The sequence below is a fragment of the Pecten maximus genome, chromosome 4 (genome assembly GCF_902652985.1).
Source record: "Pecten maximus chromosome 4, xPecMax1.1, whole genome shotgun sequence".
NCBI classification, from domain to species: domain Eukaryota; kingdom Metazoa; phylum Mollusca; class Bivalvia; order Pectinida; family Pectinidae; genus Pecten; species Pecten maximus.
The window spans coordinates 18,706,302-18,778,390 of record NC_047018.1 but is presented as its reverse complement, the minus strand read 5'-3'; the positions used below and the strand labels follow the sequence as shown (position 1 = coordinate 18,778,390).

At 36.4% G+C, this 72,089-nt stretch overlaps 1 protein-coding gene and 1 long non-coding RNA gene across 2 annotated transcripts; both read left to right on the top strand.

Annotated features, from left to right (window-relative positions):
• The first annotated feature begins 8,024 nt into the window (after nt 1-8,024).
• On the top strand, nt 8,025-8,656 carry LOC117325423. Its single transcript, XR_004532254.1, has 2 exons — nt 8,025-8,164; nt 8,526-8,656. It is a non-coding gene; the product is annotated as an uncharacterized LOC117325423 (long non-coding RNA).
• Nucleotides 8,657-45,181: 36,525 nt separating this feature from the next.
• LOC117325422 (prostaglandin E2 receptor EP4 subtype-like) lies at nt 45,182-66,346 on the top strand. Its single transcript, XM_033881611.1, has 3 exons — nt 45,182-45,504; nt 54,028-54,861; nt 65,647-66,346. The coding sequence occupies exons 2-3, from the start codon at nt 54,034-54,036 to the stop codon at nt 66,160-66,162; spliced, it is 1,344 nt and encodes a 447-aa protein (XP_033737502.1). The 5' UTR covers nt 45,182-45,504; nt 54,028-54,033; the 3' UTR covers nt 66,163-66,346.
• The last annotated feature ends 5,743 nt before the right edge of the window (nt 66,347-72,089 follow it).

Here is a 72,089-nt window from a genome sequence, read left to right as displayed (position 1 = left end):
ACCGCCGTGCCTTTTGGCTATTATACACCGCCGTGTGGTTTTGTTGGAGAAAATTGCCTTTTTCTTCATTATGATAAAATAAGAATTTCCGTTGGTTGGGTAGAGTATTGTCATAAGTTAAGACGTATCATACCGTCAGGGTATATATTGATTGCTACTATATGTAAAGTACTGACAGTGTGATTGCGTCTCCTGTCGAAACGAGTGTCGGAGGAGTCACAAGAGGTGTCTGTCAATGTTACTGCATTTCTCACTCCAAGGCAGTGGTGTCTACATCGCCAAGTTTGTGCATTTCAATACATTAGCCGCCATTTTTGTACCTCCTTGTTAGGCGTGTTTCTAGAAGGAATGAATTCACATTTCGTAACAGAAGTATTCAGGTAACAAAGAGGCGTTCTAGTTATTCCATGGCTTTTTAGAAGTTTGCCAGAAACTCCATTTGTACATCGGAAAACATGGAACAAAGTACGGGAAATGAAATGGAACAATAAATCTGATATTATATAGAGGGTGGCATACGTTATCGATACACATCAACACGTGAATATTTAATTGGACAGATTTATAGTTTTATAGTGAAATACCAGTGTTTATAATGTAATAAACAGCATGGACACGTGTCAATGACTGGTCAGTATGTCTGAGAATTCGTACCAGTTGTATCGGTCAATGTGAAACTGATTCATCATCTCCTGTCGGACTACCGTTGAATTCTACATATACATTGTATTCCCACGAAATAATTATGTCCGTATAATTTTATCAAGCGAAGTAACAGTTAGTTAGGACCGTACTAATAATAGAATCAAGTTCGGGATAATTTAGTCATAGGAAATAAAAGCCCGATATGGTTAATAAAATGAAGTAACAATTCGAAAAAAAAAAAAGAAAAAAAATCAAAGGAGTGCTAGATATTATCTGTTTGAAGACAAAGCCTGTTGCTGTGGTATGTATCTCAATCTTTATAATACCAATCCTTTGTTAACGAAAGGTCTGTTCTTCCTGTTTAAAGCAACGCTGTTTGTTGCTTTCAGTCAAATACAGACAATAAAATACTGAAAGTGATTATTCACTTTGAAGGACACAAGCGACACACAGATATATTGTCGACTCTTAATATCATAATCACAAATCTTTAACAGTCGAGAACACGGCGGGTTTGAGGTATCAAGGACTCATTTGCACTGAAGCAATTTAAGTATACGCTGCCGAGAACAGAAGAATAAGCTCCAATACATATCCGAATCTCAAAGGTGCAAGGATTTTATTTTCTACCTCCTAGACACGAGAAAGCATGGATGCCGAACAAATAAGGATGTGTTCCTTGTATTTCAGTCGCCTGATGTCTTTCCAGCACAATATCCATGCAACAGATTTATCTATAAAGATATAAAATATTTGTCAAACATTGATAAGAGGTTTTGATAATGTTTACTGTTGACTGAAAACAAAAAATACTGTATCTACATTGATTGTCTTTGACTTTATGTTTATTTTCAGCTATAAGAGAGGCAAGACAGATAGGAGGAAAAGCACGAGCGATCGCAAGGAAGTCAATATGATGAAAAAATTCTCAGAGGAAATGGGATTGCTAAGGTCACGTCAACGACAGAAGTAAGCAAGCAAGTGTCGAAAGGGAGTTAAAAGCTTAAAGTTATACAAATTAAATTTTTTAAAAAAAAGAAGAAAAAACTAGAAATCTAAGGCTAAGGAGGGTGTACATACGGAGGAGAGATTCGAATTCGAGACAGCTCGTCAAATTATAACGACAGGCAGGGCCGATGTTGAAGCAGGTAAGGACAGAAAAGTTGAGAGAATCATTACCTAAACTAGAGATTTAGACGAAGATAACCCAGGATGATGATGATGACGATGATGATGATGACGATGACGACGACGACGACGACCCTTAAGACACATTTTGTGACAATATCCCGAGTTCAGTAAAATGTGATATAACCACTTTGTCTGCGCGTGTGGGCGTCAATACATGCTTACATCCGTCCAAATATCATAGCTTTCGTATTCTTATTCATACCAATCCCATCAATTTCTACAACTGACTAAATTGTGAATGTTAAAGGTCAAAGGTTACATTGGATCACTTTGGAAATAAATTGTTAATTACAAAATTATGCAAAAGCTATCTCGTGAACTTGTAATTAGCTCACCTCACATTCACATCATATCACATCATCAAATTGTACAGCTTAGTATGTATTAGTCTATGTAACAGTTATAGGTCTGATAGTCAAACATCTAACTACATTTCATTGATTAGTCAAAGGTTTCAGCAAAGATTATCTAATCATAATGACATCATAGGATTCTTTTTTAAACAAAACATCTAATCAGACCGTGAATGCCTTTTACCCTACTCAATTCCGTGGTTTATTAGTGTTTAACGTATTATATCTATATTATAATACACAAACTCATGCATTACCTACAAATGTATGTATCGTGTTGCGGAAAATGTCCTATTTTCTCATAAATAGAAATATCACACGTGTTATGGTAGTCTCGGTGATAATTGGTCCGGATCCTAAAACCATATATCATATATAATATCGCTTAGTGAAAATGACCAGCCATTAGTTGGCCTAATTATGTTTGATCAGTTTAAATCCTCGATATAACCTACTTACAACACACGTCTGACGTGGAATTGTCATTCGCTGTTGAAGTGACATTAAAGATATTGATACATTGCCGTTTGGACATGATTTATTCGGAGTTGTTTTATGGAAAGCGCCGACAGTGGCGACATGATAATTCTGCTAGACTGGGAATGATGGAAACAGCTATACATCTCTGACAGATAAAACTGGCACCATTACCGATAGTTTATAGACGTGGTGGCCTGAAACAGACGGGAAACTAGAAAACAATCATAGAATTATGAAGTCAGTGTGTAACAAGTGTCTTCAGTCAAATTAAGCGCCAGTTATATTTGTGTATTATTGCTGATACAATCAAAAGGCCTGTCAAACTATATCTCTGCCAAAGGATTGGCTATATCATGTAAGCTAAAATCGTCAAGAAAATAAAATGTTCACACATATATTTTAAACATACCCCAGTTCTTACGGACAGTTCCTCATAAAACCTACCCCAGTTCTAATGGGCAGTTCCTCATACAACCTACCCCAGTTCTAATGGGCAGTTCCTCATACAACCTACCCCAGTTCTAATGGACAGTTCCTCATAAAACCTACCCCAGTTCTAATGGACAGTTCCTCATACAACCTACCCCAGTTCTAATGGACATTTCCTCTTACAACCTACCTCAGTTATAATGGACAGTTCCTCATACAACCTACCCCAGTTCTAATGGACAGTTCCTCATAAAACCTACCCCAGTTATAATGGACAGTTTCTCATAAAACCTACCCCAGTTCTAATGGACAGTTCCTCATACAACCTACCCCAGTTCTAATGGACAGTTCCTCATACAACCTACCCCAGTTCTAATGGACAGTTCCTCATAAAACCTACCCCAGTTCTAATGGACAGTTTCTCATAAAACCTACCCCAGTTCTAATGGACATCTCATAAAACCTACCCCAGTTCTAATGGACAGTTTCTCATACAACCTACCCCAGTTCTAATGGACAGTTTCTCATAAAACCTACCCCAGTTCTAATGGACAGTTCCTCATAAAACCTACCCCAGTTCTAATGGACAGTTTCTCATAAAACCTACCCCAGTTCTAATGGACAGTTTCTCATACAACCTACCCCAGTTCTAATGGGCAGTTTCTCATAAAACCTACCTCAGTTCTAATGGACAGTTCCTCATACAACCTACCCCAGTTCTAATGGACAGTTCCTCATAAAACCTACCCCAGTTATAATGGACAGTTCCTCATAAAACCTACCCCAGTTCTAATGGAGTTCCTCATACAATCTACCCCAGTTATAATGGACAGTTCCTCATACAACCTACCCCAGTTCTAATGGACAGTTCCTCATACAACCTAGCCCAGTTCTAATGGACAGTTCCTCATACAACCTACCCCAGTTATAATGGACAGTTCCTCATACAACCTACCCCAGTTATAATGGACAGTTCCTCATACAACCTACCCCAGTTCTAATGGACAGTTCCTCATACAACCTACCCCAGTTCTAATGGACAGTTCCTCATACAACCTAGCCCAGTTCTAATGGACAGTTCCTCATACAACCTACCCCAGTTATAATGGACAGTTCCTCATACAACCTACCCCAGTTATAATGGACAGTTCCTCATACAACCTACCCCAGTTCTAATGGACAGTTCCTCATACAACCTACCCCAGTTCTAATGGACAGTTCCTCATACAACCTACCCCAGTTCTAATGGGCAGTTTCTCATAAAACCTACCCCAGTTATAATGGACAGTTCCTCATAAAACCTACCCCAGTTATAATGGACAGTTCCTCATACAACCTACCCCAGTTATAATGGACAGTTCCTCATACAACCTACCCCAGTTATAATGGACAGTTCCTTATACAACCTACCCCAGTTATAATGGACAGTTCCTCATAAAACCTACCCCAGTTCTAATAGACTTCTCATAAAACCTACCCCAGTTCTAATGGACATCTCATACAACCTACCCCAGTTCTAATGGACAGTTCCTCATACAACCTACCCAAGTTCTAATGGGCAGTTCCTCATACAACCTACCCCAGTTATAATGGACAGTTCCTCATAAAACCTACCCCAGTTCTAATGGACAGTTCCTCATAAAACCTACCCCAGTTCCTATGGACAGTTCCTCATACAACCTACCCCAGTTCTAATGGACAGTTCCTCATACAACCTACCCCAGTTCTTACGGACAGTTCCTCATACAACCTACCCCAGTTCTAATGGACAGTTTCTCATACAACCTACCCCAGTTCTTACGGACAGTTCCTCATACAACCTACCTCAGTTCTAATGGACAGTTTCTCATAAAACCTACCCCAGTTCTTACGGACAGTTCCTCATACAACCTACCCCAGTTCTTACGGACAGTTCCTTATACAACCTACCCCAGTTCTTACGGACAGTTCCTCATAAAACCTACCCCAGTTCTAATGGACAGTTTCTCATACAACCTACCCCAGCTCATACAACCTACCCTAGTTCTAATGGACAGTTCCTCATACAACCTACCTCAGTTCTAATGGACAGTTTCTCATAAAACCTACCCCAGTTCTTACGGACAGTTCCTCATACAACCTACCCCAGTTCTTACGGACAGTTCCTCATAAAACCTACCCCAGTTCTAATGGACAGTTTCTCATACAACCTACCCCAGCTCATACAACCTACCCCAGTTCTAATGGACAGTTCCTCATACAACCTACCCCAGTTATAATGGACAGTTCCTCATACAACCTACCCCAGTTCTAATGGACAGTTCCTCATACAACCTACCCCAGTTCTAATGGACAGTTTCTCATAAAACCTACCTCAGTTCTAATGGACAGTTTCTCATAAAACCTACCCCAGTTCTAATGGACAGTTCCTTATACAACCTACCCCAGTTCTAATGGACAGTTCCTCATAAAACCTACCCCAGTTCTAATAGACTTCTCATAAAACCTACCCCAGTTCTAATGGACATCTCATACAACCTACCCCAGTTCTAATGGACAGTTCCTCATAAAACCTAAGCCAGTTCTAATGGACAGTTTCTCATACAACCTACCTCAGTTATAATGGGCAGTTCCTCATAAAACCTACCTCAGTTCTAATGGACAGTTTCTCATAAAACCTACCCCAGTTCTAATGGACAGTTTCTCATAAAACCTACCCCAGTTATAATGGGCAGTTCCTCATAAAACCTACCTCAGTTCTAATGGACATCTCATAAAACCTACCCCAGTTTTAATGGTCATCTCATAAAACCTACCCCAGTTTTAATGGACAGTTCCTTATAACATGCTACAAATAAAAGACCAAAACAAGTATGGCGTCTTCAAAACGATCCGTGCTGATTACGACATTTGCCAATTCTATTGAACGACCATTCCACTGGATGCAGAGTCGAAATGTAGTCTGACGAATGACGTATTCATAATAACTAAATTGCTTTACAACGTCTGCTTCGGTGAGATACTTGTAATAACTTGATAGACGTGATTACATCAAGTTTCATGACCTTGTTTGCAGTACATAGCAAACTAGGTAATCCATGATGAGCTTTTTTGGCAAATCCCACTTAAGCAACTAAGATCTGTTTGGCACTATAGTAATTTCATGTCGGTGAGTAACCTTATCAATATAGCATCTTTATTATAATTTACATTCGTTTTCACAGACGACTCTAAACATTATACGAATAGTTGGTATACTATATATTATGAATCGTCTTACAATTCCTTGCTCCGAGAATACTCTGTAAAGACCAATGATCCAGATTTATAATTACAAACCAGCGTCCGGAGAGCACCCAATGTATTAGACATTCATAAAAACAGCCGCTGTATCAGACTTGGTGACACCAGCTGATGTCTGTGACAAACAAATCATAACTTTACAGAATATTTATACCAAAAGAGAAAACCAGTCTTATAAGATATAGAGCTGTACAATATAAAGGTTCTGCTTTTCCATGGACTTAAAACAATGTCTGACAAGGCTGGAATTCTACATTGTAAGGTATCATTTTGAGACTGAGATTCACTCGTATTCCAACTTAATTTGTATGGCGGGTGTCGTCGATGAAGCAGTATACGCGTACACTGCCGGAACGCCTGGTCTTGGTCTATTTTACGGTTTCGTGAATTTATCGGTATTCTCTCTTGCTTTGGAGATACATATAAAATGTTATCTTATTGAATCTCTCCACTAAGTTTCGAAATTCCTTACATTAAATATTTTACATAGACTATTAATAAGATAAAGATAACTTAAATCGTAGAACAATATCAGCCCATACATGTATGTCCCTGATGACATTGACGCACCCCTAAAAAATAGGTCGTATAACTACAGATTAAATGTGAACACCCTCCTCACAACTACGGGATTTTGTATTTCCTATTCGCATGCCAAAGTACATGTAGATCAAAGAAAACCGATAATTTACAAAAAAAAACCCATTGAGCTGTTTTTTCGTTTGTTTTATATATATACAACTTTATCACAGCAACCTCTCAAACTTAACTAAACTAACGACAATAGACTTTGTACTCTCTGAGGATCATAAAGCCGGAGCTGCCATTCGTCGCTAACATGTTATTAACAACATTTCTGTACTGATCTGGCACGTACAGTTACAGTCGAGTCGACCGAAACACAATGGAGGAAAAGTATCCTTACAATGATAACCAGACCAGCGCCCTACGACTAAATCACCGTGTCTTACCCAGCTTATGATAAAGCCGGGTTCGTTATTCACCATACCGTAGTAGCATAACTATTGTAATACTTCAATGATCCATTCATGTATCACGTTCGTACTGGACGACCCAGGCTACTTGTCAATCTAGTAATTTTGTATTATTTTTCATTGTCATTTGTATGGAGGAAAAGAAGACAGTGCACATGCTAAGTATTGATCTGAAGCAAGTCTGCCTGTTTGACCAAATCAATCATCATAAAACGACTGTGATTAATGTTTGTTCAACATGTGGCTCTCTGTAATAGATACATAATGGGTACGAGTGATGTGTCGGATATATCACACGAGTGCGTAGCACGAGTGTGATATATGCGATACGTCACGAGTACCCATTTTGTATCTGTTTTATCCAATGACAGCCGAGGTTTTGTCACCCACGTGCCTAGGGGTGGAGCTATAAAATTGATCAGAACCTGTCACTGTGATATGTTTCCCGCCAATTTCTGACACGTTTTGTTTTCTGTCACAGTAGCCCATTCATTTCTAGTGAGACTGTCAACCATGACGGATCAGGTACTCATCACTGATGTCGATGTGTTCACTGACCTAGACGATATAACATTATCACAGGCCGTAGACAAGTATGAGTATGAACTTGAAGATAGTGACACGGTAGCTACTGACATTGGAAAGTTGATACCAAGGAATTAACTCAGCCAATTGTTGTAAATGAACTGAATGGTAATGTGAAAAACATGTGAAAGGCTGCAGGATTCGAGGGAAATTACATAAACCATTCCGGAAAGAGGACCTGCGCTACTTCCCTTTACCAAGCAGGTAAGTCTAAAATCATATCGTTTGAACAAATTGTGAAATGAAATATTTTTCGTAAATTTCGACGTTCACAATGTCACAAAATCCTTTCAAAATCCGTGAAATTGTTTAAAGAAATCAATGAATCGGTTAATCGGTATTTTTATCCACTCGTCTTGTTATCATTTTCATCACTATTTTGTTTATGATAGGATTTTTGTGCAACGAAAGTATATTGTTACATTTAGCGTAATCTGTATAACCATTTTTTTTAAATGACTGAAATTTTATATGTAATCATGTAATGTATGTTTTTTTTACTGACCTGTTAAAATAGATTTTACTTAATAAAATATTAACAGGGTTTTATATTCTGTTTGGTCAGGTTTTGATGAACAACTCATTATGGACAGAACGGTACATCGCAGCAGGGCTGTACGTGCATACAAGGTGAAGAAAGAAGACGGAAAATTTCTAAACGGCACTCGTATTTCATTAAATTTTGTTTGAAATGCATTTCCTGTCTTTGTTCATTTGTCACGCCTACATTTGAAATTGGCCCCGCCTCAAGACTGAGGCATGGACCAATCAGAAATGCCATGTGATATTTCAGATATCACATATGTGATATTTGAAATATCACATAGTATGCAATATATCGCCAACAAAAGATCAAAGAAAAACCGAGGCGTCATTGGGTTCGTTATTCACCATACCGTAGTAGCATAACTATTGTAATACTTCAATGATCCATTCATGTATCACGTTCGTACTGGACGACCCAGGCTACTTGTCAATCTAGTAATTTTGTATTATTTTTCATTGTCATTTGTATGGAGGAAAAGAAGACAGTGCACATGCTAAGTATTGATCTGAAGCAAGTCTGCCTGTTTGACCAAATCAATCATCATAAAACGACTGTGATTAATGTTTGTTCAACATGTGGCTCTCTGACCTAATAATGTCATTATTCTCCGTAGGTGCACTAGTGCGTGTGCAGAAGTCAGCAGTGAGTTTGTATGATGAACAGACAAGATGAAATGGAACTTTAATAGATGAAGTAGCATCGCTTACATATTACGTATTTTTTATTCATTCATTTACTATATACCGACATTAGAACATTTTTGAAACCATCGATAGAGTCATTTCTGCATTTTGCTTAACTTTAATAAACTTGAGTTGGTCATTATTTAAGACATTGGGCTATTTTTATATTACGTTAATTGTTTTTGAAATGCTCTTCACAAACTATTGCTAATTATAGGAACACCTGATAATTTATTTTGAAATGAAGAGTTTTATTAATCAAACATTACACCACATTAATGTATTAAGGAGATATTTTCTTTGTACTTTTGTCTTACCAACTGTGTGGCTCGCCAGGTGAATTTCTCCCTTGGTGATACCGCTGTTCTATCAGAATCTCCAAAACATGTTCACTTTAATCTTGGTGGTAATTAATTAGGATCCCAAAACTTCAACACAAAATATTGGAGAGGATGCTCAAGACAATATAAATGATTTATTATTACTGCGCCATGTCTACGTTTTTGAGAGAGACTATTGCTATTGTGGGATTATATATAATCCATAATAAGATCTAGGACAGTGGACCATGATGTGTAGCTCGGTAAGTGTGACTTCTCGTTCTCAACGCTTGTGTGACAAAGTGCAAAGTAAAATATTCATTTTATCAGACTAATAATGCTTGTATGTACACGCTGAACTACACGACGTCACATTGTAACATTTAAAGAGCGTTATAACAAACCAATATTCTAACAGAGTTTTTTTTCTGTATTAGCGTACTACAGAGAAATGTCAGTCCAAGGAATGCTAGGGATGGTTTTGGTTTCTGTATGTGATATTGTGGTAGCTAGTTTATGAATATTGGCATGGCTCTGAAATATATTGCTAATTCGGGATTTTTTTTATTACAAATAACTGGCACATTTGTCTAGTATTGTAGACTGGGTGTATTGTCCATCACTAACGAAGACTAGTGGGCTTGGTCACAAACAATAGTTATCCAAGAATAGTTGATTGACCTAATTAAAATCCCCGTAAATATTCCTGGTATCATCGTGTCTGTAAACGCACTTGTCTATGAAATGTTTTCAAAATAATTTTCGCCAGAACAAATCATACCTTAATGGTATTTACCGCTCATTAGTATGGCCTACTGATAGAGATTCCTAGGGACAATGCCATGTGGGCGAATATATATAATTCATGTATAGGATAAAACAATCGTGGCTGTCTGTGGCCTATACAGAATTTCTGTTGTGGTAACAGGTCGGCAATTAGAAAACCGTTTTGGAGTCGTCTAACCAAGGGTTTGCGAGAGGAAACAGTCGTGAATTACAGTATACCATATCATCATAGACATTATACGGCGCATAGCTAGCTTATTCTTCTAAAATGGCATTATTATTCCTAAGATTTTAGTATGCAATCGAAATTTTACGCTTGCTTTTTACCTGTTGATATCGTTTTGTATTTAAATGCGATCTTTCTGGAAACTATTTAATTTTTGATCGTGAGTTTAAAATGCATCAGTCAGTTTTTACGATAAAGTTTGGTTAAGATAACAAAGCTTCATTAACCGAGAAGATCAATCAATGAGGGACATCCCTACTTACAAAGTGACATTTTTATGGAGCGGAAAACATAATGAGGTTTAAAACCTTACGTTCAGGAATTCGTTTTGATATTTACTTTCGGATATTTCGTGATTACTTGTGAGTAAATGAAGTTGGAAAGTGGAAATCTCTCACATTTCCCCAGATACGTCAATGTTTGGGAATCGCTCACATTTCCCCAGATATATCAATATTTGGAAATCTCTCACATTTCCCCAGATATATCAATGCTTGGAAATCACTCACATTTCCCCAGATATATCAATATTTGGAAATCGCTGACATTTCCCAAGATACGTCAATGTTTGGAAATCGCTCACAAATCCCCAGATACGTCAATGTTTGGAAATCGCTCACATTTCCCCAGATACGTCCATGTTTGGAAATCGCTCACATTTCCCCAGATATATCAATGTTTGGAAATCGCTCACATTTCCCCAGATATATCAATGTTTGGAAATCGCTCACATTTCCTCAGATATAACAATATTTGGAAATCGCTCACATTTCCCCAGATACGTCAATGTTTGGAAACCGCTCAAATTTCCCCAGCTACGTCAATGTTTGGAAATCTCTCACATTTCCCCAGATAAAACAATATTTGGAAATCGCTCACATTTCCCCAGATATATCAATGTTTGGAAATCGCTCACATTTCCCCAGATATATCAATGTTTGGAAACCGCTCACATTTCCCCAGATATATCAATGTTTGGAAATCTCTCACATTTTCCCGGATATATCAATATTTGGAAATCTCTCACATTTCCCCAGATATATCAATATTTGGAAATCTCTCACATTTCCTCAGATATATCAATATTTGGAAATCTCTCACATTTCCCCAGATACGTCAATATTTGGAAATCACTCACATTTCCCCAGATACGTCAATGTTTAGAAATCACTCACATTTCCCCAAATATGACAATGTTTGGAAATCTCTCACATCTTCCCAGATATATCAATGTTTGGAAATCGCTCACAAATCCTCAGAAACGTCAATGTTTCGAAATTGCAAGCATTTCTACAGATATGTCCATGTTTAGAAATCGCTCACATTTCCTAAGATAATCAATGGTCATTTTTTTCTCGAACAAGCTACTTCAACCAAAATGACGAAAGAAATATTAGCATCATGTCAGTTTTTTGTAATAATCAGCAAAGTATGATGACAATGCGTTTATAATATATTATAAATAAGGTGGACTGAATACGTTTGATGCATGCTCCTCGAATTTTCCGTAGGAAAGCAGTACAGAAAATAAGGAAAGTTCCTTGATCAAGATATTGTCGTAAATCTAGTAATGCTTTCATATGGAAATTTTATTGAAGGAATTTCCACATGTCCACGTTTAAGGGGCGATGATAAAACAGCCGGGGCCAGTCTCTTCAAGTCAATTCTTTATGATACAAGATTTGCATACAATATATTACAATGCATATTTCCAGAGTCAATCATACAGAATCTAATTTTCTGCTAAATAATTTCCTCGTAATATGTTTGAATGATGAACAATTTTTTCTAAATTACACAATTATTTGTATTACCAGACGAAAGAAATATAACTAATTTGAAGACGGAGGGATTTATTCGATAATAGGGCCTAATATATTTGATTCTCAGCTCACCGTGCAAGGGGCATTTAAAAATGAAATGGCAGGTTCTAAGATGCCTAGGTACGTTTCTATGTCTACCTAGATGCCTAGGTACGTTTCTATGTCTACCTAGATGCCTAGGTATGTTTCTATGTCTACCTTATTCGATAAGAAGACAATGGGAAGATAAACGTAATATAACAATAGTTTTTTTTATAATTAGCAGGACTTGGTTTTAAATGATATGTTTGCAACGTTAAATGATCTACAACATGCCTGTATAAAACAGTCTAACCGTCTAGACACGATGAACTGATCCGACACTGGGATGTTCATTGTTCAGTGTTCATTGTTCAGTGTTCATTGTCCATTGACCTGAAACCTTGTGGCTCATAAGTATTACTATATACAAAATACAATAATGTAAAGTTCATTACACTAATGGTAAATCAACTTAATTATACACGTTAATTATCAAGCTTGTACATTATTTATTAATTAACTGACAGTTGATTGCTAATATACTGAATAACTACAAAATGCGTCAGAATTGTAATTTGTAAAGGCATGGACATGCAGTTAATTAAGATCCCTAATAAGGCTGAAAAATAAAAATAAAAAAAGTCACGTGACAAAGAGAACTGTTTATACATTATCAGGAAGTGACCGACTTAATACTATTGAAACTTACGTTAACCAGTATGCGTAAAATGTAATGTTAAACTAAGATATGTGCCTAAGTTACATATTTCCTTTTTATATGAACAATAGATCATTGAACCAGAATGTTGCGGTTTAAGAAACAGAAATGCTCGGTCAGAAAAAACTTGGACGTATCCGAATTATTTTATATTTCATTTAAAAAGTGAAAATAACATTACTCAATCGAATTCATGCTACATTGAAATGTATTCATATGTATATAATTTATTCACAGATATCCTCGTTTAACAGCATGTGCATTGGCGTATTCTGATCAGGATGTTTTAATCGTTATTTCATGATTAGGTACTTCTCACCATGTACATACAGGTTATAAAACAGCTGTCTCCCTCACCGCACATACAACATTTGTCATTGTAGTAGATACATTGGTTTGACATTCAAGTCAGTTCAACCTCACATTATGTACTCGTATCATGTAATTTAAAAGTGGCTTAAATCGCTTCATTAAGTAGAATAGGAATGGGGTAGGAAATATGTCAACATTTATTTTCGTCACAATATTGATCTACATGTATATATGTAAGAGACTCACAGCTGACGCTCATAGAATAATAATATAGGTGTATTAGCCGAGGGCTTTATCCAGACATTTATCCTAAATGCAACTCTGATATATGGTTTATATGATGGCTGATTTCCACAACGCGACATCACCATCAAATCAAAGCGAAAACATGTCAACATTTATTCAACAACGCGGATGGGTGTTATCTATCACCATTATTTTTTTTTTATTATTTTTTTTATTTGTGTGTGTGTGTGTGATATTTTACAGAAAACTGAATATATCTAGTTGTGTGTAATGTACCTTGGTTGTTAATAGGACGTTAAACAAAATAAATAAAACTAGACCAAGTAATGTAAACAAACATAAACAGTGTAATGTGATACTGTCTGAGACTAATGGATATGACGTAAATACTCTGTAATGGTGATGATGTGATATAAGATTACACCAAATACTGAGAGCAATTATGAAGTATTTATAATACATAGTATTTAGGTTTGATAGTTACAGGGGGTGATTATGAAGTATTTAGGTTTGATAGTTACAGGGAGTGATTATAAAGTATTTAGAATACATAGTTAGTCTACATAGTCACAGGGAGTGATTATGAAGTATTTAGGTTAGATAGTTACAGGGAGTTATATGAAGTATTTAGGTTTGATAGTTACAGGGAGTTATATGAAGTATTTAGGTTTGATAGTTACAGGGAGTTATATGAAGTATTTAGGTTTGATAGTTACAGGGAGTTATATGAAGTATTTAGGTTTGATAGTTACCGGGAGTGATTATGAAGTATTTAGGTTTGATAGTTACAGGGAGTGATTATGAAGTATTTAGGTTTGATAGTTACAGGGAGTGATTATGAAGTATTTAGGTTTGATAGTTACAGGGAGTGATTATGAAGTATCTAGGTTTGATAGTTACAGGGAGTGATTATGAAGTATTTAGGTTTGATAGTTACAGGGAGTAATTATGAAGTATTTAGGTTTGATAGTTACAGGGAGTGATTATGAAGTATCAAGGTTAGATAGTTACAGGAAGTGATTATGAAGTATCAAGGTTAGATAGTTACAGGGAGTGATTATGAAGTATTTAGGTTTTATAGTTACAGGGAGTGATTATGAAGTATTTAGGTTTGATAGTTACAGGGAGTGATTATGAAGTATCAAGGTTAGATAGTTACAGGAAGTGATTATGAAGTATCAAGGTTAGATAGTTACAGGGAGTGATTATGAAGTATTTAGGTTTTATAGTTACAGGGAGTGCTATGAAGTATCTAGGTTTGATAGTTACAGGGAGTGATTATGAAGTATTTAGGTTTGATAGTTACAGGGGGTGATTATGAAGTTTTAGGTTTGATAGTTACAGCGAGTGATTATGAAGTATTTAGGTTAGATAGTTACAGCGAGTGATTATGAAGTATTTAGGTTTGATAGTTACAGGGAGTGATTATGAAGTATCTAGGTTTGATAGTTACCGGGAGTGATTATGAAGTATTTAGGTTTGATAGTTACAGGGAGTGATTATGAAGTATCTAGGTTTGATAGTTACAGGGAGTGATTATGAAGTATTTAGGTTTGATAGTTACAGGGAGTGATTATGAAGTATTTAGGTTTGATAGTTACAGGGAGTGATTATGAACTATCAAGGTTAGATAGTTACAGGAAGTGATTATGAAGTATCAAGGTTAGATAGTTACAGGGAGTGATTATGAAGTATTTAGGTTTTATAGTTACAGGGAGTGATTATGAAGTATTTAGGTTTGATAGTTACAGGGAGTTATATGAAGTATTTAGGTTTGATAGTTACAGGGAGTGATTATGAAGTATCTAGGTTAGATAGTTACAGGAAGTGATTATGAAGTATCAAGGTTTGATAGTTACAGGGAGTGATTATGAAGTATTTAGGTTTGATAGTTACAGGGAGTGATTATGAAGTATCAAGGTTAGATAGTTACAGGAAGTGATTATGAAGTATCAAGGTTAGATAGTTACAGGGAGTGATTATGAAGTATTTAGGTTTTATAGTTACAGGGAGTGATATGAAGTATCTAGGTTTGATAGTTACAGGGAGTGATTATGAAGTATTTAGGTTTGATAGTTACAGGGGGTGATTATGAAGTATTTAGGTTTGATAGTTACAGCGAGTGATTATGAAGTATTTAGGTTAGATAGTTACAGGGAGTGATTATGAAGTATTTAGGTTTGATAGTTACCGGGAGTGATTATGAAGTATTTATGTTTGATAGTTACAGGGAGTGATTATGAAGTATTTATGTTTGATAGTTACAGGGAGTGATTATGAAGTATTAAGGTTAGATAGTTACAGGGAGTGATTATGAAGTATTTAGGTTGGATAGTTACATGGAGTGATTATGAAGAATTTAGGTTTGATAGTTACAGGGAGTTATAATGAAGTATTTAGGTTTGATAGTTACATGGAGTGATTATGAAGTATCTAGGTTAGATAGTTACAGGGAGTGATTATGAAGTATCTAGGTTTGATAGTTACAGGGAGTGATTATGAAGTATTTAGGTTTGATAGTTACAGGGGGTGATTATGAAGTTTTAGGTTTGATAGTTACAGCGAGTGATTATGAAGTATTTAGGTTAGATAGTTACAGCGAGTGATTATGAAGTATTTAGGTTTGATAGTTACAGGGAGTGATTATGAAGTATCTAGGTTTGATAGTTACCGGGAGTGATTATGAAGTATTTAGGTTTGATAGTTACAGGGAGTGATTATGAAGTATCTAGGTTTGATAGTTACAGGGAGTGATTATGAAGTATTTAGGTTTGATAGTTACAGGGAGTGATTATGAAGTATTTAGGTTTGATAGTTACAGGGAGTGATTATGAACTATCAAGGTTAGATAGTTACAGGAAGTGATTATGAAGTATCAAGGTTAGATAGTTACAGGGAGTGATTATGAAGTATTTAGGTTTTATAGTTACAGGGAGTGATTATGAAGTATTTAGGTTTGATAGTTACAGGGAGTGATTATGAAGTATCAAGGTTAGATAGTTACAGGAAGTGATTATGAAGTATCAAGGTTAGATAGTTACAGGGAGTGATTATGAAGTATTTAGGTTTTATAGTTACAGGGAGTGATATGAAGTATCTAGGTTTGATAGTTACAGGGAGTGATTATGAAGTATTTAGGTTTGATAGTTACAGGGGGTGATTATGAAGTATTTAGGTTTGATAGTTACAGCGAGTGATTATGAAGTATTTAGGTTAGATAGTTACAGGGAGTGATTATGAAGTATTTAGGTTTGATAGTTACCGGGAGTGATTATGAAGTATTTATGTTTGATAGTTACAGGGAGTGATTATGAAGTATTTATGTTTGATAGTTACAGGGAGTGATTATGAAGTATTAAGGTTAGATAGTTACAGGGAGTGATTATGAAGTATTTAGGTTGGATAGTTACATGGAGTGATTATGAAGAATTTAGGTTTGATAGTTACAGGGAGTTATAATGAAGTATTTAGGTTTGATAGTTACAGGGAGTGATTATGAAGTATCTAGGTTAGATAGTTACAGGGAGTGATTATGAAGTATCTAGGTTTGATAGTTACAGGGAGTGATTATGAAGTATTTAGGTTTGATAGTTACAGGGACTGATATGAAGTATTTAGGTTAGATAGTTACAGGGAGTGATTATGAAGTATTTGGACTACAGAACCGTAATACGGGTAATTTCACCTCATACAAAACTCGTCCTTGAGAAAGATAAAACTATACAGAGCGTACTCTTTAATGTAACGATTAGATCTAGTGCTCGGCTAATGAAACAGGCTAACGAAGAAATATTTTCATTTGAGTTTAGTCAGCTAGTGGCTTGGCATTATACCGTTAGGTCGGGAGGTATTTGAAGTAGATTACTAGTATACCGACCCGAACCTTTTACTTTAAATGTAATGTAACACGCTTACAAATTAATGTATAGACGTGAGTACGTAATATTGTAAGGAAGAAGCTTCGTGTTTTGCTAAATATTCGAGTTAATATCCATCATTCAAAATCATGCTGGTATGTTGAGGTAGAAATCCAATTATCAAGTGCACGTTTTTGTCTTTAAAACTTTACCTTGGATTATAGAAGATGTATTACTGAGTTTAAAATCCTGAAATACGATTCATCAACTTTTAATACAAAATCCATCCGTCGTGTTGTGCTAGACTATAGATCTAGACCAGGTCGATGTAACATCGCCAGTGAGATAACGACAGTCCCCGGGCCGCGCGTTAAACACGGGCGATGATCAGTTATCGGGCTGCCTTGGGACCGAGTTGGACATTTATAAGCAATATACGTAGTGATATATCGCTTCTTAAAGTATCCTTGGATTTATATATCTCAGTAACCTGTGTCACACGTGATCCTACATTATGTGGTTTTAAGGAGAATACTAATAGGTAAGTCTTGCATCTGTACAAGTCTATCAGTTTTAATTTTATTTCGTACTCACGTGCCAGTATATAAAATGATATGTAAGTACCGACACGTGCACGAGTTTATAAAAATAGTATAATCTGAAAGGTACAAATTTCAATACAAAATATACCTATGTATAGGTTCCTGACGTTAAGATATATATAGATAGATATATATGGGGCAAAGAAGTAATTCAATGCATATATATATAGATATATATGCATTACATAGTATTTTTCATATCTTATGCGTCAGGAACCTATGACCTATGTTTAGGTTGGGATGAATTATTAAAAATAGTAAATAACAACTAACACAGACAGCCATGACTGAAATGGAACGTGTTCGGGCCGTAAAACATTACACCGCTACTGTTCTACGACAATATACAGAACTTAACAGTATTTTTTATAATGCACTCTAACGTTCAAACATGATAATAATATCAATGATAATATATACTTCCTATGTTCCCCTTGGTTTATCGAGTGTGACATCCCTTGGTTTATCGAGTGTGACATCCCTTGTTTTGTCGAGTGTGAAATGTCTTGTTTTATCGAGTCTAAGATATCTTGCTTATCGAGTCTGACATCCCTTGGTTTATCGAGTGTGACATCCCTTGCTTTGTCGAGTGTGAGATCTCTTGTTTTATCGAGTCTAAGATATCTTGCTTATCGAGTCTGACATCCCTTGGTTTATCGAGTCTGACATCCCTTGTTTTGTCGAGTGTGACATCCCTTGTTTGTCGAGTGTGACATCCCTTGCTTTGTCGAGTGTGACATCCCTTGTTTTGTCGAGTGTGACATCCCTTGTTTTGTCGAGTGTGACATCCCTTGGTTTATCGAGTCTGACATCCCTTGTTTTGTCGAGTGTGACATCCCTTGTTTTGTCGAGTGTGACATCATTTGGTTTACCGAGTGTGACATCCCTTGCTTTGTCGAGTGTGACATCCCTTGTTTTGTCGAGTGTGACATCCTTTGGTTTATCGAGTGTGACATCCCTTGCTTTGTCGAGTGTGACATCCCTTGTTTTGTCGAGTGTGACATCCCTTGTTTTGTCGAGTGTGACATCCCTTGGTTTATCGAGTGTGACATCCCTTGTTTTGTCGAGTGTGACATCCCTTGTTTTGTCGAGTGTGACATCCCTTGTTTTGTCGAGTGTGACATCCCTTGTTTTGTCGAGAGTGACATCCCTTGTTTTGTCGAGTGTGACATCCCTTGTTTTGTCGAGTGTGACATCCCTTGTTTTGTCGAGTGTGACATCCCTTGTTGTATCGAGTCTGACATCCCTTGTTTTATCGAGTCTGAAATCCATTGTTGTATCGAGTCTGAGATCCATTGTTGTATCGAGTCTGAAATCCATTGTTGTATCGAGATCCATTATTGTATCGTTGTGTGACTTTCTTACGGTTGACATTATAGAAAAGAAAAAATAAGAACGAAAGCCATAACTTTCTCTCTTTATAAACAGCGTTATAAAGACATTAACAAGGACTACGAATACATTTGGAAATGATAAACCGGTAAATCAGCGATCTGTCTGTGATAACAATTGGTTATAGGTACTGTTATTAGGAACCTGGTTAGTAATTTGGAATTACATTACTATATTTTATATATTGTATAACACTAATTCTCTCAGACAATCTATATCAATAAAGGGAGACATGTGTTAAATATGATATATGTGTGTATTCGCTATCAGGAAATAATCGTACCCTATATATCTTATTAAGATGAATCACGTATTTCGCGTCTATCTGATAACCTATTTCGAATTTGAATTTAAGAGATTTTTCGTGTTCAGAAAGTATGGTGTGAATGATAACTTTTGTAGGCGATGGAGAATAATGATAATGTGCTGGCATACTTACTTGTCATATAATACTGACAGGGTTTACGACAGGTTACTTGTTTACCCAGCGGTTAAATTAAGATGTTCACAAGTGTTGCATCGAGCGTGACATTGCACTGACGGGAACTATCTTTGTTTAACAGAGCGTGACACCTTAAAGAGTTATATGATAATATATTCCGAGTGTAATTGCTGAGAATCGTCTCTATATTCTTAATAACGATATTAGTACAGAAGTAAGTTTTACGGAGCTAAACCGTCCCCATAACAGCAAGGGGCATACCAGGACGGACGTCCTTATAGATACCAATGGACTGTATATAAGGACTGGTGTCCTTAGATACTAAGGGACTGCATATGAGGACTGGTGTCCTTAGATACCAAGGGACCGAATATTAGGACTGGTGTCTTAATACATACCAAGGGACTGTATACCAGGACTGGTGTCTTAATACATACCAAGGGACTGTATACCAGGACTGGTGTCTTAATACATACCAAGGGACTGTATATAGGGACTGGTGTCTTAATACATACCAAGGGACTGTATACCAGGACTGGTGTCTTAATACATACCAAGGGACTGTATATAGGGACTGGTGTCTTAATACATACCAAGGGACTGTATACCAGGACTGGTGTCTTAATACATACCAAGGGGGTGGTAGACAGATGAAAACTGTGAGATGTATAGGAAGTGATCTGTATTGAAAAAAGTGGTCAGAGATATATATCTGACAATTGGTCCTCATACATCAATTTAAACCAATATCTACTCAGAGGTTTCGTTGAGTATATGGACGACAAATCTTGGTGGAGATCTTGGTAGAGATTTCACTGGTAGACACAGGTTCGAGTCCGACCTTTGGTAACTAGTGTTACGGTTGGTTGATTTTATTATTGGAATTACACGTATACATACAGTTCTGTAAAGGGACCGGAAGTAGACCAGACCCACTGAAATATAATGAATTATTTTAAAATTTAGTTAAAAATATATATAAGATTTTATTCCTAGATCTGTATTTCTATATAACACATTTGCCCTTTGGCACCAACTCTGTTTACCTGTTGACGTAGTTGATCTGATATTAATGGTACATGTTGTACATGGTTATCTAATATTGTCTTAGGCTATATGACAGCCGTTTTCCGTATTATCATGTACCTATCAATCATATACACTCATACCTAGGACTTAGTACTATAAAAGATTAGATGTAATTACTATAAGAGACAGTCGGTTTCCAGGGAGCCATTCCTGGACACTAAGTCCTGGGCTGGGCTTTTGCCCGGGACAGGCCAGTACCGATATATGTATGTGTTATGTATATGATATATGTATGTATGATGCACATGTAATTTAATAAAAACACCATCCAAGAAAGAAGAGTCATTTCATTATACTGATGCCGTGACCTCGGAGCGAAGCTGGATGGAAAGCGGACACAACATGAAGTTTCCACTATAAGATCAACGCCATTTTAAAGATCAACGCCAAAAAACTGCTATGTTATCACCAACCACCTATTATGTCTACTACTAACAAGATGCAGGTACGTTGATTTGACTTCTGACTATCTTCATAAACATTTGCCATTTATAGCTATATAATTTTTTTAACATCACTTTAGGTTATTTATACCTTAGTAGATATATGTTTTATTTCTGAACAAAACAAACATTTTTTTCTTACCATAATTATTATTTTTTATGAATTATTTAAATTGCACTGTTTTCATATCATTACCAGAAAATTCCTATATACTTTAATATGAATTGTTTTTACATTTTACATATATAAATTTTACATCTTTACACATTGATCCTATGATGAGTTTCGCCCACGTGATTTAACACGGGGATTATAAAGTAAAAGAAACATCATCATATTGTCGGAGTTCAGAGATAGTGATGCGGTTTTACGCACACATAATATGTACATGGTATGATAAATCTACTGTTCTCCTTTGACAACATACTACACATACACGTGCATTATCAGATCAGAAACACTCGGTTTCAATGTATTCCGACCAGAACATCATTTATAAATGTATTACTACGGATTTTGGAATACCTCTTGAATTTATGCCGAAAATTATATGTTTCGAGAGTATCTGAATGTACACATATTACACAAAAACATAACTAGGAATTTTTCTGGTAAATTTCATTTTTTCATATCTTCATTTTTTGAAACAGTTAGCAAATTATGTATTTCATGAAAGTTAGTATTCAATAAATCGAAGTAATTGCTTGAAATTTTAGTGTTACTTGTTGCTATCTCATTTTTTTCTGATAATTCATTACATCCATTTTTTAGCCTCAGCCTAATTGGAGAGCGAGGTATATTAAGCTTGAATAAGTAGGCGGTATTACGCCCTCAAGCTATCTTTTTTCATTATCAGTAAATAGCGACATGTAGTGCTAAAATGTATATAGTCTATAGCTAGTCAATTTGGAAATTACAATGTATAGTTTCCTTATTTAAAACACCACATATTTTTTTTTAAACCTATTACCTATGTAACTCACAATTGAGTTAGTATTTGTTGATTTTTTTGATAATGTTTTACACCGCATTTTATATATGCGTAATTGAAATTTAAAGCATTACTACAACATCTATAGTTTTAATGTACGGCAAATGTTTACTAAGATTAGAAGGAAGTTTAAATCTGCAAAACCTGTAAATTGTGACACCAGTTCCTTCACCAGCGGCAGTACCATTGATACCACCATCGCACCAGCCAACACCAATGTATCCTGCCTTCAATCCATAATGCCACCTCCGGTTATTGAAGAGGATTAATACATTCAGTTTCTTCAACGTTTTATCGAATTGTTTATGTGCTGTGTTTTCCATACAGAAGTTCCAACATTTTCGTCATATCGTCCTCAACATATAAGAAGAGGATTTGAATTCATTTTTAATATCTTCAATTGAAGAGACACTATTCAACATATATTACAACAGTTTCATTTATTCATATATACCGAAGAGACGTCTTCACCTATATCTACAATGGAGAGTTCAGCCTAACGTGATTCCACCACGAGGTTTAATTTGTAATTTGAACTTTCCATATTATGTCAGAGTCAGAGATGGTGACGTGATAATACACGCACTGATATCTAAAATATAATCTACTGCACTCGAACGACATAACAACGCACCATACTTCAACGGATAAGGAAATACCTGATGCAGTTCAAATGCCAGGGAAAACTAAGTATATATTTTCCTTGTCCGAAGAAGAAATATCAACATCTACACATAACAAGATATTCGACGGATTTGGAATACTCGATGCAGTACAATTGCCGAGGAAAAAAGGATATACCACTTCCACTTCCGAAGAGGAACATCTTGACAGTACATGGAACTTTCTGACATTTTTTTTTACATCTTCTCAGCCTAATTGATGTGCGAGAATTCACAGTTGGAATTACAGATGGTTGTACATCGTATCCACGCCATTTTATTTTTACATTCATTTTAATAACAGTACATAAACATTTCTTTAATTACGTTGGACATTGATACTGGAATTACAACAAGTGAACTGTGTGAACAAAATATTGTGTGAATTTAATTCTGATCTCTTGGTTATATATTTTAATGCATTTCAAGTACACATTTAAAGTTTTTGTACACATATTACATTTCATTATAAGCTTTATTGCTTTATGATTTTTGTTACGTACTACGTAATGTAATCATGTTAGTTCGTGATTAGTATTCTATTCATTATTTGTATCTATATTACTTCATTTCTTATTCTGATGTAAGCAATGTTTAATTTATGTCATTTCATTATCAATACTATACCGTTATAATATTTAGTACAAGTATCTAGCCTTCACCACAATTTCTTTCATTATTTTAATTTTTTGTTTTGCAATAATCTAAACATGTTATAGTTCTCTTACTTTTCAATATTTATGACAAAGGGACGATATCAACATAATTAATTATTTTAGAATCTACTTATATGATGTCGAAATTATATCTAATTTGAAATCATTTTTGACAAAGGGACGAATGAAATATAATGAATTATTTTAAAATTTAGTTAAAAATATATATAAGATTTTATTCCTAGATCTGTATTTCTATATAACACATTTGCCCTTTGGCACCAACTCTGTTTACCTGTTGACGTAGTTGATCTGATATTAATGGTACATGTTGTACATGGTTATCTAATATTGTCTTAGGCTATATGACAGCCGTTTTCCGTATTATCATGTACCTATCAATCATATACACTCATACCTAGGACTTAGTACTATAAAAGATTAGATGTAATTACTATAAGAGACAGTCGGTTTCCAGGGAGCCATTCCTGGACACTAAGTCCTGGGCTGGGCTTTTGCCCGGGACAGGCCAGTACCGATATATGTATGTGTTATATATATGATATATGTATGTATGATGCACATGTAATTTAATAAAAACACCATCTCAAGAAGAAGACTCATTTCATTATACCACGTTCACAAATTCACACAGGGCCTTTCCTGTTTATTAAATATAAATTTAATGATTTGTTTTATTTTATCTCCTTTGACATCCGTCATCATATAATCCTGGCACATCCGAATTCCCACATCCCGACAAAACAAGAACATCGTTCAGGACAGAATATGTTTACCACTGTAACATTTACCGCGGGATTATTTTTATCCTGAAGTAATCAGACATATCTTTAGACTAAGTCCGGGAGATAAGCAAAAATTGTGGCAACATTCGTAAATGTTGGTTTATTTACTTTTTTATCGCCGAAACTCTGACTAGCGGAATATATTTTGACAGGAAGTGGGCGTTTCTCCTGGATGTCGAAATGCTGGTCTCTAAACTCGTAACTTGTATTGCTAGTTTCAGACAGTTGTCTGATTTCTTTTTCTCAAAAGACACATGAGTTATAAACCACCTCTACTGAATTATATTGAATGGTTCAACAACACAGTGTTTATATGTATTAGTTTATATTGAATTATGCTACATCCATGATCCGATACGTAAATATATCAATAAAGTTTATATTGTGAATTGTTAGCTTGAAAAGGTCACCCAAAGTACTCTTGTTAAGTTGAATGTGCGTCGCCAGCACATTTATGTATATTTAGTGGTGCCGATATACACATATTTAAGCTAAACAGCTTCATATAATGTATCAAAATACGTGTTTATATATATATATATTTATATAAATATCAATTATACCAAAGCCTTTTCCATGGCTACATTCAGTATTTTGACCCAAATTGTTACATCAGAAAGCACTTTACGTTACTAAATAACCGTAATAAACGGTGATATAATGGCTTATCTGACTAAATATTACCGAGAGAGACGGATTTGCGATCGACTCTCGTATAGAACTGGTGTACAAAACAATGGTCTATGTACATGTATATTATGATTTTCTCGATGATTGAGTGACTTTTTCTAATTATACGGCCAAATCTCTTCAGCTGGAGGAATTATTCGGCGTTTTAGGAAACCTCTATACATATATAAAGAATAATGTGACTGGACACGAAAAAAATCGGACGGTTCAAAATAGGATGGGGTGTCTGGGTCGACACTTTGAGTCGTGGAATGGTTGGGGTGAGGTGTCTGGGTCGACACTTTGAGTCGTGGAATGGTTGGGGTGAAGTGTCTGGGTCGACGCTTTAAGTCGTGGAATGGTTGGGGTGAAGTGTCTGGGTCGACACTTTGAGTCGTGGAATGGTTTGGTTGAGGTGTCTGGGCCGACACTTTGAGTCGTGGAATGATTGGGTTGAGGTGTCTGGGCCGACACTTTGAGTCGTGGAATGGTTGGGGTTGGGTGTCTGGGTCGACACTTTGAGTCGTGGAATGGTTGGTTTGAGGTGTCTGGGCCGACACTTTGAGTCGTGGAATGGTTGGGGTAAGGTGTCTGGGTCGACACTTTGAGTCGTGGAATGATTGGGTTGAGGTGTCTGGGCCGACACTTTGAGTCGTGGAATGGTTGGGGTGGGGTGTCTGGGTGGCAACATTGAGTCGTGGAATGGTTTGGGTGAAGTGTCTGGGCCGACACTTTGAATTCTGAAATGGTTGGGGTGAGGTGTCTGGACCGACACTTTGAGTTCTGGAATGGTTGGGTTGAGGTGTCTTGGTCGACACTTTGAGTCTTGGAATGGTTAGGGTGATGTGTCTGGGTCGACACTTTGAGTTCTGGAATGGTTGGTTTGAGGTGTCTGGGTCGACACTTTGAGTCGTGGAATGGTTGGGGTGAGGTGTCTGGGCCCACTTTGAGTCGTGGAATGGTTTGGTTGAGGTGTCTGGGTCGACACTTTTAGTCGTGGAATGGTTGGTTTGATGTGTCTGGGCCGACACTTTGAGACGTGGAATGGTTGGGGTGAGGTGTCTGGGTCGACACTTTGAGACGTGGAATGGTTGGGTTTAGGGTTGTTGGTACCCGACATGGTGATACGCGTACGGTGTGCTGTTGGAATTAGGTCACTGAGGGTTGTCGGTACCGGAAATGATCACCTTTTAATTCTTATGAATAGTGATACCGGACCAGAATATCCAAATATCAAAAACGTGCCAAATAGATTTAGGTGATCAATGAGTCAAAGAAGTACAGCTGTGTGGTGTAATTTTGTATCCATTCGACGGCAGACTCTGTATCTTTTACTAAATTAAAACAGGAAGGTAAATCCACTGAATCAGAAGACGCCCACCATTCCGGAACGCCTGGCTTTATCCCATTCGCACTTTTTCCATGGTATCCGTGTGGAACCGTATTAAGTTCGTTTGTTACCCTCATTATATCGACTTTGAGTTGTAATTACGGTTTCCTCGACATGTCAGTATTGATGTTTTTATACATAAATCTATATTTATTATAAAGACCTATCAATCACCATGACAACAGTAATGACAAATGAGAACGCTACTTTATTAGACGTTCACATCACTACCATGGTGTTGTATTTCCTTATGACATAGAAAGGGGACTTAGTGCCCCTTGGTCAGTTAATCAGGAAATTTGTGAACAAACATCCATCTTTCTTCAACCAAGCTGAGACAGATGTATCCATCATGTTGTTTGGCCCCAATGTCTATTGTCTATTGTCTACCTATTGGAGTAAGTCCCACTGTCTATTGTCTAGTCTTCCTATTGGAGTATAAGTCCTACTGTCTATTGTCTAGTCTTCCTATTGGAGTAAGTCCCACTGTCTATTGTCTACCTATTGGAGTAAGTCCCACTGTCTATTGTCTACCTATTGGAGTAAGTCCCACTGTCTATTGTCTATTGTCTACCTATTGGAGTAAGTCCCACTGTCTATTGTCTAGTCTTCCTATTGGAGTATAAGTCCCACTGTCTATTGTCTAGTCTTCCTATTGGAGTATAAGTCCCACTGTCTATTGTCTAGTCTTCCTATTGGAGTAAGTCACAATGTCTATTGTCTAGCTATTGGAGTAAAGACCCCCTACACGCGCTGCCGCTACGACAGTAGTATGACGTCACAATACAAGCGATATGATGCAACGTCATCGATAAGACAATTACCCGATAACATGCAATTAACATTTTTATCCAATTTTAGTTTTGGCTTAAGTTGATATTTGGATAGTCTCTATATATCTATATATATTCAGTTGAATGCATTGGAACAACGTCAGGATACAATGATATGTCCTGAGAACCAAATCTGCACTAAAATAACTCTACTGATTATCTCAAACTGTAAACACATTCAATTTCCAAACCGACTATAAAGATCGCTAGATTAAGACAAACTAAAAATATAACACGATGTGAGGAGGTAGTTAACAACACTACACGTGTTAATACGACGTTTATAATTGATTGTTAATAGTCATATTAAAGATTAGGAGATATATAACGATTTCACAAAATTCGTAACAAACTCGATCAATCGAGCTATTATGTCATTCAATTTAACTTACGAAATAGATTTTGTTTCTGATAAAAAGTAGCACGGATATTTCTAGTAGATACAGTGTTTATATAGTGTTTATCCAATTAGATTTTAGTTTACAGCCTCAATCCTTCTTACAAACTTGTACCAACGTTTAAATGCATACATTTACAGATAATTGAGATAATTCTTCCATTACCGCTGTGTGTTGTTGCTGGTCCGTAATTGACGACAATGGTCACCTCGGATAGGATCTCCGTCAGTTTTACAATACTCGTTTCGTTTCTAGAAGGAGATTCGTTGGTGTTGATACCTCAGTCGTGTCTAATTGCTCCTGGCAGTAAGTTTACCGATTTGTGTAACCGACTCAATAAATCATAACAACTTATATCGATAAGTTATGGTGAAGCCTATAATTCAGCGTCATCATCATAACGATATTGCTGACTGGTGCCGTGCTGTCTTGAGAAGGCGTGAACATTGCTTCAAGTATTACTGACACGGATAGCTGTGACACGGAAAAGACTAATAAACCACAAACACTCCCGACTACAAAGTGTCATTTTAACACTGATAAAGTAATTATTCAGTTGACTTTGACTGGTTTTACCCACGTGAACATTTTGCTGTGGATAGAAATGCTAACGATGTTCTGATTTAGAAAATATTAAACACATTTCTATCAAAATTTCTGGCCAATATCCAGTACAATTGAATGTGCAGAAATTATGCTGTCAAGCTCAGTCGAATTTGGCAAGTTTGTCATACCAATGTATGTAATTATCAAGTTACATTAATATTGTGTTGTGTTAACAGGGTAAACATTTGTTGTATCTACTTAAGTAAATTGACAGATTTTACTGCATGGTTGGCAATTCCTTCTTTGGTGGGATAGTGTCCTGTGTGGTCTAATTAAATGTCTTGTTTAAATCTAGGATGTTCAACTGAACTCTTATTTCTATCATTTACTTCTTAATTTTTTTATTAGAGTTGTCATTCGTTTTCGTTGAGGGTTGACCGTTCGCCTCCGTGATGAAATCTACACATGCATAAGAGATCTGGTAATTTCCATATGAAAGCGTTAATTTTTTTAGAGGAGTTCCTTAACTCAATATCAGTATATCCAATAACATGTTCCCGTGGAATATTTTAAGTGAAGGATTTTCCCTGAAGTTAAGGATTTTCCCTGAAGTTAAGGATTTATTTTCAGTTAAGGAATATTGAAACAGATGTCTGTCCGAAAGCTGTAGTCTACCAAAATAATTCTAATGGTATCTGTTTTTCACAGGAAACGTAACTGGCCCACTCCGGTGTCACTATAATGGACAGGGAGAGATGTCATGTCATTGGAATAGTGCGAAATTGTTTCAATTCAAGTACCGGTAGACAGGTCTTTAAATGTTTTATAATGTTGATACGATGGTAAAAAGATATAAAACTCAATATATGCAACTAATATACTGATATATTGATATACTGACATACCGATATACAGACATACTGATATACTGATATACTGATATACTGACATACTGATATACTGATATACTGATATACTGATGTACTGATATACTGACATACTGATATGGTGATATACTGACATACTGATATACTGATGTTCTGATATACTGATATACTGATATACTGATATACTGATATATTAACATACTGACCTACTGACATACTGATATATTGATTTACTTATATACTGACATACTGATACTGACTGTCGTCGATGAAGCGGAAGACGCTTACTCCCCCGAAGCACCTGATCGTATTCTTCATTCTTTCAGGAGTCTTTACACTAAGTCATATGATTGATTTTGAGTTTAGATAATAGTTTCATTATATTTTACTATTATCCAAAAATATTTTCAGTTTCTAAGCAAGAAAACTTCAGAATACCGTGTCAAACTGAAAGAATGATAATCAGGATTATACTCCATTTGATGTTACTTCTAGAAGTATCAAATTTAATAAAAGTTATTGGGGTTAAAGAAAGATCCAAAATGGAATTTCACAAAAGTAAAAGTGTTAGCTGAAAGTACCGCGTGACCTCTCACACCATGTTAGTTTGGTCTATGAGCATTTAGACGTGTCTCGATATGTAAAAACGATTGTTACACGTAATAGGAGCTAGATCAACATGAACTAATCTGTACATAATGGTATCTTGTCTAAGGTATTGCTTAAAACACATAGACCAACTGAACAACTTGTCGGCACCTTTTATATACTCCTCTTACTTACAGCCTGTCAGGTCAGTGTAACGTTACTCCACACCAACGTTTAACTTCCGAGTTCCACAACGACCGTGATCAACTGAGGATATGATACGACGAAGGCGTCTTTACATTAAGTGACACTTAAGATTATTTTTTATGGATACCAGCATCCGTACATTGTTGTGGATGTGTGTCATACAACTTATCCCATGGCCATGCTCATGTTTCTCCGAGTGAAAATTCGGCATATACGGGCTTTATGATCATAGTGTAGAACATTGGTACGGTATTGCAAAAAAAATTGTTCCAATATCATTCTTTTACGCGATACCGCGGTTATGACTCTGTGGAACCCTATTATATAAAACATGTATACAATATTAATTGAGAAAAGAGATATATGATAGTTTGGAAATTGCAGAGTTAGGGGCGAGCTAACGGACATCAATACCTTGTCGCTTGCCTTACATTTTATAGATTATATTATATAGATTATATAGATTATATTATATAGATTTTTGGAAATGAGAAAAATAGCCATCACCTCGACATCCTCGGAACAATGTAAACCAAACATGATACTATAAATGAGAAGGAGGTCCTAGGTAGTCCGTACACTATACCAGTGCTCGATTGATGTAGACGACTTTAAAAGTGGTAACGATACCACAAGTCTGTCACATTCCTTCACACCTACACACAGGTTTTCAAGGTATAGCAACCTATAAAACACAATGGTTTGATGGGGGACTCTCTATAACGAGTTGTGGAATCGAACAGTTTAGGACTAATATATAGCCTTACTGGCAATGGGTACGGAGCTCCTGCAGTCTGGGAACAGATAATGGACAGACACTGGTGATGATGGGCCACGGAACAGATACAGAAGCACGGCTCGCTGATATTGATGTTGAAACCCCTGCATTAGCTTATAAATCCATGATATTATCAAGGATAACAATTCACCAAGCCAAAAAATGACAATGAAGACAATCCAATTGTGACGTAAAAGACACCGTATATGATATCTGTCGGAGAACGCTCTAGATTAAGAAGTAGTTTGATGCATTTTGCATCTACAGTATCGACTGTGGACTGGTATTGAAATGTGATAACATTGTATTTGTTTTTAAACAATTCTTTGACATTACAGTCATTGCTGTTAGATTATAGTCCCGAGATTAATTGTAATATGCTTTAGTTTTCACGTTTTATTTTATTTGAATAGTGACACCTCATGTTGAACATTGTGAAATTTAGTTATATTATGGGTATTTTCCACCCCCAACCCCTCCAGATTTTGAAATATTTCGAGTTTTTGTACGCCTCCTATGATCACGTTAGGACCTTTGTATCACTGACGAGTCCTAGAAGGACGAAGCAACTGTAGGATGCCCCAAACATTACTGCCAAGTCCTAGGAAGACGAAAACGAAAGATGGTTAACATCATATTTATTGAACGCCTTGACTGATTCAGTTAAGATTTTCAACCGTAAGTCATAACATCCAAAATGTTTAAAACTTGCTGTAATTTGTATATGTTTAGTAAAGAAACAGCAATAGCAGGGTCAAATCCATGTAAATCTCGAGTCAGACATATTGCCAGGCCCTTTTTGATAACGATTAATATCATCAATTGTACAACAGGTTATAGAGACGTCATTCTCAAAACTGGCCTTAAATATTACTCCTGACCATTTGTAGTGTAGTTTTTGCGACTGATTTAACAGACAAGAATTCCAAAGGACAACAGTCATCTTACATTTAGATATCTAAAGCTTGTTATTGCAAATCTTAAGAAAGAAGTCGACTAGATAAACTTTGTATTTTACATCTACAATTGTATTTATTGTATATCACTACATGGTGGAAGGATATGTTCTGGTAGGATCTGGTTGGTTTGGCGAACAACTTAAAATATATAACAAGTATCATGAAGGTTTGAAAACAGTCAATTTAATCAAACCTGAATGGAACAGATTAAGGTTTTACAATCTCATGGTATAATCCCTCTTTGATTTTTTATTTTGATTTTTCGTTTCTGCCGTTTATTTTCCCTTTGTCACCAGAGAAAATAATGAATTTCTTATTTAAATCAGGGAGAATATTTCAGTGTTGATTGCAATCCATTAAAGATAAAGTGTGCCTCGCAGAAATGCTACGGTCACATTTCACTCGGAGTAAAAGTTCACTGCTACTATAAAATGGAAATCGATTTGTGGGGAGATCGATCCATACAGCTTCCTTATAAGATGTGCCTGCTTGGATTACTTATAAGTATAAAGATTAAAGGCAATCTTCACTGATGTAGGAAGTTCATATTGGTCTATCTCACACGACCTTTATAGAGAGATTTCTCTATAAGTTCAAGGTTATTGATACGGTTTTAGTATAATCATTGTCCATGGCATACCTCAAACTGGATGCTATCCCGTCGCTGCTTTCAATGCTGAAATGTTCGTAAGAACAGCGTAGTTTAAAAATGAAAACTCTAGCAATTAAAAAGAAATACATGGATAGGAATATTGTTTTTAAACTTGAACAATCCCACCACAGATATAATAAGTTGTATATTTCTAAATATGTGATATTTATTATTTCTTTTTGAGAACAATAAATAAAATAAATAAAATCTTAAGCCGGAAAATGCTAAAATCAGCTTGGTCTGTCGTCTAAACATTTTGTTAGCATATTTTTTTTATTGAAGACTTTGTTATTCTATACAAACACTGGTATAATAAGAATTGAATACATTGATGAATGCAACTCTAAAACCTCAATTTTTGTACTGAATCTCAATAGATGTCTTCTTTACGCGCCCCTATAACTGTTGCAATCTAAACCACACATGAAGATAAAAGTATTTAAATACAATGTCACTTTCTAAGAATGTACCTGTTTTTGTTATATATTCGGCCTGCCAATAATCTTTGTTTTCTTACTGAAAACGCCAACGTCTTGCTAAAATATTAGAATCTTTTATTCGTTTTATCAATTCACAAATCTCATATGTATTGGATATGAATGCAATAAATCATAAACGTAATAGGATTGCGTGAGTATTACTAATTTATCTGAATCTTTCCGAGAAATACCGGAGAGGTGAGGTATTGACACGACTTCCGGGAGTCAATAACTTCCAGGATCTGGCGTCCTCGCTGTAATTTACAGTCAAGGCCAACTTAAGCCGCCTACAGAACAGCAGGTCTCATGTAGAATCAACACATGTGGTCTCTTAGGGAATATTAGACTCGATGATGAGGATGCTTCTGTTCAAGTCAATGTAACAATCGGACAGTTGTGTGTGTATTATTTGCATGTTTTTACTGTTCATTGCCCGTGTAAGTGTAGTTAGACCTGCATGGTTTCCACGATAATGTACTTGTCCAGCAGTTATCTGACACGTGGTGTACTAAGTAGAAACAAAGGGACCGTCATATTGTATAGATATTACCTTTATAAGCCGTCGATGTCAGTTTGTATATACTTGGGAATACAGGAGACATTGGTTTAAATTCTTGTGACTTTAAGTGCCACTATTTAATGAGTCCTTAATGGACGAATAAGATAGACGTTACAGTGAATGTGACTAGTTTCACTTTCTGCGCGTGCTTCATTACCTTTTATATTAGTGATTAGCGTCGTTACTTAAAGTTGGGGAAGGAAACAGGGGGAATTCTTAGATTCAGAGTGTTTTGGGATTGAATTTCTTTGCGAAGAAGTTGTTTCTCTCAACAAACTATTTATCCAACAAGTACAAGTTTAACACATTTGCATATACTTTTGTTGCTGAAAACTTTGACAGGATGGCCGAGTTATAGAAAATATAACTTCATACTGCATTACGAATGTACACTTCACGAGACATTATCAGAATCACCATTATCTTTATGTTAATTGATTATCACACATTTTTTAGCATAGATGAATAGACGTTACTACATTATTGAAAATGACAGAAAACAAATGTCACCTGTCTAATATGTTTGAATCATATACAGTATCAGTGTATAGATCCGTGTGATTAATAAGTTTGAATCGTATACAGTTTATGTGTATAGATCCGTGTGATTAATAAGTTTGAATCGTATACAGTGTATGTGTATACATGTAGATCCGTGTGATTAATGTGTTTGAATACTGTACTTGTTTGATATAAATTTCGCAATACAGTCCTCTCGACAAATCTCGGATGAAGTATAAGTGCAATGGAGGATTAATCATAAAAAGGAAGTAACGTTTTTATGATCAAATATCAGGAAGGACATGTACATGTATATGGAGTAAAATATGGGATGAACAATTTAGTTCGTAACCTGAGTAACAGAAGGCAGAAAAAAAGCCCATAACTGACTGAAATTGAAATATGCCATTTATAAAGTGACAAAATGACAATATAATAATAATATACCCGGTATAACAAAGATTGCGAACCAATAATACAAGCTAAGAGGCACAATGTGCCTGTGCCACCAAACTTTTGCTCATTAAATGAAGACTTTGTTGAGAGATGTATAACTCATATCAATTCTAAACTGGAATAGAATGATGGATGTGAAACTCAAATTCATACATATCCTTTTACGATAATGTCCACGTGTCTATTATCATAACCTGAGATCATCTATACGACACATACGACCTTGAAACTAGGTCAATGTAACTTTCTTAGACAAACTTGGTTGTCTTCCTCGCCCTACTGACCCAATATCACGATCATTGGCCGCTTGGGTATTGAGAAGTCATGGAGATACTATAACAAATCACCTCTGTGCCATTGAAATTATCATTCCAGCATAAATCATGTCCCTTAGCGTCATTGAAAGGAAGATTACATCTTTTCGCAAAATGTCAAGTTTCATTTGAGTTTTTAACAATCTTAACATGTGCTATTGAATATTTCTTTTCGCAAACTGCGTTTGAATTCATCACAGGAAGCCACAAGCCTAGTACCTGATAACATATATTTGTCACTTGGTTATTGAGAAGACGTTGGCATCGAACGGACTACAGAATAGCGATGACGGACGGCGCGCCATGGCATCACGTGGTCCTTTGGGACAGGTGAGATGATAATAATATATCTGGTGATTAAATACTGACACTGCTGAGACCTTTTCTAGTCGGGTAGTGTGATAGCATTATTTCTTATATTGCCCTCTATTTCGTCCCCAGAGTAAGTTAGTTCAATAGTGACATAGAAATATCAAATCATGCCGTGTTCTCCCTAATTTGGTTGTCTTCACCTAAAGGACAGAAGATTGATGACCACGAATTCGGACACACAGGTAAAGATTCGATGGAGATTAACGATATATTCTCTAATTCTGTTATAATCGAGTTGATGATTAACGTACAGACAACGCGGGGCTACAAAAGTGGTCTATTGTGGTGGTATCGGGCGTCGTCAGGTTCGGTACCAGTCCATCAATGTCTGTTCCCCTTTTACCTGCTGTATCACTAGTGTACCCGGATGGAAGCGCGCGAGGGGTCATACTGAAGGAGGAAACGGAGTACCCGGTAGAGAACCCACATGGTCGGGCAGGGCTTTTTTCTACTCCCAAGACCCATTTCAATATTGTTTATGGTCTTGGGCAGAGGACACAGAAAGTAGCATCCTAATCATACATTTATTTGGTTGGTATGTCTTGGTATAGTCTTAATATCAACTAAGCATATTTTTTTTAAAGTGACATTGTTCGTAAAACTGAGGTCAAGATGTAAGCCGAGGTACAAATATCTAGCATTCTAAGTTGATAAATGACGTGTTTTTTGTTGATGAATAGAATACTAATGGTTGTTTCTTTCCTTCAGCTGTTTGGTATTCTAACTAAAGTATGTATTGCGGGATAGCAGGGATGCATTTTGACTGTATGGATCGCATAGTTTTCTTCTATCTAATTTGCCCATTCATTCTCGACAGAGGAAGCGGTATTTAATGAGTCCCGTAATAAAATAGCGATTAATACAAATTAGTTAATGACCCTTCAGATATAAAACACACTTTCGAATTTAATATTTTGGTTATTATTCGGCAGTGTCTGATCCCTATACCGTGCTCGTTTAGTCGTTTATAACGGCGGTAGTATCTCGTATATACGGACCTCACCTAGTGACCCGTGGTTGTCGCCCCTTTGAACAGCCAGTGTCATTATCTCCTTTGTAGTAGCTGGCGACTACCTCACGGAACAAAATGATGATGATGATGATGATGATGATGATGATGATGATGATGTATACATTTGGTATTTGAGAAAATGTCCATGCCATTTTTTGCGCTTTTGACCAGTTGCGCTTTTGTAGTTGTTAAAATTTATCTACTGCTGAATTCGTGTATTTGTGTGTGTCTCTTTTGTACAAATGTACTATATAGGACACCCAGTGTTCACGTGACCACAGTGAGAGTACGATGGCTGATTGATAAGCTGTGAGCCTCGTATTGAAGAAGGTACCCAACGATGTTCTTTTAAGTCCTACTTTTCTCTTACTATATTGGACCGTGTACCCAAGGACTGGTCTCCTTTGATTAGTTTATATCGACGAGGTAGCACTCTAAAGTAAACAAGACAATCAGCTTTTGCAAAATGGTCAAATCGGTGAAAGAGCAGTGATCCAATATTTGCATAAAATGTGATATCAATAATGATATAGTAGCAACACAAACTGCCCCTTCATATGCTTTAGTGAAAAGATGGGTGGTGGAATTTAAACGCAGCCGACAGAGCCTTGAGGATGACCCCGACCTGGAAGGCCCGTCAATGTTGCAACCCCAGAAATAGTCAATAAAGTTCATGATATTGTTATTACTGACAGACGAGTCACGGAAAGATATATAGCCAGTAGAGTTGGCATTTCACAGGAAAGAGTACATTCCATTCTGACCGAGGATCTTGCAATGAGAAAGCTTTCGGTCCGATGGGTACCAAGACTTCTGACAGTTGATCAGAAGCACATCAGGCGCACATTATCGCTTGCTAATCCTAACCTTTGTGAGGAAGATCCTGCCAACTTTCTTCAGAGATTTGTCACTATGGAGTCCATCATTTTACCTCGGAGGCCAAACAACATCCGAAACATTGGAAGCACCCTGGCTCTTCCCGCCAAAGAAGGCAAAGGACTGTTCCATCAGCTGGGATGGTTATGACCTCCGTTTGCTGGGATGGTTATGACCTCCGTTTGCTGGGAAGGTTATGACCTCCGTTTTCTGGGATGCTCATGTTATTCTGCTGATGGCACATACTATGCTTCACTTCTGAGGCAGTTACGGGAAATATTAAACTTAAGAGCAGCGGACAGCTCACTAAAGGTGTGTCATTCCATCAGAACAATGCTCCTGTTCACAAGTCTGTCAATGCCATGGCTGACATTCACGATTGATTGAGCATCCGCCTTTTTCACCTGATCTTGCTCCATCAGACTGTCATCTATTTAAAAAAAAAAATGAAAACGGCAATTGCAGGCACCCTCTTTCAGTCCGATGATGACGTCATACATGCAGTGGATGACTTTCTTCTGAACAGCCAAGAAAAGGAGTTCTATAAAAGTGGCATCGAGGCCCTTAAACACCGCAAAAGTGTATAAATACTGAAGGGGATTATGTTGAAAAATAATACAATTATATACAGCAAAATCCAAATTCTTCAATATGAGGCTCACAACTTATCAATCAGCCCTCGTTTATCGGACAATGGTAAACGCAACTTTCTATTTTTGAAATATTCAATATATATTTAAAATTCTCATTGCAAATGACAGTATCCTTTAGACATTTACAATGATTCGGTAAGTAATTCATAATGAATGACAGGTGTCGAAATATGTCTCTGTTACTAGTTATATGCACATTGTAGTAATTGACGTTACCACCTGTGGAATGATCAGTGTTCGGTACAGGTTTACGATAATCCGATCAGGATAACCGGATTAGTGAGTAATTACAGATAAAGGTAATGTAATACCTGACACAGGTAAACAGTTAATTAATCTTCACTTGACATACATGTATATACCAGACTGGAGACCTCTCTTACGTTTTGGTAAAGAAAATAAACTAGACTCTTATGTTTACTCTCGTATCCCTAGTTTCAATCAGACATATCCGAGTGATCAAAACTGTTAACTAAGGTAATATAAGTAGTAGTACACTTTATAATGGGCACAGTTCGCATTCTGATATTCATAAATCATATCGCAAACAATGCATGATTTTGAAATTTAGTCGAAATCTTGAAATTTAGCGTTCAGTAATATAAAGAGTTTTGAAATAATCATGAATCAAATATTTGTCTTGTACCAATATCGTGATCAAAATAAAACTCTTGATAGGTTAATGAATCTCAGAATACTATAATGTTACAATTTTGTAGGTGTTGTTTACATAGCGCAATAAAGGAATTCTTACTTTAGGAATTCCTCAGACATTTCGCACTCGGGATACGTCGGCATTTTCCGTACACAGGTAATTTCACTTTAACGAATTGAAAACTTCCGACTCTAATTATAACCGATTGGTTAAGTCAGACTGCTTCAAAGGCAACCGTCTCCGCATGACAGAACAATGTGCAGTATACCAGGGGCTACCGATACCTCTGTACAGAAATAATGCCACGATTTTACGCTGATATCTACAGTTGTCTCGGCAGAATTGTATTATTTTGTTATCGACACATTTTAAAAGGACATGTGTATTTTGTAAATGATGAAGCTAGTAATAGGTATATCCTTCAATGGTCTTTTTACACGAGAAATCTTATTACATTTGAACATTGTTGAATATCGGAGATATTTTACTTATGCATGCTTATCTAAAGTACTGTATAGAGATGCGAGGGCAGTGTCACACGAGGTTGATTTGTTCCAGTATACAATTGTAAGCCGTTAAATAGCCCCGCTATCGCTAATGTTTTAAAAAGCACTTGGATCAAACTGTTATAAAAAATTCTTTCCTTCTTTTTATTTCAAAAGGAATTTATTTTGCCTAAAAATAAACAGTGTGACGTTTATATATACATTGTATATAATTAATATAGAAGATTTACACGACAGCACATTTTAATATTAATTTTCTATACTTTTTTTCTGCGCATCTCTGGTTCCAAATCGAATTTATTGAATTTCTACTTTTCCTGTTAAGTCCTAAGAGGAGTTAAAATTGGAAAATCCAGCTCTCCTCCGAATACTCGCTGTAAATTCCACTTCCTTTCTTAACATGAACAGAAAACTCATTTCAGCATAATATGTGCACTCACCACAAAGCATCAGAAACACGTTGTTCTTGTCATCTATGTTCCTGGCCGAGGACACGCATTGTACAATACAAATATATATTAATTTGTCGCAGTCAGAGAGATACCCGACATTGATAACGGGTGAGTTTTGTTTATCGATGGGAAGCTGATTACTTTAGGGATAGACTTTATCTTCAGGTTCCACTGTCAACGTTAATGGTCTTTGAATTTAAAACAGCTGACACAATGTCGGCAAATACACGAGATATTATTTTGACATAAAGTACATATCCTTTGTTTCCACCCCAGTTGACAACATGAGCTTTGGGTATTTAGACAGATATTAAGTCATCAATGTCAACTCTCCCTGGTCAGTTCAATACACAATAGACCACTGGCATTCTGTCTAAATATCTCGTAAATCTGCGTAACAATACAGTGACGTCACGACTTCCTGTGTACTTTTATCAACAGACGCAGTCAAGTGTGACGTAAGAGATGTCATTCGGGATTGCTATGCCAAGTAGACACATTAACAAATTAAACTGTCTGTAATTACGGAGAATCCTTGATGATGATGCACTAGAGACGAAGTATTTAATGACAAACTGGCGGCGATATTACATGTACCGCTAAACGAAACATGCAAAGAATACTTTTAATCTGAAATATTATGATAAGAACCATCAACGATTTTTCGAAATTTTATTTTGACAGTCATGAATTCATGTATTCAGAAATATGCTTTATCAGCGATATCAGATTTTCACAATTTAATGACAGATATACATTTTGTATACTTCATCTCCCTTATTTGGTCTCTCTGCCGGGTTAACCGCCTGTCGACAGCCACTACCATTGTGGGGCAGAATCTTCTTACATGGGGTTGATTTAGCCGGTGGCAACTACACCGAATAGCGTACGAAAGGTCAACCGCATGCTACTCGGAGCAATATGGGTAGAGCGTCTTGCTCATCAGCTTCTTGAGGAGCGCAATTCGCCTTGATCTTTACCAGAGGGAAATATCGGTTTGATGGCCTACAGACTGAGCTTTCGCGGCCCAGTTTTCTTTTAGTCATAACAGATTTACGCTTAAGTTACATACACGATAATCATTTACACAAAATGTGACGTTCACTTCATATACAGGAAATTTCAGCATTGCTGGACAATCCTTACCACGAATATTCAATTGATTCAGCTAAAAGTTTCGAGAAACGTGATGTCATCAACTGTTCTGATCGTGTTGTATGTATTTATGTTGTAACAAAATGTTCTCGATTTACTGCCTCGTGATTGGCTAGGGCTATTTTGAGGCGGGATTTAGTTGTAGTGGCTGATGGCTAACTCACTAGGAATAAACGGGAAACCCGTCGTATAGCTAGATCACATTGGGATTACCTGTATTATGTAACAACGCAAGACACTTTAACGTGTATTACGGAATGGTCAAGACTTGATCCATAGTTTTTATCGTAAAGGAACATACAAATGTCCGTTCATTTTCAAATACTGTTCTAAAATAGAAAATTAGAGATTAACTATATGTATTTTAATCCAGGGTTTCCTTTGTATATCAATACTTCAACCCCTACGTCACGGTCGATATGCCAAATTGTGACATTCGTACACTGTGGGTCCAAGTCTAATGTATAGTTGAATATTTAGTATAGTAAATATGTCTTACACATCGTCTGTTAACTTATTGTATTATTCAATTGTACCATTAATTGATGTAAAACATGGAAAGTCATCGTTCAGAATAGGATGTTTCATTGTATAAAGTAGTCTTAATACATTTTTTTGCATTGAATTAAAAGGAAATAATATATTAATATGGCGTGTCCTGCTTATGGTTTTATGCACGTGAGTAATGATATCATGAAGTGTGCACACTTGAGACACTTTTGATTAATGAAGTATGTCCACGAGAACACGTTCATAATAATTGCGCGCAACCATGCACCAGAATAAACTGTGATTTTGGGGTACTGAGCCTCTAGTACTCTGCTGTCATTAAAGCGACGTTGTCTGTAGATTTCGTACTCATTAAAGCGACGCTGTCTGTAGATTTCGTACTCATTAAAGCGACGTTGTCTGTATATTTCGCACTCATTAAAGCGACTTTGTCTGTAGATTTCGTACTCATTAAAGCGAAATCTGTAGATTTCGTACTTATTAAAGCGACGTTGTCTGTAGATTTCGTACTCATTAAAGCGACGCTGTCTGTAGATTTCGTACTCATTAAAGCGTCTTTGTCTGTAGATTTCGTACTCACTAAGCGGTGATTTCTCCTTATAAACAGTGAAGTGGGTCTAAGAAATAGCGATACCCGAGCCTATACCACAGGTGTCTGCTTCCGGTTTGTATTTATAGAAACAAAATATCAGCCCTACTCTTACTGATCAGACGATGCATCGACTGTGGACCGGAAGTAGGCTGTTGATTGGTCGACAATTATTGTAAGTATATTTACAGAGCTGTCGACCAATTAGACTGCCTTTTGCATACCACTCTAAAACATACCGAATCACAGAATCAAAGTCTTAGCGTCGCTCAAAGCTTAGCTTAGCTTATTTATGACACTTAGTGATGGTGACATCTTCATGCATGGTTACTTACCGGTTGCGCATTGATTAATTTGTTTTTCAAATAATACAGAGTACATCCTTTCCAAAGTCGATGCATCGTCGGCTATCACGAGCGTTTTCGATCCATTTTCTCATCTTCCCCTACTTCCGACTTTCGAGTATTATATCTTATTGATATAGAAGGAGTAGGGCTGAAGCTGCGGACGCCTATGACTATACCGTAAAAAAATATTCTATAAATTTATGTTTAAGCAAAATACTATTTACATCCATTGATGTTTGTAAAGAACAAAACCGGGACAAAGCCTAATGTGGTCACGTGGGTGAGAGTGGCGAGTCCGTGTAGTGTTCGGTAACATACACGTGCATGCATACATTCTTACGGTCATAGTCGCTTTAAGAAACACAACAGCAGTTGCACTCTGGTAGCAAACATTTGAAACACAAAACACTTTAACAAATCATGAACAAATGACGCTTCGAAGATTTATAGCTCCGGAAATATTAATGGCCTGCTATTGAGCTAGACATGATTTGGTGTTTTCTTAACCTTCCTAGCTACAGCACCACGGATCAAGCATTAACGAGAAACGCACGTGCGTTGATTGACGTGAGTAATGTCGGTAGGGATATGCGATTGATACATCTGTAAATATCTTTAACTTCACGCGATGCTAAATTCCTACTTTGCTCAGACCTGTGCCTTTCCGAAAAACGTTCAAAGGCGGACAAACAAATGTACTGTAGCATATGTTACAGGGCCGATAGAATAAAAACATTGTTGAATATAAATCAATTTTATTGCATAAGTATTAAATAACAACTTCTCCATAATACAAGTATACATGTGGAAAAAATCAACAACAAAAAACACAAAAAGAAAAAGAAAAAAACCCAAACAAACAAGAAACCACCAAACCAACCAAACAAACAAAAAACAAAACCCCTCATAGTATACTGTATGTAGCCTTTTATCATCAAGCAAAAGAAAAAGAAAAGTCCGGGTTCACGTACATGACGATGTCGGTTTCTCAAGGTTCTTCGATTTTCTCCTACTTTAAGCTTCTGATCCGAATGATATTAGTTTGTGTGTTTATTTGTTTGCTCGCTCGCTTGTTTGCTTTTTTGTGAGTTTCACGTACTCGGATCAGACAAGGTCATACACGTAGCAAGCAACCTAACAACAAAAACAACAAGCAACAAAGCAACAAGAGACCTAGCAACAAAACAACAAGCAACCTGACAGCGAAAACAACAACCACCCTAATAACAAAAACAACAACCACCCTAATAACAAAAACAACAACCACCCTAATAACAAAAACAACAACCACCATAATAACAAAAACAACAACCACCCTAATAACAAAAACAACAACCACCCTAATAACAAAAACAACAACAACCCTAATAACAAAAACAACAACCACCCTAATAACAAAAACAACAACCACCCTAATAACAAAAACAACAAAACCTAACAACAAAAACAAGGCACTTAACCATAAAAAAGAACCTTACAATAAAAACAAGCAAAAAAAGCAACGTAGCAACAAATACAACAAGCAACCTAACAACAAAAACAACAAGGAAAACAACAACAAAAACAACAAGGAATCTAGCAACAAAAACAGCAACGAACCTAAAAACAAAAACAGTAAAATCTTCAACTAAATTCCGACTTCAACGAGTAAAGGATGTCAATTACCTAACAACAAGTATTGTTTTTTGTTTGTTTCTGTTAGCTGGGTTTATCGTTCCATGAACAGGTATTGTCATTTTTGCGGCGGGATCTCCTTGTAGTAGTTGGTGACTACTATGGTGACTAGCTCACTAAACAACATACAGGAGGCCCGTCGTATGCCATCCAGAGTAATTAGGGTAAATTGTCTTGCACAAGGACAAAGCCACGACCGCACAGACCGGTCCGTTTCTAAGTCAGTTTCCTGAGAAACACAAACCGACATGGGTAGAGAGATAGTAGATAGGAGTGGTGGAGCTACTTAACCCAAATCCGGACTTTGATTGTAAACCTAGTGTTGGTGTTATGTATGTGATAGTTTAGATACACATATACTCTCAAATGAAATAGAAAACCTAGTGTTGTCGTTATGTATGTGATAGTTTAGATATATACCCTCAAATGAAATAGAAAGCCTCTAATCGCCTGGTTTATGTTGACGTTACATGTGAATATCTATATTTAATAAAGACAGATAATAAATCCTAAATCTGATAATGATTCCAACTAATTTGATAATAGGCTTTGGTGTCATCTCAGTTTACCTATTGTTTACACATACAAGTATAGTATTATCCTCGCTGTATAATTAACATCACTTGGCGGTCAAGCGGGTTTGTTCAAAAGCTACAGAGTATAACCAGACTGATGGACATTGGGGATTCAGTAGATTGTAAGAATCGTTGGGATTTCGTCCAGGCTCCGGATTTTAAGATTCTCTAGGGAAGGCGGGTTTATAGGGTTGACATATTACAATAACAGGACTGGGAACACACGATAATGATTCACTACAGTCATGTAGTAACGGATATAGAAGGTAGGGGTTATAATATCCCGGACAGAAAACTAAACACTTACGTGTATATTAGTATAAAAATACATCAAAAACTAAACACATGTGTATAAGTATAAAGGTACATCAAAAACTATACACATGCATATAAGAATAAAGAAATCATCAAAAGTTAAACACTTACATGTATATAAGGATATAAATACATAAAAGAACTAAACACTTACATGTACATTAGGATAAATATACATCAAAAACTAAACTTTTACAAGTATATATAAAAGGCATGCTCTCATAAATATGCGTTATTTATTCATTAGTTTTTGGAAAAGCCTGGCGTTTCCAAGGCGTTTGCTTGTTACGATGGTCAGATACGAGGAGAATAGCGTCAAAATGACACCGATCGAAATTAAAAGCGTTTGTTTTAGGGCGTTTTGGTTGTATTGTAAATGCATACTATTGTGATAGAGCATATAATAATATTTCTATTGAAGATTACGTCTACTTTTCGGCAATGAAACATTACGGGTAACGCTTTCATATAAAATCGAGGATGGAAAGTCATCCGTGATACTTTACACAAATAATACTCGCCACAAAAATAACAGAAGACAAAAATGATAACAAAGAAATTTCTTGTGGGCTTCACGAATTTTCACAACTGTTATCATTCGTACGCTTATTGCATGTAACATACATAGCACGTGAGAGTTGAGGAAATAATTGCGGCTGCGCGGAGATCGCTACGGTGGCTGCAGTTATGCTAGTCGCCCTCTCCATATGGAGGTGTACATTACCGATGAAATTGATTATGAAACTAAACATGTATCATGTGATCCAGGTAGGATTATATATAGTCACAGCGACGCTGACACCAGAATGACCAGATACCATATCTGAGTAAGACTGACCCAGGTGTGAACCGTCGACTGGTATCTATCCAGCCGAGATGGTCGTATGTGTATTAGTTACAAGTTAACTAAAAAAAACTTTACATGAGTTGTATAATCTGTTAATTTTGTGTTTTTGTCAAGTGGATATTGATGATTCTGAGCCGGATTTAGAGCACGGAGTTTAATCCGAACAGGTTTGTGTACATGTCATAACCCTGTTGTGAATTGCCTACTGTTTAAATAAGATACAGTGTATATATAAAATCTCGTATGCTACTATACAGCTAGCTTATTTTGCGAAAAAGTATATGAGATATAGTGTTAAACACGTATAACTATGAGGTATAGTGTTAAACAAATATATAAGATATAGTGTTAATACTTATATGAGATATAGTGTTAACACGTATATGAGATATAGTGTTAAACACATATATGAGATATAGTGTTAAACAAGTATATGAGATATAGTGTTATACAAGTATATGAGATATAGTGTTATACAAGTATATGAGATATAGTGTTATACAAGTATATGAGATATAGTGTTAAACAAGTATATGAGATATAGTGTTATACAAGTATATGAGATATAGTGTTAAACAAGTATATGAGATATAGTGTTATACAAGTATATGAGATATAATGTTAAACTTTCAGTACCGTTGGCGACTATATACGACATTAAAATGTGCTTCCTCTTCCCCGTTGTCGACTATAGTCGACATAATTTCAAGCTCCCTCTTCCCCGCTGTCGACTTTAATCGACAGGCTCAGTTGACGTTATTGAAGTGTTGATTTGTTGAAACCATCACTCGACATAAACAATCATCTGATGCAATGCCAAATAAAAGGTGGTCAAAAGTTTTGAAACAAACATTTTTGTTGACAAATTCGTTTTTATTTCGTTTGGGTTACATGTTTTTGCGTTAGAGCAATAGGTAATAATTTCTTAAAATGTTGTTAATGTAAACAATATGACGGCTTGCTACATTTGCATTTCAGATATCAGTGTATAGGACGTTTCAGAGTGTTCAATATGACATCTAGGTCTTATTTAGTTAAATATTTCTTAATAATGTTCAAAGATAACACTAACCTTTCAGTTTTTATATGAAAAAAACAACACACCAAAAATGCACCTGCAGTCTGCCAACATGTATATGAGATATAGTGTTAAACAAGTATATGAGATATAGTGTTAAACACGTATATGAGATATAGTGTTAAATATGTATATAAGATATAGTGTTAAGTATATGAGATATAGTGTTAAATATGTATATGAGATATAGTGTTAAACATGTATATGAGATATAGTGTTAACAAGTATATGAGATATTGTGTTAAACAAGTATATAAGATATAGTGTTATACAAGTATATGAGATATAGTGTTAACACGTATATGAGATATAGTGTTAAGTATATGAGATATAGTGTTAAACATGTATATGAGATATAGTGTTAAACACGTATATGAGATATAGTGTTAAATATGTATATGAGATATAGTGTTAACAAGTATATGAGATATAGTGTTAAATATGTATATAAGATAAAGTGTTAAATATGTATATGAGATATAGTGTTTAGTATATGAGATATAGTGTTAAACATGTATATGAGATATAGTGTTAAACACGTATATGAGATATAGTGTTAAATATGTATATAAGATATAGTGTTAAACAAGTATATGAGATATAGTGTTAAGTATATGAGATATAGTGTTAAACAAGTATATGAGATATAGTGTTAAGTATATGAGATATAGTGTTAAACAAGTATATAAGATATAGTGTTAAGTATATAAGATATAGTGTTAAGTATATGAGATATAGCGTTAAACAAGTATATGAGATATAGTGTAAGTATATGAGATATAGTGTTAAACAAGTATATGAGATATAGTGTTAAGTATATGAGATATAGTGTTAAACAAGTATATAAGATATAGTGTTAAGTATATAAGATATAGTGTTAAGTATATAAGATATAGTGTTAAGTATATGAGATATAGTGTTAAACATGTATATAAGATATAGTGTTAAGTATATAAGATATAGTGTTAAGTGTATGAGATATAGTGTTAAACATGTATATAAGATATAGTGTTAAGTATATAAGATATAGTGTTAAGTGTATGAGATATAGTGTTAAACAAGTATATAAGATATAGTGTTAAGTATATGAGATATAGTGTTAAACAAGTATATGAGATATAGTGTTATACACATATATGAGATATAGTGTTATACACGTATATGAGATATAGTGTTAAGTATATGAGATATAGTGTTAAACAAGTATATAAGATATAGTGTTAAGTATATAAGATATAGTGTTAAGTATATGAGATATAGTGTTAAACATGTATATAAGATATAGTGTTAAGTATATGAGATATAGTGTTAAACATGTATATAAGATATAGTGTTATACACGTATATAAGATAAAGTGTTAAACAAGTATATGAGATATAGTGTTATACAAGTATATGAGATATAGTGTTAAACAAGTATATGAGATATAGTGTTATACAAGTATATAAGATAAAGTGTTAAACAAGTATATGAGATATAGTGTTATACACGTATATAAGATAAAGTGTTAAACAAGTATATGAGATATAGTGTTATACAAGTATATAAGATAAAGTGTTAAACATGTATATAAGATATAGTGTTATACACGTATATAAGATATAGTGTTAAACATGTATATAAGATATAGTGTTATACAAGTATATGAGATATAGTGTTAAACAAGTATATGAGATATAGTGTTATACATGTATATGAGATATAGTGTTATACACGTATATAAGATAAAGTGTTAAGTATATGAGATATAGTGTTAAACATGTATATAAGATATAGTGTTAAGTATATGAGATATAGTGTTAAACAAGTATATGAGATATAGTGTTAAACAAGTATATAAGATATAGTGTTAAGTATATGAGATATAGTGCTAAATATGTATACGAGATATAGTGTTAAACATGTATACGATATATAGTGTTAAACATGTATATAAGATATAGTGTTAAACAAGTATATGAGATATAGTGTTATACATGTATATGAGATATAGTGTTATACACGTATATAAGATAAAGTGTTAAACATGTATATAAGATATAGTGTTATACAAGTATATAAGATAAAGTGTTAAACATGTATATAAGATATAGTGTTATACACGTATATAAGATATAGTGTTAAACATGTATACGAGATATAGTGTTATACATGTATATGAGATATAGTGTTATACATGTATATGAGATATAGTGTTATACACGTATATAAGATAAAGTGTTAAACATGTATATAAGATATAGTGTTATACAAGTATATGAGATATAGTTTTATACAAGTATATGAGATATAGTGTTATACATGTATATGAGATATAGTGTTATACACGTATATAAGATAAAGTGTTAAACATGTATATAAGATATAGTGTTATACATGTATATGAGATATAGTGTTAACAAGTATATGAGATATAGTGTTATACAAGTATATGAGATATAGTGTTAAATATGTATATAAGATATAGTGTTATACAAGTATATGAGATATAGTGTTAACACGGCTATGAGATATAGTGTTAAACACGTATATGAGATATAGTGTTAAATATGTATACGAGATATAGTGTTAAACACGTATATGAGATATAGTGTTAACACGGCTATGAGATATAGTGTTAAACACGTATATGAGATATAGTGTTAAACATGTATACGAGATATAGTGTTAAACACGTATATGAGATATAGTGTTAACACGGCTATGAGATATAGTGTTAAACACGTATATGAGATATAGTGTTAAACATGTATGCAAAAGTAAACAAATGAGATATGTTGTTAAATCAAATCACTTATTCATGAATGAAACAGTTATCAAATGAAATTACCTTAATAATGTAACGTTACCATGATAGCGTCATGTAACCACGAAAAATGTCACTGAACCAAGGATACTGTCACGTTATCACGGATAAAGTAACGTAGTCATAATAATGTCATGCAACCACGGATAAAGTCACATAACCACAGATAATGTCACGTCACCATGATAATTCCATGTAACCACGGATAATGTCACATAATCATGGATAATATCATGTAACCATGGATAATGTCACACAATTACGGATAATGTCACATAACCACACATAATGTCACGTCATCATGATGTCATGTAACCACGAATAATGTCACATAATTACGGATAATGTCATGTAACCTTGGATAATGTCACATAATTACGGATAATATAACATAACCGTTATAATGTCATATAAGCGCTGATAATGTCACTTTACCACGATAATGTCATGTAACCACGAATAATGTCACATAATCACGGATAATGTCATGTAACCTTGGATAATGTCACATAATTACGGATAATATAACATAACCGTTATAATGTCATATAAGCACTGATAATGTCACGTTACCACGATAATGCCATGTAACCACGAATAATGTCACATAATCACGGATAATGTCATGTAACCACGGATAATGTCACACAATTACGGATAATATAACATAACCGTTATAATGTCATATAAGCACTGATAATGTCACGTTACCACGATAATGTCATGTAACCAAGGATATTATCTCGAATCACAGATAATGTAACGCTGACATGATAATGTCACCTATCCATGAAAATGTCAAACTACCATCATGGTGCCGTGGATAATAGCACGTGGCTGGAAAATGACACGTTAGTAAAGATAATGTCAAGAAAAGCAATGGCCAAGGTCACGTAGCAACGGTTAGATCACCTAAAAGGACGGATAATGTCACATTACATTGGGTGTCACATTATTACCATATATCGTTACGTATCCATGGATTGCGTCACTTGACGATAAAAAAATGGCACCTAATTTCGTTTGTTGATGCAGAACTTATATACGGTGTAAAATCGGTGAACAAGAAGGCTGTAGAAAAACGTTTGAAGGCGACAAGTGTTAAACGAAATGTGATGGACAGTAGAGATCAATAATTAGTTTTCTATCTGTGAAAACAAATAAAAAAATTATTGTCAAATGCTTACCATAACTATGTCGATGTAGTTACATGTATCTAGACCGGGTGTCACATTATGTATCTGTAGTTACATGTATGAAGACCAGGTGTAATAGTATGTACCTGTAGTTACATGTATCTAGACCAGGTGTAACAATATGTACATGTAGTTACATGCATGAAGACCAGGTGTACATATAGTATCTGTAGTTTTCCATGTCCTAGACCAGGTGTAACATTATGTACCTGTGTTACATGTACTAGACCAGGTGTAACAATATGTACCTGTAGTTACATGTATCTAGACCAGGTGTAACATATGTACCTGTAGTTACATGTATCTAGACCAGGTGTAACATTATGTATCTGTAGTTACATGTATCTAGACCAGGTGTAACAATATGTATCTGTAGTTACATGTATCTAGACCAGGTGTCACATTATGTACCTGTAGTTACATGTACCTAGACCAGGTGTAACATTATGTATCTGTAGTTACATTTATCTAGACCAGGTGTCACATTATGTACCTGTAGTTACATGTACCTAGACCAGCTGTAACATTATGTACCTGTAGTTACATTTATCTAGACCAGCTGTAACATTATGTATCTGTAGTTACATGTATCTAGACCAGGTGTAACATTATGTACCTGAAGTTACATGTACCTAGACCAGGTGTAACATTATGTACCTGTAGTTACATGTACAATTGTATCTAGATCAGGTGTAACATTATGTACCTGTAGTTACATGTATCTAAACCAGGTGTAACATTATGTACCTGTAGTTACATGTATCTAGACCAGGTGTAACATTATGTACCTGTAGTTACATGTATCTAGACCAGGTGTAACAATATGTACCTGTAGTTACATGTACAATTGTATCTAGATCAGGTGTAACATTATGTACCTGTAGTTACATGTATCTAGACCAGGTGTAACATTATGTATCTGTAGTTACATGTATCTAGACCAGGTGTCACATTATGTACCTGTAGTTACATGTACCTAGACCAGGTGTAACATTATGTACCTGTAGTTACATGTATCTAGACCAGGTGTAACAATATGTACCTGTAGTTACATGTATCTAGACCAGGTGTAACATTATGTATCTGTAGTTACATTTATCTAGACCAGGTGTCACATTATGTACCTGTAGTTACCTGTATCTAGATCAGGTGTAACATTATGTACCTGTAGTTACATGTACAATTGTATCTAGATCAGGTGTAACATTATGTACCTGAAGTTACATGTATCTAGACCAGGTGTTACATTATGTACCTGTAGTTACATGTACCTAGACCAGGTGTAACATTATGTACCTGTAGTTACATGTACCTAGACCAGGTGTAACAATATGTACCTGTAGTGACATGTACCTAGACCAGGTGTAACATTATGTACCTGTAGTTACATGTATCTATACCAGGTGTAACAATATGTATCTGTAGTTACATGTATCTAGACCAGGTGTAACATTATGTACCTGTAGTTACATGTATCTAGACCAGGTGTCACATTATGTACCTGTAGTTACATGTACCTAGACCAGGTGTAACATTATGTACCTGTAGTTACATGTACAATTGTATCTAGATCAGGTGTAACATTATGTACCTGTAGTTACATTTATCTAGACCAGCTGTAACATTATGTACCTGAAGTTACATTTATCTAGACCAGCTGTAACATTATGTATCTGTAGTTACATGTATCTAGACCAGGTGTAACATTATGTACCTGAAGTTACATGTACCTAGACCAGGTGTAACATTATGTACCTGTAGTTACATGTATCTAGACCAGGTGTAGCATTATGTACCTTTAGTTACATGTACCTAGACCAGGTGTAACATTATGTACCTGTAGTTACATGTATCTAGACCAGGTGTAACAATATGTATCTGTAGTTACATGTATCTAGACCAGGTGTAACATTATGTACCTGTAGTTACATGTATCTAGACCAGGTGTAGCATTATGTATCTGTAGTTACAAGTATCTAGACCAGGTGTAACATTATGTACCTGTAGTTACATGTATCTAGACCAGGTGTAACATTATGTATCTGTAGTTACATGTATCTAGACCAGGTGTAACATTATGTACCTGTAGTTACATGTATCTAGACCAGGTGTAACAATATGTACCTGTAGTTACATGTATCTAGACCAGGTGTAACATTATGTATCTGTAGTTACATGTATCTAGACCAGGTGTAACATTATGTACCTGTACTTTCATGTCCATGTAATCATCTTCTCTTGAATTAATGGGTGTTAGTATAGAAATATCTACCCAGATTTATTTTTGATTTATTGCCCAAAGATTCGATGAAATTTTCTTTAGATATGGTCTGTGGAATTAATCTCTGTTAAATATATACCAAAACATGATCATTGACCGGAATCCCGATAACGGCATTATCAGGTGGCCTGTCGATTACAGATTTGTCTGGTGTCCTCGCAGGCCTTACGATATAGAATTCCGATGGTGAATTACCCACGGCATCAATCGCATTCTTACATCGTTCTAACCATCTGTTCAGGTTAGTTGCCGTTGGACCAATCTGGCCAGATTCCAATTCAATACACATTGACCGGAAGTACTGACCGCTAGTTGTGTATCTGGTACACGGGATGTGCTTAGATAATAGATTTACATATTTTATTAAATACTCATTCCAGTGTCCTCACGGTGAGGGTAGTGTCATCACGGAGAGGGAAGTGTCCTCGCGGGGAGGGTGGTGTCCTCGCGGGGAGGGTAGTGTCATCACGGGGAGAATAGTGTCATCACGGGGAGGATAGGGTCCTCACGGGGAGGGTAGTGTCATCACGAGGAGGGTAGTGTCATCACGGGGAGGGTAGTGTCATCATATTGGTAGTGTTGATAGTGTAGTTTAAACTGCTGAGTCGAAAGATTAAAACTCAGTACAGAACTTGACTATAAAGTCTAAAAATATTCACAAATGTTGTTTATTTATTGTATCTGTTGTTCACCAACAGACCAACATTGACCACAAAACTTCCGTTTGCCCACCACACGAACACGCGAATATAGCACCTACATTGAAATGGTTTAAGTCAGCCCGATAACTAGTAATTGTTTTTTAATAAAATTTTAATATTTTTTCTTATCTATCTATTATTATTTATCTAATTGAATTATTTGTTTAAACGTATCATACAACAAAAAAACTTTTTTTAAATAAGGTATTTTCAACCGTGTATCAAAATAATAATTATTTCGAATACATTTGAAAATACTCAGTGATACAAATATTGAAATATGTGTTAATTTGTGAAATATATTACAAAAAAAATCAAATATGTGTTCTTATTTTGAATATATATATTTAATTTGTTTAAAGACAAATCTCTAGCATTTAAGCGATCTATAGAAATATACATCATCTAAAGAATTTAAATGTTAATTTGGCCCAAACTTTACTTCCGCAATATAATCTGATAATCAGGGACACTTCAAAGCTTACACAAACAAACTGGTGCAGACATGTGGTCTTATCAAGTGGCGATAGAGAGGCATGCGATTAGAGTGGATTAAAGATAATAGGATAACTGGTCAATTACCAACATATGAATACCTGATCTGACCACAGACTATTTCTGTTGTAGTAAACCATGGAGGGCTACGGGTTGTCGGATTCTGGTGGAATCGTCAACGAATCGTTCCTCAACGGATCTGACGAGGATGCTGAGAACGGAACGGATTTGGAGTCAACCTTGAAGAAACCCATGGTGTCTCTAGTGGTCCCAGCGGTCATGTTTGCCGCTGGCGTGTTCGGGAACGTTTTGGCCTTGGTGGTACTGGGCTGTTCATCACGAGAGCACAAACGAACAGTGTTTTATCGTCTTGTTGGAGGGTTGGCGGTGACGGACCTTTTTGGGACAATGTGTACCTCACCGGTCACATTGGTCATCTACGCCAACAATCTCACGTGGGTTGGAGGACAAAGTCTGTGTAATTATTCCTCATTCATGCTTATTTTCGCGGGATTCACAACACTGTTCATCGTCTGTTTCATGGCTTTGGACCGATACATCGCCTTGAGACATCCGTATTTCTACAGCGCCAAAATAACCCACCACAAAGTAAAATACATTCTAGGTGCCCTCTGGGGAGCAGCATTTTCGCTGGCTTGCCTTCCCCTGATTGGCCTCGGAGAAAATGTCCTCCACTTCCCTGGTACATGGTGTTTCTTTGATTTTCGTGGGGAGGAACTGCGCGTGAAAATGTTTGCATATTTGTATTCTTTCATCGGAATCGGGGTGATCCTCGCCATCTTCATCCTCAACATCATTGTCATAGCTACAGTTTGGAAGATGCGGAGGATAACAAAAGTCCAAAATTCTTACTCTAATATCAAGTGCCTGGATACTGAAATACAAATGGTTATATTCCTAGTTGGCATTCTCGCCGTATTCGGAGTCTGCTGGGCTCCGCTTATGGTAAGTACGGTACTTCTTTGACAATGACTCACATTATACGAGACTGTGAAATGTTTTCAGTATTCAGTAATTGATAGATACATGTAAATAAATAATTTAATAAATAAATAGATATCTTTCAAAAATAACTAAAACTAGACGAAATGCAGCTTCCTCATCGTGGTATCCTGCGTACAAAAATATAAGTTTACAGGATAAAATGTTTTAAAAATAGCACATTTATAAACCTAACAGAACGAAATCACACGACGAAGTGACTCGACCATTACCCCGCCCCACGATCCTGGTACGTATGGGTAGAGATACCCGAACACGTGTTACAGTCTAGGTAGACATATCACCACAGCAATCGTTATAACATTTTGTGTACATGAACTTTTGTTTTGGGAACTTTTGTCGACACCAATGAACATATCTAAGTATGTTATTGTATTTATGGAATTGGTCTCAGTGACAGTAAGTAAATTAAAGTTTTATGGAAACATGATAGGACGATTTTCCACGATTTTCTTCAGTTTATGTTAGCATACTATGCTGATTAAAAATATATACCGTTATGTCACTTAATTACCATGAAGACACATGTCACATACATGGACGGAAGTTCACTCGCCATCGTTGTATGATATCGTTGGTAAATGCCCGCCGAGATGTCGGAGTGGAAACTTCACAAATCGGCAGACTTATTTTAATCAGCTAATGCTTTATAACTTCTATTAGTATATCCCGTTAACTAAAAATAGTCAAATGCTTTATTTGCATCGTAATTAGATGCACTATTCGAACTTTCGATAAATATCGTAAACACAATGTTTATATCATATTTGAAATTACGTGTATGTACCTATGGTAACTAATTTCGGCCATGTTACACTGTCGCATTGGCGCCTCCGCCAAACGAAGAACGACAATGCGCCATGCGATGAGCGACGGCGCCCAATGCGATGAGCGACGGCGCCCCATGCGATGAACGACAGCGCCCCATGCGATGAGCGACAGCGCCCCATGCGATGAACGACAGCGCCCCATGCGATGAGCGACAGTGCCCCATGCGATGAGCGACAGCGCCACATGCGATGAGCGACAGCGCCCCATGCGATGAACGACAGCGCCCCATGCGATGAACGACAGCGCCACATGCGATGAACGACGGCGCCCCATGCGATGAACGACAGCGCCCCCACCATGCACTCTTCGCTTGGCGCATTGTCGCTGGTACAGTTAACTTTCGGTTACGGAAACGTTATTTGTATAAATCTATTTTATAACAACATTAGTTTAAATAGTGTTTATATAGATTGGACATATGCTGATAAAATTGATAACACGTTTGGCCTGTTATGAGATTCAACGGAATTAGGTGTCAGATGCATAAAAAAAGTATCCTTGTTTTGTAAATAAAAGAATAAATGTTAAAAACCTAATGGTTATGTAAAGCGAAACTCGGTGACACTGACACCATATCGTGGCCGTAGGCATTGTTTTGGAATATAGAAGTAGATATCAATTAACAAGTGATGGATGCACTTTGTGTTATGGAACACGTGTTACCGCTGTAATTAACTAGCTGTAGAGGCTGTTAGTAAAGACCTTTTATACTTTTTTTTTTAATTTTACACATTAAAGTTTGTCAGATGACGTACAGTCTTGTATCATTGAACGCCTCTTCATTGAACGCGATGGCTCGTCATGTTTCATTGAACGCGATGGCTCGTCATGTTTCATTGAACGCGATGACTCGCTGTGTTCCATTGAACGCGAGGGCTCGTCGTGTTTCATTGAACGCGATGGCTCGTCATGTTTCATTGAACGCGATGGCTCGTCATGTTTCATTGAACGCGATGGCTCGCTGTGTTCCATTGAACGCGAGGGCTCGTCATGTTTCATTGAACGCGATGGCTCGTCATGTTTCATTAAACGCGATGGCTCGTCATGTCTCATTGAACGCGATGGCTCGTCATGTTTCATTGAACGCGATGGCTCGTCATGTTTCATTGAACGCGAGGGCTCGTCATGTTTCATTGAACGTGAGGGCTCGTCATGTTTCATTGAACGTGAGGCCTCATCGTGTTCCTAATGAGTGTAGTATCAGAGTTTGTCATTGTGTTTTTGTTTTTTTATAAACACAATGATCATTGTTCACGCTCCATATTAGATCTATCCCCGCGAGTGCTCATCAATTTCACTTTGTTCGTATTTGTTGTTGTAAAGACACCAGTTTGTAAAAACGATATCAATCTCTGGTTCTTTCCTTAAGGCTCCGTACCAGGAACGTGAATTTATACAGTTATAATTGTAGTATACCCCACGGGTATGTAACGGCTTTATCGACCTGCTCTAAAACAGTAGCTAAACTACGTAAGGATTCCACAGTTTAGATTACAGACCCAGGAAAAACGAAACAAAGAGCAGTAGAAGCGAGAGGGTGTGGCGAGGGATATTACAATGACCTTCGACCTGCATCGTTTGACCTATTACAGCCAGAAGGGATATTACATAACCATTGTAATGTACAAGTATAACAACTGTCGGTCTGTGTCCAAACTGACGAAACGTAACGTAACTTTATACCTAAATAGGTACCCCATTCTCACCTGTTCCGCCATAACTTCTATTGTAACCTGTTGGGATTATACCGCTTAATCTGGGTAATCCTTCGACATCTCAGACCTTCGTTATATAATTTACTAAATACTGGCGGAGCCAAATATCACATAACAAATACAATAATGTAATTGAAGGTGTGAACTTTCTGTTAATCGGTAGAATCCGCTTAGTTTCTTTAAATAAACATTTGGAGGATTTTAGTTAATTAGCTGGCTAGATATAGGTTTACCGCCTACATGACTCCGCCTTTTACTAGGGTTTCCCTCGCCGGATATAGCCAGTGTTCAGTCGGCGTGATGGGAGGTCTTATGATCTATATTTAATCGTAAATCATTGAAGCAGGTTGAAAAGAGTTATCTGTTGTGGAGTGTCTGCGGTAATGTAGTCGACGTCATCTCTTTGATTGCATAGATCTCTAATTACAAGGTTGGAAATTCAGAGTGCTAGTTGATTTTTAACCATTATGGATATCAGTTATAAGTTAATAACCACGCGCATCCCTGCAGGTATCGGGGCAACACTACTGTCATCTTTGTATATATATATGTATTAGAGGCTAACAACGAGGAAATATTTTGCGGGATAAGGGATTCGTTTTCATGTCCACAAAAATGACGAAAACAATTCTAATATCCGAATTGAAACGTTTGGAATATGTTATTTCTATTTCCTTACTTATATTTTTTCATTTCAACAAATTTTATTGACATTTGATGTTATTTGTCAAAAGATTAAATAACAGGCCAAACCTATATACATTTTCTCCTATGGTGGCAATTGGAATGTATAAATATAAAATTAATATAAATTTACTATGAAATGAAAAAATTACATGTATAACTAACATTTAAGGGAGATAACTCAAACATAAACATTCACACATCATTCATACGTTTTGCTTATATATACATGTATACATAATATTTGATAATATTTAATATGAACTTTATCTATAAGAATTATTCATTGACAGGCATTGACCAAAAGTCCATGTGCATGTATGCACAGGTCGTGCCTGTCAATAATTAAGCGAAAATAATATATATAAATGTAAAATATTATATCAAAAATTGTCAGAAAAAAATTACTATCACTCAAAATGTTTAGCAGACGCTATACTTAACATATATACAAGACTTAGCTAACTCAACTGCTGTCACATGTGACCAATGAAGATGAAGGAATATTTCAGGACATGTATAATCATACATACTCCATATTCATTAAAATTTAAGGTATAAATAATATAACATAGTACAATACAATATAATTTATAATATCATGACTTATATATTTAAAGCATATAGAGATTAAAGCGTCTCGATTTCCCAATGAACAATTGAAAATCATTTAATATTTGTATATTTACAAACTTATCACAGTCAGGGCAACCTTGTAAGAAAGTGCTAATGTTAGAATGGTTATGATTTGCATAACTATCTACTTACAGTGTAGGTAAACAGAGAATGTCTAATAGCATTATACCTAGGACAATCAAAGAAATAATGTGAAGCAGTTTCATTTTCAATATCACAGGCACAGGTGGGAGAGTTTAATAAATGATCATTAAATAAATCAAAATTTAAATTGCTACTTGAATTTCTAAGCTGACAAATAATGATATTAGCCTTTCTATTTCCTTCAAATTTGAAAATTTGCAGTGATTCGCATTCAGCATTAATATTATTATTAAGTTTGCATTTAAAAGCTGCTAGAGAAGAAGAGTTGAAGAGGTCAGGACTAGCATCGTTAGTTGTGCGGCACATTTGGGGGAAGAAACTGTCAAAGTAATTGTTAGTTCTGCATAGAGGACTTATATTATATTATATACTATTATTACTTATATTTCTCTTCTAACATCTCACTTGTTGGATACCTTGTTTTTAGCCTAAGGGAGGAGCGTTCGGCCATGCGAGGCAATTGGTGGGTTCTATTCCCAGACTAAGACAAGCCAAAGTTTTTACAATTGGTGGGTTCTATTCCCAGATTTAGACAAGCCAGAGTCTTTAAATTTGGCGCTCACACCTCTCTGCTTGTCTTTGGGATATTAAAGCTGGCGGTTAGGACTGGTTTGCTCGTTATCGATATACATGTATAATGATATGGGATATGTCATACCACGGTGTCCATGTGTGGTACTTCAGCATGATAACACTATAAAAGTGTTCTTCAATGGCTCGATCATTCGTTGCCATACATCTTTTTTTTTTTTTATTATCTAAGGTTTGGAGAGGATCAACACCAAAATTCCCTTGAAATAAATCAATCTATTCAATAAATTCTGTGTGCAAAGATTAAAGTAATCATTCAAATTCCATTCGATTGGATTTTTTATGATTAAAATAATATATCGTCACCGTGTATGATAGTAGGTTATAAGGCAAATAATGGGAACATTCGGGCAATTTACTAAGAGCGATATGAGTTTGATTAATTCTGCGAGCTCAGACCATTATGGACGTTTCACGGTTCGGTATAGAACGTTTTGAATTCATTTGTTAACAGTTGGATGCCGATGTATTTCTCTTACACTAAACTTGATCATTAATAATGGACCCATTTCATCAGGTCGTTGAATTCATTGTCAAACAATAGGGAGTCATCGCTGTGTGTGTATACAAAGTTAACAGATGAAATCGAATGCCGGGCTGGATATTCCGTATTTACAATAGAACAGATACCAATCTAAACAAAATGTTGTTACTCGATATAAAATATTAACATGGTTCTCCACCACGACAGCGCATCAATATAGAGCTTATCTCGACCATATTCACTCAAGTAGTTATATTCCAAACAATGATACTTTCACTGGTAGACTGAGCGCCTGGTTCGGCGCAATATGCGCTTCGTGGTTGTGATGTCTGATCATCAACCAACAATCGTAAGTGGAATTCCCCTACTTCACGTGTTACGTGTTTCACAGAAACATGAAGCGCTAATGGAAGTTATATAGTTCGATACAAATTTACGGCAGAATTAGCCATCAATTGGCCAATTATTATTTAATTTTCCGTCACGAAGGCAGCACTTAACTACTGTGGGATTCACTACTCTATCAGCGTTTGTATCATTATAGTAAACGTTCTACACGGGCAATGTCAATAAACCATTTAGGAGATTTCTGTTTTTACCACGCAGGTTTTTTTCTCTCTGATTTTTTGACACGATAGTACCAGTTATAATACATGTAACATTTTAAAGTTATTGTAAATTTTCAAACTTTGCCCTGTTTCGTATTAAGCAATTTATTCTGTCCATCAACATTATTAAAATACATGTATGATTCACAAAGTGAAAGATCTGGTATACGTCTACAATGAGTGTACGTTTTCTTATCCTATATCCTGCCAGAATAGGTAGGCGAATATCATGGCGGCCTGCCCCTTAGCCGGTTAGCGTGTGACCAAATATTAGATTGGGTGATTCCTTTACCGGTTAGTGTGTGTGAGCGATTATTAGTACTGGGCGATTCCTTGACCAGTTAGTTTGTGTGACCGAATATTAGGTCGAGCGGTTCCTTGACCGGTTAGTTTGTGTGACCGAATATTAGGTCGAGCGGTTCCTTGACCGGTTAGTTTGTGTGACCGAATATTAGGTCGAGCGGTTCCTTGACCGGTTAGTGTGTGTGATCGAATATTAGGTCGAGCGGTTCCTTGACCGGTTAGTGTGTGTGAGCGATTATTAGTACTGGGCGATTCCTTGACCAGTTAGTTTGTGTGACCGAATATTAGGTCGAGCGGTTCCTTGACCGGTTAGTGTGTGTGACCGAATATTAGGTCGAGCGGTTCCTTGACCGGTTAGTGTGTGTGACCGAATATTAGGTCGGGCGGTTCCTTGACCGGTTAGTGTGTGTGACCGAATATTAGGTCGGGCGGTTCCTTGACCGGTTAGTGTGTGTGACCGAATATTAGGTCGGGCGAGTCCTTATTGGGTGAAGTGTACGAGGGCTGATTGATATGTTGTGAGCCTCATATTGTATAATTTTTCAACAAAATCCCCTTCAGTATCTATACACTTTTGCCAGCGGTGTTTAAGGGCCTCAATGCCACTATTATAGAACTCCTTTTCTTTGCTGTTCAGAAGAAAATCATCCACTGCATGTATGACGTCATCATCGGACTGAAAGAGGGTGCCTGAAATAGCTGTTTTCAGTTTTGGAAATAGATAAAAAGTCTGATGGAGCGATATTAGGTGAATAAGGCGGATGCTCAATCAATTTAAAGCCACAATCGTGAATGACAGTCATTGCAATGACAGACTTGTGAACAGGAGCATTGTCCTGATGGAATAACACACTTTAAGTGAGCTATCCGCGGCGCTTAAGTTTAATATTTTCCCGTAACTGCCTCAGAAGTGAACATAGTATGTGCCATTGAATTTTTGTCCCTTTTGGAGATAATCAATTAGCAGAATACCATCAGCATCCCAGAAAACTGAGGCCATAACCTTCCCAGCTGATGGAACAGTCTTTGCCTACTTTGGCGGGGAGAGCCAGGGTGCTTCCATGATGGACCCATGTTTCATCCATAGTGACAAATCTCTGAAGAAATATGGCAGGATCTTCTTCAAAACGGTTAAGATTAGCACGTGATAATATGCGCCTGGTGTGCTTCTGATCCGCTGTCAGAAGTCTTGGTACCCATCAGACCAAAAGCTTTCTCATTCCAAGATCCTCGGTCAGAATGGAACGTACTCTTTCCTGTTAACTGCCAACTCCACTAGCTACATATCTTTCTGTGACTCGTTGGTCGGTTATAACGTTATCATGAACTTTATTGACCATTCCTGGGGTTGCAACATTGACAGGCCTTCCAGGACGGGGTCATTCTCAAGGCTCTGTCGACCGCGCTTAAATTCCGCCACCCACCTTTTCACTGTAGTATATGGTAGGACATGTTTCCCTAGCGTTGCTACGATATCATTATGGATATTGGGTGTTAAACCTTTTTTATGTAATTCTTTGATCACTGCTCTTTCACCAATTTTGTCCATTTTGCAAAAGTCGCTCTCTAGCTTATTTTAGAGTGCTACCTCGTCAACATAAATTAACCAAATGAGACCAGTCCTTGGGTACACGGCCATATATAGTCCGAGAATAGAAGGACTTAAAAAGAACATCATTGAATGCCTCCTTCAATACGAGGCTCACAACATATCTATCATCCCTCGTAACATTGTTCGAGATGCCATTTTCTATTTTGGAAGTGCCAAAGGTGTTTGGTAACTGTTGTCGTCCGCAGTCGTTCCGCACTGGAACATTCAATGAAGAAAACCATGTTGTCATAGTTGAGTATTTGGGTGACCGAATATATGTGCTACACATCTGATTTGTGAGTTTTGCATCTGGTCTCAGTTTCACCTTACCGTATACAACCAAGCTGTCATAAACAGACATCGGAACTTCCTATATCTACTGTGTATTGTAATAGTTAGAGCGCGAGACATTCTGTTCTAGTTAGCTAACAACTTTATCAGGCATATCGGAGTTTCACAACCGATAGATTACAATACCCATTATTACATTTACACTGTTAGGTAATGTTCATGTAATTGTGCTCATGTATTAAGCTTGCCCATTATGCTGTATGATTTACTCCTTTGAAATATTCTGTCTTTGAATAAGTCAATTAACTGTCCATTAAAATACGTAACCAGATTAGCATGGTAGCCTTTCTGATCAAGTGAATGACGACCACAGACAATAGATCAGACAATAGACTATAGACAATAGATAAAAAAAACATGCTTTGCGCATCAGGTCCTCAAGTGTACACAGTTATCTAACACCATTTTTAGATTTGACGAAAAGTCTGCAAATTCTTTTGTCAAAGCTGAAAGTGGTCTTTCAATAGATTAATTTCTATAAGTTTCAATTATAAACTCATTTCATTTCAAACCTTGTGCCAAGTACGCAAGGCCTACTATTTAAATCATTATTTCTGATTTCAATTATCAGACACAAACTACACTGTGGTACTAATGATTACACTACAACCCAGCAAGCCCACAGGGACTTGAGAATTTGTTACAGTCTACGTGTATTTGGACCTTCCCCAGTGTGTATAGCATATTTTGAGACGCTTTGTGTCATTTTTTACCGAATTTTAATCTCGCTCCGAAAAACTTCTCAAAATGTGCTATACTGACTAGGGAAGGTCCAAATACACGTAGACTGTAACACATTATCAAGTCCCTTTGAGCAAGCACTCACCGTTTATTCAACGTTGATGCAAAAACGTTTTCTAAACGTTTAAGAGTTTTTGAAATATGACATTGAAACAACGTTGATTTTGTTCAACTTTATCAGCATTGGTACAAGTCCAGGTTGAACAAATGCTGACTCAACGACCGTGTTTAACATGTCTTGTGGATTAGATGCTTGTGTTCTATCAGTCGGACATTCAATGTAGAATGAAATTCAGTGAGTGTTTCAGACATGGCCTTACCAACAATCAGTAGTCCTTACCAACAATCAGTAGTCCTTACCAACAATCAGTAGTCCTTACCAACAATCAGTAGTCCTTACCAACAATCAGTAGTCCTTACCAACAATCAGTAGTCCTTACCAACAATCAGTAGTCCTTACCAACAATCAGTAGTCCTTACCAACAATCAGTAGTCCTTACCAACAATCAGTAGTCCTTACCAACAATCAGTAGTCCTTACAAGGTAGGACTAGGTATTGTTGATTAGACAATGCTGTACAAATATTGTGGCATACATATATAAATTCTCCTATATCGTTATTTGATTGAAATCAAACATTTTAAAGCTGAATTAGGAATTAATTCCATGACTCAACGGACATTTTCCCTTGTTCAAGTCCCATACATAATTGTACTTGGAAAAGTTGCTTGTCCAATAAACTTACAAACTTAAAGAAGAAGTGTCTAATTAAATCAATTAAATAAATATAATGTAGATAAACTTAAATATTTGATGTGTCTCTCTCCTCATGATATGTCAATATGTCACTATAAAACCCCTAGAATTCCGGACTTAACATACAAACACTTCCCGATCGACTAACAGATGAAAACAGACGTTATTAGCGGGCGGAAATCTGTAGAAAATGACGCGATCTGGAGGCCATTAATTGCACGATGTGAACACAATGACAGAATGGCGAGGCAAAGATAAACTTGTTTCCACATAAACTACAGACAGGGCTCTGAAAGCGAGAGCATTTCCTCTTTTATCTGTGATGTCTGCCCGTCAACCTGAATAAAAAAAACTTTCTTTATTAGATACATTCTGTTCGTGCAAGCCGGGGATACCGACTAATCAAAGAAGGAAGTGTCTGAAAAGTAAAATTAAAATAAATAACAAGCATACACGATCTGCCAACAACACCAACAACATATATGAAGGGAAAAGTAAAAAAAAACAATCGATTAAAACCTGACTGCTATTTTATACAGACAGGTCATCTAAAACATCTGCTATCGTAAGAACACTTATATTTCTTACCAATCGATAGAACAGCACGGTGCATAGGTCGTACGGATCACGAAGGTTGTCTAAACCTATCCCGTGGGAAGTTGTCACCATTTACTGTACAGGATTACAGCTCACCACGATTTTAAACGTTACCCTCATGGAGAATTAGATAGGAAATATCCCAAGCTGTCTAACTATACCGGAAATACGTAATCTAGACGTTTGTAGTATTTTGTAATGCGTTCAATCTTTATTTTTGGAGTTTATATTTTTTCGGCATAGCCGTATAATTTTCTTTTGGCCCGGATATGACGCGACAGGCGGCGTTACTTGTCAAAGTGAAGTTTGTGATTTGTCAATGTAACGGTAAATACAAAATGCAGATATGCAGTTTAAGACGAAACAAAATTAAGATTGAATGCAAGCTGAATAAGTGGATGTAACTATTTAAATGACACATTAATAAAATTATATTCCTGATTCAAATGCAGACTTATTATCACCAAAAATGATTCAAACTGATATAATTGTGTAATCCGTGTTGAGACACATTATTTCGTTAATCTATTTCACCAGCAGTTTTATATCATAACCACCAGCATTTAAACTATGCCATTTCTCTTTTTTAAAGATATTTCTTGTTTTATAATTCTGATGAACTTATCCCCAGAATGATGCAATATACATTTGTTTACAATGCATTCGAATCTTCTAAATACTATTTTTTCCAAACAGGTGAGGATTCTGGTCATCCAGGTGGCTGGACATGTCGGGACGGAGAAGGATGACCTCCTCGTCATTAGACTGGCTTCATTCAACCAGATCCTTGACCCTTGGGTATACCTTCTCTTCCGAAAGGAACTTTTCCTCAGATTTTATACATTCAACAAACAGTTATGTAATAACAGTAACTTCTTAAAGCTGCAACAATGTTCAATGCGAAGCAGCAGCAAAAAACAGTTTTCACCGGAAGTTACGATACGGAAGGTAACTCTCATAGAACACATGGATTCCAACTCCCCTAGTCGTGCCTCGCAATGTTCGGACAAGCGGAATAGTCCAAAATTGTGTGTTCTTGACCAAAACATTGAAAACTCGAAGCTTTATTCTCAAGGAATAAAACAGTATAATATGTGTTCGTTAGACGGAGAAAAAACTCGATTGTGTTCGTTTGAAAACGATAACGAGCCGGAAGCGGAAGCGAAATTTGTAATAGAGAATGCATTACACTCAGACAGACTGCAAGATTAAAAAATTAAAAAAAAAAAAAAAAATCGAGAATTCTTGTGAAGAAATGTGTAGCCTGATGCTGTAGCTTTAGGTGTGGTAACGTCCTGTCGTTATTTACCTGTGGTTGGAATCAAACATAATGCGAAGTCACAGTGTGTGAATTCACTTAGCTTTGAAGTTTTAATGAACAACTTTAATCAATGTACATGTATCTTCTTGTTTATTTATTGAAATGTTTACAGAAAAATACTCGTTGTATTCAATTAGACAGCTTTAAAGTCGCCTATATTCTTAAACAGCACCTACCTCTGTTAAATTATCATTTTGTGAATTATACTTATGTATATACACACAATGTATTAAAGCCAACACCTGTGATTTAATTTGAACACACCTGTCTAAACAGGACACTATTAGAACAAGTGTCTGCAATCTGATTTAAACTTAAAGACCCTTTAAATGTGCAATAATCATAGATGATTTGATAATACAAGTTTCGAGGTTAATTAGTGTTATAATATAATATCAGTAGACACACTCCAGGTATAAATATATTGTACGATTAATTTGACCTCTTTTGACATTATTTTCCATGGGTACCTATATATGTTGATGTCAGACTGCGTCTTATACACAAAGTCGGATATATTTTCGTTCGACTTGTGAAAACATCGTTAAAGCTTCAGAGTTGTTAGGAAGGTCAGGTTGACAGCAAAGCTGCTAAAGTTTGTTTGGATCACAGCAGGTTTATCTTAACATAATCACGCCGAACATGTGGTTTTCGGATGTCCATACTAATTAACAGACGATATAATTAGTCATTAGGCTAGAAGAACTGTTAAAATTGGACGAGAACCTTGACCGTACTTATTAGACACCCGTGGGTCATTACAGGTATCGACAAAACAATGTCGGTCATCTCCAGTGATGCTGATGAGCTTTTGTAGGATACATTTAATGAATGTAGATTATGTTTTAATGGCGGATAAAGTCTTTCTCGATAGTAGAAGGTGGCAATTTCATGCCCTGTGCGTGGAGTTCTGGGTCCGGCAGAAAGTAAGGAATTCCATATCCCGCATACCTAATAAATACATTTCAACCCCCCTTCCTCCTGGAAGGAACTTTGATAAGAAACACCATGTCACTCTGACTTGGCTATCGATCCCTGGCACAGATATTGAACTCTATTACATCTACGACGTGATTACAAGTGTGAAATATGATAGATCTTCTCTATAATGTACAGATTTACCAAGAATATTAAGAAAACAATCTCAAAGAATATTATGCATTGTTCAGGTAATGTGCAATTCTGCTTGGCGATGTACAAGGTGTGTATGTTGCTAGGCGATGTACAATGTATATATGTTGCTAGGCGATGTACAATGTATATATGTTGCTAGGCGATGTACAATGTATATATGTTGCTAGGCGATGTGTACAATGTATATATGTTGCTAGGCGATGTACAATGTATATATGTTGCTAGGCGATGTACAATGTATATATGTTGCTAGGCGATGTACAATGTATATATGTTGCTAGGCGATGTGCAATGTATATATGTTGTTAGGCGATGTTTTACACTCTTTATATGTTGCTAGGCGATGTGCAATGTATATATGTTGCTAGGCGACTTACAATGTATATGTCGCTGTCCGCATTTTGGCTTTTTGTGAGAAGTATATTTCAATTTTTATGCATACATGTATTTACGTTGGTACTTAACGCGGTGGCCGAGTGGTTAAGGTGTCCTGACATTTTATCACCGACCCTCCACTTTTGGGTCGCGAGTTCAAAACCTACGGGGGACAGTTGCCTGGTACTGACCGTAGGACGGTGATTTTTCTCTGGGTGCTTCGGCTTTCCTCCACCTCCAAATCCAGGCACGTCCTTAATTGATCATTCTAACGCTTCTCTAACTCTCACAACAAACGAAGCAAACCTTTAAGTAACGTTAGGCTGTTCCAATAATGCTTTTGCGATGATGATACATCTACTTACGATCTAATCCCGCCATCATACGAGAATTCTGATTGATCTCTATGAGTATTGAACTGTATTTCTAATATTTCCAATATTCCTATAGTATGTGAACGTATAGGCTACTCACACAATGCTGAAAAGCCATACACGTATGACACTAAGTACATCTACTGAGCGCATACTGGTATGGAGGTACTGAGTTCATACTGGTATGGATGTACTGAGTTCATACTGGTATGGATGTAGTGCGTTCATACTGGTATGGATGTACTGAGTTCATACTGGTATGGATGTAGTGAGTTCATACTTGTATGAATGTAGTGAGTTCATACTGGTATGGATGTAGTGAGTTCATACTGGTATGGATGTAGTGAGTTCATACTGGTATGGATGTAGTGAGTTCATACTGGTATGGATGTAGTGAGTTCATACTGGTATGGATGTAGTGAGTTCATACTGGTATGGATGTAGTGAGTTCATACTGGTATGGATGTACTGAGTTCATACTGGTATGGATGTAGTGAGTTCATACTGGTATGGATGTACTGAGTTCATACTGGTATGGATGTACTGAGTTCATACTGGTATGGATGTAGTGAGTGCATACTGGTATGGATGTACTGAGTTCATACTGGTATGGATGTAGTGAGTTCATACTGGTATGGATGTAGTGAGTTCATACTGGTATGGATGTAGTGAGTTCATACTGGTATGGATGTAGTGAGTTCATACTGGTATGGATGTAGTGAGTTCATACTGGTATGGATGTACTGAGTTCATACTGGTATGGATGTAGTGAGTTCATACTGGTATGGATGTAGTGAGTTCATACTGGTATGGATGTACTGAGTTCATACTGGTATGGATGTAGTGAGTTCATACTGGTATGGATGTAGTGAGTTCATACTGGTATGGATGTAGTGAGTTCATACTGGTATGGATGTAGTGAGTTCATACTGGTATGGATGTAGTGAGTTCATACTGGTATGGATGTACTGAGTTCATACTGGTATGGATGTACTGAGTTCATACTGGTATGGATGTAGTGAGTTCATACTGGTATGGATGTACTGAGTTCATACTGGTATGGATGTAGTGAGTTCATACTGGTATGGATGTACTGAGTTCATACTGGTATGGATGTAGTGAGTTCATACTGGTATGGATGTAGTGAGTTCATACTGGTATGGATGTACTGAGTTCATACTGGTATGGATGTAGTGAGTTCATACTGGTATGGATGTAGTGAGTTCATACTGGTATGGATGTACTGAGTTCATACTGGTATGGATGTAGTGAGTTCATACTGGTATGGATGTAGTGGGTTCATACTGGTATGGATGTACTGGAGTTCATACTGGTATGGATGTACTGAGTTCATACTGGTATGGATGTACTGAGTTCATACTGGTATGGATGTACTGAGTTCATACTGGTATGGATGTAGTGAGTTTATACTGGTATGGATGTAGTGAGTTCATACTGGTATGGATGTAGTGAGTTCATACTGGTATGGATGTAGTGAGTTCATTATGGTATGCACTTCACTTCCGTCTGGTGGTTCAGTCTGAGATATGGGATCGGATCAATTTACAGTAGTTATGGTAAATACTGTTTACTAACGTTCAGTTGACAGGACGTAAGGAAGGGTTCGAGTCATGACAAAGCCTTTGTTGTATTGTATTGTTGTATATTATCGTGTATCTGAAGTCATTCCAAATTGTTCAATTATCTATATATTAATGCTTCATATTGACCGGAAGTGTAGCGTTTCACTCAAATGTGTCGCGTACGTATGTTACATTGGATCACGTGTTGCGTATGTGTGTTACACTGGGTCACGTGTACTGTACGTGTATTACACAGGGTCACATGTGTTATACTTCTGTTAGCCGGGTCACGTGTAATTTTTTTGTGTCAAAATGAATCATGTGTAATGCAAGTGTGTTACACTGGGTCACGAGTAATGTACATGTTACGTATGTGTTACATCATGTCACATGTAATGTATTTGTATTACACTGGAACAACTGTAATATACGTGTCTTATGATGTGTCACGTGTAGCGTACGCGTGTTACACTGGGGTATGTGTAATACCCCTGAACACATGCAATTTACCTTTACTATAAGGTGTTAAAACAGAATATATGGTGTAGGTAAAAAGTACGTGTATCGTATTATGATGTATTACACTAGTACTCGTTGGTTTGTGTATTACGTGTGCATTGCATTTGTCTGACTGGTACATCTGTACAAGTGGTATAAATACGACGTGATTATCTCACCAGGGGGCGCTCATTGACGCTTGTGAATCACTACTAGTCCATTAAAATGATCATATCATAATCAGTTTGTGTTGTGTTTTAAGATGTTATCGTCTAACCTTGAAGTCTAACATGCAGGTTCTGTCTAGGTCCAGACAAGCGTGTTATGGTGATGAAAAGTCTGTTGTTTTCCACATGCGTATCTTTGGGCGACAGCAAGACCACTGTTCTTGGTTGTTCTCGAATGCAGGAACAAGTTCTTATCGCCCTGATATTATTTAGAACAAAGTATAAAACATATTCCGAGGACAAACATAAAGAACAAAGATGGCGGCCCTGTGACAACATACAAATGTACACTGCCAAATGTCTGTGTGTCGTTCATATTATTGTGTTCAGAAATCATCGATGATTTGGGAAATTGCTATACTGTTATCATAAATGATATCTTGTCCGCAAATGTTAGCCGAGAATAATTGAAAATTGACATGGTACTCATTATTTGGCGTAGATTTCCTTTAGGTGACGCGCGGGGTCGGCCAAGGAAAAGTTCTCAGCGCGTTTATGTTTAAATTGTATATTGTATATTGATGGATTGCTAAATACCCTAGTTGAAACAAACTGTGGCATAAATCTAATGGACAGACATATTCCCGGTATTCTTCTTGCGGACGACACTTGTCTGATATCATCTACTAAAAGTGGCCTACAAACTCTAATAGACGCGTCAAGGATATATGCCTTCACATGGCAATTAAAATATAACGACGACAAAAGTGCTATTGTTGCTTTTAATAGTAGAAACCAATCTGGAAAGCATGAATTCTATATGGGGGAAAATAAAATAGTGTCAAATGACAGCGTAGTATATGCAGGAACAATTATCGCAAATAAAAATATGGTAAATAAAGCCATTAACAGAGCTTGTCGGAAGCTTCAGAGATCGTTTCACTCTCTTCGAGATGTAGGTCTCCGGTTTGGAGAAATTACTCCTATAGCGTCATCTGTTATATGGAAACGCGTCATAGTACCTACCGGAATGTATGCGTGTGAAATATGGGGAAAAGTGCCGGGGAGGAGTTTAGACAAACTCGAGGTAACGCAAAGAAAGAGCTGCAGAATCCTGCAGGGGTTTGATAGAAATTCACCCTCAGATAGTACCATCGAAACTCTCGGGATTTGTCGTCTCTCAGACTATTGTTCTTTGGAAGACTGTGCTTGACTCAACTAACAAAAATACACAAGCATGTATTTAATTTTAACATAGGAATATACCTCATGTTCGGAAAGAACGCGTAGCAAGACGATCAGAACTGACGCGATTCAGAAATATTCACCCACGTATCGCTCCACACAGACTGTGGTTCTTGTGCCTCGACATAAGCAACATGTGTCGGGAATTTGGATTCCTCGTCAAACTTGGAAGTCTACCTTTAACAAACTGTATTTGTGACTCGTGTAAACAAAATGTCGACGACATTGTTAACATTTATTAATAGAGTGCCGTGTATATTTTGAGGAAAGAGACATCCTACAAACTTCAATAGTGAATGTACTTCCGGTTATTCAGAGTGTCAGTATTTTAAATGATGATGAAAAACTTGTAAATTTTCTTCTTGGAGGAGATAATGATACACTTGATATCAGTCCTGAGAATTGGAAACTATTGATGATTGAGTCCGCAAAGACATTCTTT

Excerpts from the sequence above, each read along its gene's own strand:
- LOC117325422 (XM_033881611.1), top strand. The coding sequence starts at position 54,034 with ATGGAGGGCTACGGGTTGTCGGATTCTGGTGGAATCGTCAACGAATCG. Across the intron at positions 54,862-65,646 it reads TCTGCTGGGCTCCGCTTATG|GTGAGGATTCTGGTCATCCA; the intron begins GTAAGTACGGTA and ends TTTTCCAAACAG.